Raw genomic sequence first — 72,089 nt, forward strand, 5'->3', positions numbered from 1 at the left:
ACTATATATGAGGTATATTGGAGGGAGTAATCAGAATGATTCTCTGCCTCAAGATACTTTTCTCAGAGCCAGATTGATTGAAATTATATGGCTAGAGATATGTTTGAGGATAAACAAGAACCATCTATATAATGGGGTATGCCGGTAAATGTTTAACAATCTGACCTCCAAAAAATGTAAGCACAGAACACTTTAATTGGCATTATTAACATTTTTATTTTACTTATTAAGATTAGACAATCATCAAAACAATAAATCAAACTCTGATTTGTAGTATTTGCCAATTTCCCAGGTATAAATGTTTACACTGGAAATTTTACAACTAGCTCTAATGAATCAGTATAAGTTAGCTTCAGAATACTCCTATAATTATTTGAAGAAGGGGAAGATACCAAAGGTGTGGGGAAAATCTCAAAGCTTAGTAAAAGACAAAAAAAAAAAAAAGGCAACCCACTCTAAAGCAATAATAACTTATTTAAATACATTTCCATCAAGACAAAACCTTTCTGAGAGTTATATATACACAAATCTAGGACATCCTCAGTGGGATATTAGTAGAGAACAACAAAACTTTCTAAAGCAATATACATAATTTGAACACATCCTTACCATTTCCCAATTAAAGAAAGATGTGGATAATGTAAGATTGCACTTATTTTTGTTGATTAGGAAAAAGCATTCAATTTGATAGAATAAAATGCAATTGCTCAGGGTCTTTTATCTCAAAGTGTCTCCCATCCATCAAAATTATGTAAGAGTCCTTGGAAGATATAGTCAAATAAGGTTAATTTATTAAATGTCTACTGTGTGTCAGACACTGTGCTAAGTGCTGGTGATACAGTGAAAGGCAAAACTGTCACTGCTCTCAAGATTCTCACAATTTAATGAGAAAGACAATATACAAACCATTATATACACACAAGATACATACAACATAAACTTGAGATAATCTCTAAAGGAAGGAAGCAGCATATAGCAGAAATAACCCAGTTCAGTAACTCTCTGATCATAAAATCAGGCAAGGCATAAAACAAGGAGATGTGTGCCAGTCAGATATTCACCACTGTGACGTAGGAGACCCACCAAATATGTAGTCTAAATCAAAAAATTCTCTGTGAATTATAAAGTCATCTAGATGCTCCTATTTGGGCATGATATTGTACTGATTGTATCATACCTCTGTGAGGCTGATTACATCACACAGCCTCCTAATAGAAATGTACACTCACTGAAAGGAGGTTCACCTTGTCCATTCACACAGAAAAACCAAATGAAAGAAAAATGTGTATGACTCAGATTTTAACATGAGTTTTGATGGACACCCTATAGAGCTCAGCCTTCATTATAACTTTCTGGGACAGTCAGTACATGTAGATAACAACTTGGACTCTTAATTGAACATTGAGAAGGGCACGGGTTGAACTTCCCATGAGAGCAATACTGACTTTCTACTGGAATTGTTTTATGATTGTAGGATATGGAATACAGCTACCTGCAGAGAATTAAAAATGACTATCATATAAGTGGCAATAGAGAAGCCCATATATTAGCAGGCCAATGAAGAGCTGCCAAGAGCAGGAGTAAGAAGATATTATCAATGAATTGTGCAATAGGAAGAGAATATGGACTGGTCATATGACAAGAAAGAAGAAGACATGCCACAAAGCCCACTTTCATAATATCAGGAAAAATTAAGGGAAGCCTCCAGTATATTGGGTGCTCCCCCTGTGGTAAATTTCTGGGAGGACCCATGATGTGTAGGGTGGTTTGCAATCTGTAATCACTGAAGGTAACCTTCAAATAAATCAGATCAAAAATGAGTTTGAGTATCGACTGAGGCAGGGATCAACTCTTCCATTATTCTAGGGAACATCTCTAAAGGTTACTCACCTACCCTAACACAGAAAATGGGAGCTTTTTATTTCAGAGAGTTACCTGGGGCACTGAAGTTACTTGCCTACAATATATGTCAGAGACAAAACTTGAACTCAGAGACAGAGTCTTTCTAACCCTGAAACCAGCCTTCTCTCCCTTATACCATGCTGCCTCTCTCATGCTCTATTGCTTACTTAAAAAAATGAATTTATCAACAAACTTTTCATAACATCAAAATGATTTTTCCAGATGACCATCTCTAATAGGGCATCATGCTTTGGCATCAAGTTGTCTATTTGGAATTTGCATTCAGTCTCTTCTATCAGTTTTGCTTTGTAAGAAAGATTCAGGTCACATCAGAGCAACACAAAGTAAAGGAAAAAAATTGCAGTTATCCAATGAATTCTGTGAAGAAAGCTGAAACAGGTTAATTTAGATTTTTGAAAAGGATTATACCTTGAAAAAAATTTCTATTCCATAATCAAAATTCACCAGATAACAGAGAAAGTGATCAAGAGGCCTCCTGTTATGATTTCTGTTAATTCTGGAAATCTTAATGAAAATACTACTCAACATCCTTACCCATCCATGATGTCCAGGTGTACTTCTCAAAGTTACTAGTCTTTCTTTTTAACATTCTCATCATTGCACACAGTATACCCATTATGAGAAGGAATAAATTATGTGATTGGGGATGTCTGCAGTCCATAATTCTCTTTTGCTCTCAGAGTCAGTGAGCTTAAGACATGCTTTCAGTAGCAGAACTAACAGCTATGTAGATTAAGTAAATTCAATAGCAAGGCACCATTATATAACCTAGAATCTCCTGGGTTCAATTTTCAGGGAGAGATTACAAATCAAGTGAATATCACCTCTTCTTTGACTTTTACTTGCATGATTACATCTTTCCCAATCAAGTGCACTGCCCAGGGTAATCTATTCCTTTCTTTATTTCAGGACGAACTCATACTTCTATTTCTCTCTCCATTCTTGCGCTTTACTATTCCCCAGTGTAGTCAGTGGATGGAACTTTAAGAAAGCATACAGCAGATGATTGTCTCTTGGGGTTTTGCCTAAATAAAGACTGAAAGTTAGTGCATATCAGGGTTCTTTCTCCAGAAGCAGAAACTAATGTGAAGGCACAGTATATTCTGGCAGGTTTGCAATGTGTAAAATCAAGCAAACAACTAAAGAAGATTGCATTGGAGAATGTTGTAGGTAAGTTCAACGAGTTCAATTGAACATTTCAGTTACTAAACTTTCAGCCTTATTATCATCTCAATATGGTATAAGCTCCAGATATAAGGATTTTCTCTTAAGTGAGCTTTCCTTCACATCAAGAAAATTAATTTCAAATATGGCATAGACGGAGAAAGTTTTAAGCAAAACAAAATAGAGAGGTTGGTGTCCCTGTGCTTGATTGGAAGGGTTTAGTTTCATTCTGCTTTTAAGGAAGTAAAAAGACATTCTTTCCATTCACAAAACAAGTCATAAATCCAATTTATATAACACTTTTTGGTTTACAAAGCAGTAATATCTTCTGAGACAGATAATGCAATATTATTGTCCCCATTTTATAGAAGAGGAAACAGACTCTGGGAATTTGATTTCAAGATCCCATAGCTAATAAGTGTAGGAGTGTGGGAACACAAACCCATATTTTATGATTCCAAGTCCAATACTCTCTTCACTTTTTCACCTTCTCTCACCATAACATAATAGAGCACTGAATTTGCAGTAAAAAGTGAAATTTTTTTAAAACCTAGGAGATGCCAATAGCACTTTCTATACAAGATTCTCACAAAGGAAAAAATGGAATAATGCATGTAAAGTTCCATACAGAAGTAAACTATTATAGGTGAGGTAGGGGTACAAAATTATAATTTCATCACTGTAGGGAGTTCCTGATAAGGGACTCTCTAAACCAAGAGTTTTCAGAGTTGCCTAGGGGGGAGAGGTTAAATGACTTAGCAAGGGTCATAGAGACAGTGTGTCCAAAGTGGCATTTGACCCCAGGTCTTCCTGCCTGAGATTAACTCTCTATCCACAATACCACGCTGCTTCTCAAATTTATTATTATAATCGTTATTAGTACTATGTCCTCTCCCTTCCTGTCTCCTCTTAGTTCATATGGATATGCATTACCCAGATAATATTTCTATCAATAATTCACAGTGTTTATCAAGGTAATTTTCAAGAACTTAAAGAGCTCCTAAATGTGAAGCCCATTTCTGTCTTCACTGGGAAATATTCACAGCTCATTGAGCAGAGCTTGAGAAATGAAAACTCAATTCTGTTGCCCCTAGAAAATCTTTCTTCAAATTACACAAAAAGTTAGCTCCACCTAAGTAGGCCTCAAAGGGCAAAAGGAAACTGAATCTTAGTGGAGAAAATTATTGCTAGAAAATAGCAGAGAACGTGGGTTTTGCCTCAAAAGCTAGACTGTCAGCAAAGATCACCCTCCTTTGTTCATCTGTTCTAGTGTTTTTAGGCTTTGAATGCTGTTCATCAAAGCTTGGAGACATTTTGCATGACTGAACATCAGCTATCTGGAGGTGAGGGCACTGTAAGGACTGAAAATGACACCAGGAAAAGGTGCATGTTTTTACTAGAAAGAATTATCGGCCCTGTGAGGTGGATATGTACTATACCCCCAAGGTGGGGGAAGAGGTAAGAGAAATTCAAGTGCAGTGTAATAACTAGTAGTACAAGCTAGGGAACCTTTCCCTAAGAAAGGTGAGCCTGTGAGTCTTACAAGCCACCTGAATGGCCCTCTTCTGGGCAATCCAGGGCACAGCTTTGAAGCTAACTGTAGAGTTGAGAATGATTGACTGGATATAGGTCATGAAGCCTGAGTGAATCCCACTCCCCCAAGAAAGTGATGACACTTCCCTGAGGCTGAAACATTGAAGAAGCAGGAGAGAAGCATTGGTAGACAGTAGATCATCTGCACATGGCAGGTAAGGAGACTGATAGTAGAGGTGGCATCAGAGATAGGGCAGTAGCAATGAAAAGGAAATTCCAAGACTACCCCCAAGGATCTGTCGGAAGCAGAGTAATAGCAGTAGTGAGGCACAACCAGTTGCTAAGACAGTAAATTATGAGAACTCAGGCAAAAGAGCTTTTTTTCAGCCATGGTAAAACAAATGACATAGAAGCCAAAACCCTTCCCTACCTCATAGAAAGAGTTTTCCAGATATTGTTCCCAAAAATGTAGGATTCTCTAGGAGACTGTATTTATTTATGCTTGGGAACTGAAAATTAACCTACTGAATGATTTTTTTTTCCTTATGTACTCTGCTTTTCTGTTCCATTTGAATATCAGGTTCCTGCCTGGTCTGTTGTCAGCACAGGCACTAATTGAGGGCTTGAACCATATATCTCCTCCATGTTAAATATAAATATTCCAGAATTAGTTGCTACTTCTTATAACAGAAATACTCAACCTATTTTTTTGCAATATGGACCCCCTTGGAAGCTTGGTAAAGCCTATGTACGCCTTGTCAAAATATTTACTTTTTAATTCATCCTTGAAGGAAATGATATATTTTAATTAGAGATTAGTGAAAATAAGATGTTCTTTTTCTCCCATCCAAATTCATGGATCCCCAGCATTATAGAAAGAAACAAATCCAGGGAAGCCTAATTTCAGATATTGTAGAATGACGGGCACAGAGATGAATAAGACACTGGCATTGCCTTGAAGGATCTTCCAATCTAGTAGAGGAAAAATTTGTTCTTTCTAATTCTGCCACTAATTATCTGTGACCTTTGACCAAGTCATTTATGCTACCTGGTCCTCATTTTCCTCATCCACAAAATAAGAGAAGTGATCTAGATGATTTCTGAAGTCCTTTCTATCTCTGGAATTCTATGAGTCTAAGAATCTCTTAGTTTAATAAAAAAAAAACCTATAGAAATATGGTTCCATTCAGTTTCAGTTTGGAAGAGATTCCACTATGACTTGTCCTATTCATGATTGATTAGTCCATTCATTAAATTTTCCTATAACCTAGCCAGTATATAAGAACTTTTTTGTATAAGGAGTCAGCTCAGAAAAGTTATTTCTGTCTGATATTTGGCACTGATTGATTGGAACAAAACATCCAGCCACATTTAGTGAGTCTTTCAAACTGACCTTGGAAAAGAAATAAATGCCACTTCACATGTCTTAAATAAAACAAGAGTCAGACAAAGCCAAAGACAGAAAACTTCATCTTTAGTCAATATAGGAAAAAAGTGGGTCCTCGAGTAGAAGAGAGAAATTTTGCTCTGTGAACTGAAACACAAAATCAAACTATCCATGTCATTTTGTTATCAAATTTGAAGGACTAATTGGGTTGGGGGGGAGGCATGGTTAGGATAGCCCCAACTTTCTTCCCCATGGCTGATGATAAGAAGTCCTATTAAATATTTCAAATTCTCCACATTCCCCAGTTTTATCTGAAAGCATAGATTTGGGTTTGATTCCAAATTAATAAGTAGCACAGAGAGATTTACAGTAAAATGGAAAGATCTCTGGTCTGGGAGTCAAGTGATGCTTCTAGCATCTCTTTTAGGAAGTTACTTAACCTGGATCTCAATTTCCTCTTACCTATAGAAAAGGATAATAATGCTGGCAACAATGTAGAATGAATGGAAACCATGTCTGCAAATCAGGAAGACCAGGGTTCAAGTCCTGTCTCTGACTCAAAATGACTGTGTGACTCCAGGTAAGTGATTTAAATTTTTAGTATCCTCAGTATTACGTCATAATAGTGTATGAAAGTTCCCTGAAACTTATGAGGATCTAATTGGATAATACATATGCAAGTATTTAACCATAAAATACTAGATCAACATAAAATAAAGCTAAAAAATATTTTCATGGATTACAGCTGCAGATTAGTCAATAAACTAGCATTTATTTATTTTACTATATATCAGGCACTGTAGTAAACACTGAACTGGATCTTAAGCTCACTCATTTGTCTAATAATAAAGTCAACAAACATTTATTAAGCATCTGTTGAGTTCATGGCATTGCTTGTATTAAAAGAGAAAGGAAAAGAAAAGACCCAGTTCTTGACCTCAAACCACAGAGTGATTACAAGGGAAGCACTTTTCAAACCTTGGACACATTCATTTACCTGTATCATCTATTGGGGTGTTATTAATGTGCTATTACTCTCTCACAAGTAGCTCTTCTTGACAAAATTATTATTAATACTATTATTGGAGGAAAGGTACAAACACACAATATATGAACATTGCTTTAGAGAAGAAAAATGAAGTGCTATGTCTGATGTACAGGGGAGACAAAGGACAATTTTGAAGGAGAGTTGATGAAGGTGGCATTTGAGTTGGGCTTCAAAGGTTGTATAGGAATTCAATGGTCAAAGAAGGGCATGAGAGACTGCAGGTGGAGAAAGCAGCATAGTGCAGGGAGATTATTAATGGTAATAATAGCTAACATATACTGCTTTAAGATTTCTTTTAAAAGCACTTTACATATATCACATGATCATATATCATACATAATCATTTGATCCTCACATAATGCAAAGTAGACATTATTATTATCACCATTTTATATATGAGGAAACTGAGACTGAAAGAAGTTGTGATGTGCCTACCATCACAGAGCTAGTAAAGGTCTAGTAGGAATTTGGACTCAGGTTATCCTGACTCTATCTAGCACTCTCTGCATTATGCCTTCTCACCGTAAAATAAAGTGTTATTTGAATGAACATTATAATAACAAAAATAATTCATATATATATGTATATATATATATATATATATATATATATATATCACCTTAAGGTTTCAAAGTTATTTATGCATGTTATCCTTTTAATTCTCACAACCCTGTGAGTAAAGAACATGTTCAGGTGCACAGGCTAGGTTGCATCTCCACAAGAATTATCCCTTGCTGATGGCTCTCGGGGGGAAAGGTTAGTAGTAATTAATTAATTGATATTATGATTAGTGTGCTATTAATCTCTCAAGTAATCTTTCATAACAAAATTAGGAACTAAACAGAGCAGGAATCTGTGGTGGCAAGAACAAAGTCCTTAAAGAACACTTGAGCCAACGCTGGTACCCATTGATTGAGGAGTGGCCAAATAAATATGTGACATTTTAATATATTAAAGTATTATTGTGCTATAAGCAATGACAGGTAAAGAGTTCAAAGAAACATGGAAAGGTTAAGACACAGAAAGCTAGACCCAGAGAACAATAAAAAACTGGCTACAGTAATGTAAATGAAAACAACACTGAAAGCCAGCTAATTACCAGATTAATTTCCGTGGCTTTCCTTGGTTTTGGAGAACAGATAAGAAAGCATCTTCATTTCCTCTCATTTTAAAAGATAGAAGATTAAAGGTGCATTATGTTGCGTATGCTGCCAGACAGTTAATATATTGGTTGCTTTTGCTACTTCATTGCATAGGAGCATTCAATTAGAAGGTGATGTTAAAATAAGGTGATTTTTTAAAAAAAAAAGCATCCACAAAATATTTTTTAAAAAAGAATTAATATATTGACAACCAGACAAAATTGTTGTTGTTGTTTTCAGGAGGGGCAATGGAAAAAACAGTTACTGATCACTGATTACCCCTTTTGGAATAATATTTTACAATAGGGAGTTAGTTAACCCAAACTGAAAAGAACCATTGATTCCTCCCTTGACATACTTGGGAAAGTACTGTGGTATCAAGTAGCTTCAAGCCACTATAGAACTAAATGTCCCATCTCTTTCAGTTATTGTGTGACTTTGAACAAACGGAGACTCTATGAACATAGATTTTCTCATTTGCAAAATCAAGACAATCATATTTGTACTATCTACTATTGTAATTTATAATAGAAATCAAATTGGACAATTATAAAAATTTCTTTGTATCCCTAAAAGATTATAAAAAAATATAACCTATAATTTCTTCAGTTCTGGGGGCATCTAAAATTTTTAAATTGCTTATTTGATAAAATGGAGTGGTACCCCACAAGAGATATATTTAGGACTAGCTAAGAAAACACAGTCACACTCTCTGAGTTTAATAAAATAACAACCTATCTCAGAACACAGGCATTCTACTGTATGGCCTGCTAATGTTGACTACATTTCAGCCAAGCTCTCGAAGGGAACTTCTTGGTTTTGAGGAAAAGAAGAACCCATTTCCTCTTGTCCCTTGACCAAATAACAACCTAGTGTTTTTCAGAGGATTTGGCCTTCTCATCAGCACCCTAGAAACATGTCATCAAGGGAAAACTGAGGGTAAGTCTATACTGAAATAGGTGAGACTCCAATAAATCAATGAATGAATGACAACATTTATTAAAAATTTGTCATATGCAAACTCCAATAAATAAATGAATGAATACATTTATTATAAGTTTGTCATATGCAAAGGATTGGGGATTCAAATTAAAAAGCATGGCAGGGCTTCCTCTCAAGGATATCACCTTCTAATGGGGAGAGGCAACACATAGAGGAGGATTTTCATCATAACACCCTGAAGGTAAAGCAGAGAAGAATGCCAATGTATCGTCTTTAAAGTAATTCCCACTGACAAAACTATATTCATTTCTGGTGTTGAACTATTTAACAATGTCAAGGATTTTTGTGGTGAGCTAGGGTTTTTTGTTTTTATTTTTTCCAAGTCTTCAGCAACTGTGGCTGCTGAGGAAATAAATACATATAGAAGTAGTTGACTGGGTCACATCTCCACAAGGGTTGCTTCTCTAGAAGATGGGTGTGCGGAGACTAGGCTAGAAACAGGGTCCAAGTGCGGAGGGGAGGGGGCTCTTGGATTCAGGATCCCAGGCTGACTCCAATGCATATAAGGGGAGATGATGGCCAAGGTGGTGGTGGTGCTTTGATTTGTCTAACAGGGTTAGGGTATACCAGCACCATGCCAGCAAGCTGAATAGCTTCTGTTTGAATTACCTTGGGAAGATTCTAAAAATCAACTGGCAAGACAAGGTACCAGACCCTGAGGTCCTTTCTAAAGCTGCACTGACTATCATTCATACCCTTCTGCAGAGAATACAGCTTCAATGGGCTGATCACTTTGTTGTAATTTGCCTAAAATTTGCCTAACAGGACCCTCTAGGTCCTCAAGTGCAGCCCTTTGACTGAATCCAAACTTCACAAAACAAATCCCCTTAATAAAAGGATTTGTTCTGTAAAACTTGGACTCAATCAAAAAGACTCACCCTAGGACCTCAAAGGCCACATGTGGCCTTGATGCCACAGGTTCCCCACCCCTGGACATGCTGCTTCCTGTCTGTCCCTTGATCACTTTAGCTAGGCTGGCCTTTCTGCTTGTAGAGAGCAGTTGCTTAGCAATTGAAGCAGTTGACTGTCTTCTTCTCAATATTATTGCTCTTAGTGCACAGTTCAATGACTCTATAAGTCTCTCCTCATCCATGGACACTGATTACTTAATGCTCAATACCTATATAAAGAGCAGAGTTGAAGAAAGCATGAGAAAGGAAGAATGTTAGTCTTTCAGCTTCAAGAGAAAAGACACATGAGGTTGCAGATTTTTCACAGTGAACTCCCTAAAGATTCATATTCTCTCTCTCTCTCTCTCTCTCTCTCTCTCTCTCTCTCTCTCTCTCTCTCTCTCTCTCTCTCTCTCTCTCTCTCTCTCTCTCTCTTTCTCTTTTCCTCCCTGCCCCTCTCCCTCTCTTTTTCCCCTAAGATCTCATTCCCAGTGGAAGAGCTCATTCATTTTGTGTCTTGTCTGCTATATTTTCATCTGTATACCTTCTCTGGTTCCTGTTTGCTATCAATTTGGACAAATGGATTTATTTGCAATTCACTGTGTGTGTTCGTTGTGGAACTAGCATCTGGTAGAAAGGGAGTTAAGTCTGGGTACATAATTTAGGACACTCCTTACCCCTTTGGAGATTGCAAAAAAAGAGTTCAATTTGAACTTAAAAATTATTTTGACATGACTAAGAATACTTAGGAGGGCAGACAGATATAACACTAGTCCAATACCCTATCTCTCTGAGGCGAGCAAAGTAGATGGCCTCTGAAATTAATCCCTTGCTTCTTCTCCTGGCAGAAATCAAAATCTCCCTTAGAGAAGGGTGAGCAAAAACGATGAGAGGTATGTATTCATACCTCCCTATGAGCCACATCTAGATAGACCCACATGGACACACATAACCTACATAGGTAATGCACACAGCACATCTCACCTATATACTTTAACTAGTAGAAGAACGTTTCAAAGTCTCCTTTACAGAAGCAATTACAAGTGACTTGGCATAAAGCCCAGTTTGAAGCTGGGTCAGACTCCTGAGACATTTCTGTTTTCAGATGCTGGTCACTTAGAGAATAAGACAAAATACAATTGGATTCACATCAGTTCAGCCTTTTTGAGTGACTATTAATAAAAAACCAATAATAAGGCCGAGGCAAAATAAAGTACGCACCATGGTTTACCAGCAAATTCAAGTTTAGAAATTTTGAAAAGAGTGGCTAAAGAAAAATGTTCCAGAAAGGTAGAAGTAAGTCCATTTCTTTACATCCTTTCTCTGTTCTCTGATCTATAGTACGAGTGAGCTTGCCTTGATGCCAGGAAGAACTGAATTCTAGTCCTGCCTCAGACATACAGTAGTTGTGTGACCAACGGTAAGGCATTTGACCACTTAGTGACTTAGGCAATTCTCTATGACTATAAATTAAAGAAAAGATGCTGACCTGCCTTGGCAGAGGAAGTTTTCTCACCTGAGAGTTCCTTATACCAATATAATTACAGGTCTAGTCCCTATAGGACCAATCAAAGCATCTCTAGTTTGGATGAATTTTTTCTTTTTTTAAAACTCTGTTATTTAAGGGCCTCTTTTCAGTTCAGATAGGAATGATCCAAATCTTACTTACCAATACATATGTCTATTAATCTCTATTGGTGAACGTAAATATCAATGACTAAATATTTAAGAAAGAGTATATTTCCATAAGAAACTCCTGCAAAGAAAAATTGAAGTTACAGAGATAGATAGCCAGGCAATGAGTGAACGTTTCAGCCTAAATTCAGGGTTTGAAATAGAAAATTTCAGACAGAATTTTTAACTTATTCTGAATGCCTTTGAATACATTATACATCAGTTTACCATGAAACTCATCCTTATGATTGGTAACTGTCACTTTGAGAACATTATTTCAGGGTAGATTCAGTCATGATTCACTGTACCCTTTCCTTTCTGACCATCTCCTCCACAGCATTCTTAATTACAAGTTTCCAGGGGGCTGTTTTCATTCCTCCTCCCTCTTCTCTTTTCCTCTTTCCCCTAGTTCTGGAACCATGAACCATAATTAAATTAACTCTCCCATGTTACTGGATGGGGTGTTGTCTATCTGCTTTCCTGCGGCCCCACTCATCATCCCTGTAAACTTCCAAGCCAAAGTGCTCTTCCCTGGTCACTATGCCCCTCTGTGCAGGGTTTCCCATATTGGAATGTGAGCTCCCTGGTGGCAGGATCTTTGCTTTTGTATTTGTACACCTTCTCCCAGAACTTAGCGCAGTGTACGGCATATAGTATTTAATACATCTTCTTAATATTATTCTTTCACACTTCATTTCTATTTTGAGTCAATGTGTACTATTGATCTAAGAAAAGTTCAGGTTCAGTGTGAAACTGGTGGCATGGATATACATATACACCCACACTATACAACTTGCATTAATTTTGTTCCCATTCAAACTTGAGGCATATTGTTGAGTTTTTGTTTGTTTTCCAAGCACTCCATGTTGAGACTCCTGGAGGCTCATAAATGTATCAACCAAACACCTGCATCTCCTGAAACACCAGTACTCCATATGGGGATCAGCACTGGAACTTAAGGCTTACAGCCTCTGCAGGCAGCCTCACAGTCAAGGGATTCCTGCCTTTGCCTTCATCTAAAATTTCTCTTTCAGTCTAAACAGCACATCAACTGCAAAGGAGAGCTGTGTATGTATGTATGTGTGTCTGTCTGTCTCCGTCTCTCTGTGTCTTTCCATCTATATGATTCTTTCTCTGTCTGTTTCTCTTCTCTCTTCTGTGTCTGTCTCTGTCTCTGTCAGTCTCTATCTCTGTCCGTTTCTCTCTCTCTATCTCTGTCTCTCTGCCTCTCTCTTTCTCTGTCTGTCTCTCTCCACTCTAAGCTGTCACACTCAGTATAATTCAGTTGTAATACTGACTATTCTCAACAAAACACCACCTTAACATTCTTTTATACCCTAGAGGGTAACTGAGATTGCAGGGAGAGGCAAGAAGACCATTGTCTGTCTTCCCCTCAAGGTTCTCGACCATAACAGCTGGAACTGAATACTCAGATCCTATCTGCAACTCACCTTCCCCTATGGCATTTCTAACACATTATATTCTATCATTCTGTGATCCTAAGAAGTATAAAGAGAATGAGGTCTCTTAGTTCCAAGTTCAATGTTCCCATACAAACCAAGTTCCCCACACATGTGGTTCAAGAAAGCAGTGATCAGGATTGGAGTCCGGGAATCAGATTATACCATCGAATAAGTGGCATTGGTCCAATTCCTTCCTTTCTTTGAATCTCATTTATAAAACATGCTGCCATCTATCTCAGAAACTGACTTTGCTGTGTTCATGGCAAGAAGGCTTGCACGTTCAGCTTTTCTTCCAAACAATTGTGATGGATCCTGCAGAAGCCTCTTCAGTATTAAAACAAATGGCTGGTATTTTCTAGATAGGTAACCAGGTTTCTCTTGATGACTGGAGTAGTCGACAAATCTTTAATCAACAAACACAGGTTAAATACTTACTGTGTGTAAGGCATTGTCCTAAGCACTGGGTATACTAGGATGGAAGACGAATAATCCTTACCATCAAGGAGCTCACATTTTAATGAGGGAGACCTGGACACATATGAGTATAGAGAGAATGTATGCAAAATTGCTTCATGGCAATTTGGAGAGGGGGGTGCCCTAGTAGTTGAGAGGATCAGAAAAGGCTTTGTAAAGAATGTGGTACCTGAGCCACATTAGCCTTAATGGAAACTAGGTATGCCAAGAGATAAAGAAGGAGCGCATCCCAGGCATTGAGGAGAGCCAATGTAAAGACACTGAGAAGGGAGATGGGATTTCATGTGTATGGAAAAGCAAGTAGGTCAATATGGCTAGACCAGAGATTATGTAGAAAGGACAGAAATATATGAGCTCCAAAGGTAAATCATTTAGAAGATTGTAAGGTTACATTTTTTTCTGCCCTACCCCTTGTAGTTTTTAGTCCTTCTTAATCCATCCAATGATTGCCTTAGGTCCTTATCACCTCCTCTCCTGTTTCATCTGCTAAATTTTGAAGATGCCAAAGAAATTACAGAGGTATTTGTCATGTCTCCAGTGGTAATAATGAAGATGTTATGAGCAGTAAGGATTTTGAAAAGGCAAAACACACAACAAAGTACTTATGGAACTATCTAGGTCTTGTCAACATTTCAGGTGGCATTACAGAATCTATTTTTCTCTTCTCTAACAGAAGGCAGAAAATGTCTGCTGTGAGAAATCTATAAATGTCTCTTTAGAGCCTTGATCACAACCTGCTTTGCTGAGTGCAGATGCTAATGACAAGGACTTCCAAAAAAATTATCTGTTATATCTGACTTCTGTGTCTTGATGAATTCGAAGTGTAATATGGAGAATTTGAGATGTGGCTGTTGATTATGATGAGGCAGATGGTACACCTGTTTAAGGTTTTTAAAATGCATTCTTCATAAATACACTATGCTATATAGGTCTTTCTAAATACCCTAAGTTCTGCTCTATAACCTCATTGAAGCAATGTGATTAAGCTCCACTGAAGCCTGAAATATTTTGCTTGCATTATGAACATCATAGGAGAGTATTTACAACTAATACGTTGACATTGCACTCTGATTTTTTTAACTTTCCCTATTATACAATTCATTGGGTTTTCTGTCTTTTAGTTTGCAGTGTTCCATTTTTTCCAGTGGTAGTACTCAATACTCCAATGTATCTGCAGGGTCTCCGATGCGAATGTTCCTTCCAACCAATCAGGTTGTAATCTATCCTCACCTTTTGTCCATGCCTTCTCATAAGTTCACCACAGAGAAATCTATACAATATGATGAGGGTCTGCCTGACCCTTGACTCTTTGAGTCGTTGGAAGCAATCCCAGAGGAGTGCAAGTTCTGAATAAATGAATTGAATGGAATGAAAAGGAATTTATTAAGCACTCACCATGTGCAAAGCACTGTATTAAGTGATAAGGATACAAACAAAAAAAGCAGATAGTCCTTATTTTCAAAAAATGGACACTCTATTAAGGGAGATGAATGAATGGTGTAAATATAAATGGATAATGTAAATCGAACAATAGAAGTCCTAAAATTTCAGTGATAATATGGATAACAAAGTCCACAGATCTTTAGTTACATCAATAGATCAGATAGCAATTCTAGAGGTCTAGGGAATAGAGAGAGAAAGTAGATGGTTAAGTCTGGGAGTTCTGTGGCTTTCAAACCTGAAACATCTCTCTGCTGTGCTGGCCCCTTTCTCCCATCAGTGAGTTCCTCCTGGGACCTCTATTTCATGAAGAGACCTAGCCTGGTCAGCCTTCTTTCTTATCTATAATCCTGACCTCCCAGAGTTCAACACACACCCCACTACACCTATTACTTTCCAGTTCCCTTTTGTGTTTCGACTTTCCCCATTAGACTATAAAGTCCTTGAGGACAGGACAGTCTTTTGCTTGTATTTGTATCCTCTGTGCTTAGCACGGTTTCTGGCACATAGTTAATGTTTAATAAATGCTTGTTTCCTTGCCTGTTTCCTTAGGACACAGTGTCCGAATAGAGAGTAATATCTATTGGTCCTCCATCTCACTGGAAAGAACAGAGTTGGTGACTAGGCTAGGGTAGAGGGTAAGGAGAACAGATAAGGGAGGATAGGTGCTGCCCAGTGGTGGTAGAAGATCCATCTGATTTCTGACCATCAGATAGGCTAAGGGTGGTATGAAGCCAAGAGTTTTGCTATGTTAGAAAGCTTTGAGTAGAATCCCAACAACAGATTGTATCTTCTTCATAAAGGCTAGCCTAACTAGATGCAGGTGGTTGATCAGTAGTAAACTGTCAACCCAGTGGACAATTCTTTTACCATGTCAGTTCATTACAAAGGTAGTGTTAGATTGTTGTTTTTTTTAATTGCCTCTTCTTATTAACTTCTCTGCCTGAATGTGAATAAAGAAAAGAAGAGAGATGTGGTGAAAAATCAATCAATCATTTAATTTTATTATCTGTTATAAGTACTACTCAAAAGTTGGATTGTATAGGGGTGGGGGAAAGAGTGGGGCTTGAATGAGATATTATGTGCAGGTGTTTAATCTGTGAATTTAAATCACCCAGGCCATTCCTAAAACCCCATTACAATATGTAACCCAGAGTTGGCTGAGACTCTAACAGGGATATTGGAGTACTTATTCAAAGCAAATACTAGCCAAGTGAATATTTAGGTAGCCTATGCTTGGAGAGGCATAGGTGAGTATCTCAAAAAGCTAAAACATTATCATAAAGCATTCACTCAAGGCATTTTATGGTCTTTTTTTAATTGTGAGAGTATTTCTAGCTACTTTAATCATATCCCAAATAGTCCTTGTGTCAAAGGACTCTTTTGTACTCTTCAATCAACAACAATGATGCAACACAAACTGTACAGACAGAGCAGGCAGAACAAAATGTTCCATGAAAAGCCTTCCTGTAGGTGTGAGTCAGAAAGATCTTGTGTTTGTATGAGAAAACAAACTAGTGTACTTTTTGGATACCACTATGACAAGACAACTTTTTAGAGAAGTTATGTTAAGTGTGGTTGAAAAATGGTGGTAATAACACTGATAAAATTAGCTGACATTTTTATAGTTCTTTAAGGTTTAGAAAGCACTTTTTATACATTATACTTGAGAGGAATTATGGCATAGTAGAAAGAGTAGTGCATTTAGAGTAAGAGGAATCCAGGTTCAGATCCCACCTGGGCTACTTATATCTTTGTAACCTTGGCAAAATCATGTCATCTCTATGACCTCAGTTTCCTCCATGAGGGAGATGGAATGAGTCTCCTCCAAGATTGCTCCCATCTCTAAATCTGTGATCCTCACAACAAATGAAGAAACTGAAGGTCAGAAACAGTTGCCCAAGGTCAGACAGTTAGTGTCAAAGATACAAACTTGGTTCTTCCTGACTCCAAGTCCAGCACTGTACCTGGAAATTGTCATTGTTAAGCTTAAGAGTATTTCATACACAAAAAAATCAATTCCTGATTGTTTTATGTGAGTCTCTTTTGTGATTAATTTGGATAATCATTGGTGCCTAAAGCAAAACCAGTCAAAAGATAGGTCAAGAAGTCAGAGGGGGGAAACCAAGGCTGTGAAAAAGGTTAAGTAAGGTGACTTTCAAAGTAGCAGATAGAATAATGTCTAAGGCTAATACTGGGAAAAGTTATTCCCTCTCTTAAAACAGGCTCATTGTTATTTCGCATTGTCTTTGAAACTGACTTCCTTGGTAAGACCCTGAAGACCACAACTTTATATCAGTCAGCCTTCATTCCTGACCACTTCTGGTAATTTTCTGATGTTTAGCTGGAAGTTGTCCCTCATCAGCTGGGATGAATAAGAACAATGCTTTGGGCTTGCTAAAGGATCATAAAATGTTGAATTTCTATTCTTCAGGCTATGAACCAACTAAATGTTTACTGGGGCATGGGGGTAGGGAGTCACATCTCAGAAATCTAAGTCAAAAACAAAAATAGCTGAACAATATCACTCAGAGTTCAATCAGGAAGGCACTGGTGCTAGTGGAAAATCTTTTCTTTCTTATTCAATTATGTGTGAAAGGCATTGCATCAGGTGCTATTAGGGGACAGAATGATAAACTAAATATGGTTCTTGTCCTCAGGGAATTCACATCTAGTAGGGGAGATAAAACTCATGGACTTATTCTGCCTAACAAATCACTGTCAGGAACAAATATGGGAACACAGGACTGTGTGGGACTACAGAGATCTTTTGTCCAATCCTTTTATTTTATAGTGAGATTAAGTGATTTCTCCAGGCCACATAGGTACCAAAGAGTAGATTTAAAGCTAAACCCTCTGACTCCAAATCTAGACCTCCTGTCTCTCATACAAGGCAGAAAATGGCAAGTGTAACTGGAGAGATGCTTTGGAAGGGCAGAGAGAAATTACTTCAAACTCAAAATAACAGCATCTTGGAGCTGTTTTTTCCACACAACCTTGAATGATTGATAGAATATCAGCAGATGGCTATGGTGGGGAAAGGAGGAGGAAAAAATGAAGCCCCCTAAACAAAGAGAAGAGAATGAACAAAGGCAAAGAGGCAGGAAATTGGGCATCCTATTGAGTGAATAGTGACTAGTCCAGCTTGGTTGGAGTCTGTGATTCATGAAAGGGATCAGGGATACATAAGGTTAGAAACATTGATGGGTATGAGAGAGACTTTGAATACAAGGCTAAGAAGTTTGAAAACTGATTTTGAGTCTGAGCGACAAAATAATGTCATTAACATGGGGAGATCAGAAGGACAAACTTGTTTGAGGCACTTCCACATAGAAATGTTAGGCTGTTGTTGACTCCCTCTATGTGCATGGCACAGACTGTGTCCTAAGACAGAAGGAAATAGTAAGAATTTGATCATGAAAATTCTTTGACAAGGCAGTGTAATATATAGTAGGTACAGAGCTAAACTTAAAGTGAAGAGACTTGGTTTGAATTCTCAGAGATCTCCTAGCTGTATATTCTTCCTAAGTCAGTTAAGCTTTCAATGTCTCCATTTCTTCATTTGCTGATAATAATGCTTCCATCAACTCTCTTGTAGGGTTGTTGTGAAGAAAACACCTTGTAAACCCTGAAGCATCACTGATATGTAAGGTATTTGTAAACTTCAAAACTTTAAAGTAAACTCAACTTTTACTCTAACCAGACTTCATTTGGGATAAACACAATACTCAGTGCCATCAAGACCTAGAAACTGCTGCTCTCATAGTTTAATTCACACTGACTACCTAGGACATTAAAATTTGTGGAACAAGAGGAATCTATTCTTTGATATTATCAGCATAACTCTTCCAGATTTTCACACTGGCAATGGAATGAGGTAGAGTTAATGAGCCTTAATAAAAGTATTCGACCCAGAATTCATACTCCAATGGTTTGTCATGGCATGGAGATGAGCTTGGGTTTCTAAAGGCTATATCAACACAGCATAAACTCTGGAAGGTTTTATCAAGCTGAAAAATCTTTCAGGATATGCCGAGCAATGGGCTCATTATGTCTATTGGCCAAAGTTAATCTAGAGACTAGCTAATAAAAGGGTCAGTGGGTTGTGATCAGCATTAATCAAAGGACTGAATAAATCATTAACATTTTGAAATACTGAAACAAAAAGTAAAATGCATACAGGCTTTGCCGACTGAAGAATAGGGGAGGTAATACAAATTTATTAAGCACCTACTATGTGCCAGGTACTATGTTATATGCTTTACATATATCTCATTTCATCCTCACAACTTTGTGAGGTAGTTACTCTTATTATCCCCATTTTACATTTGAAAAAACTGAGGCAGACTTCAGTTGAGACTAACTTTGTGACCCTAGAAACTTGCCCAGGGTCACATAGCTAGTAAAGGTGTATGGCTTAATTTGAAGCTAAGTCTTACTGACTCCAGGTCCAGTGGTCTATCCATTGTACCATCTAGCTACCTCACAAAAATTAGCAAGTTCCTTTAGAACAGTTTTATAAATAATATGAGCTTTTTTCTTATTTTTAATCTCTACCAATTTGAAAAATCTTTTAATATTTAATCAGATTTAAATTCATACAGAATATTATATATATTCAAATAGATATATATAGTTATAACACATACACATCTGAAAAATTAACAAATTATAATAGGTCAGTAGACTTTTTTGAGGACAGGAATTATTATTCATTTATTCTTTCTTTCTCCAATGTCTAACGCAGAGCTTTAGCATATAATAGGTGCTTAATAAGTATTTTTTAAGAATCAAATTGGTAGAGTGAAGTCAAGAAGATAAACTAGGAGGTATTTAAAATAATTCAGGTTTACAGGTCAGTTAATCAGCAAGAATTTGTTAATTGCCTATTATGTGCCAGGTTCTGTGTGACCACAAAGATATTGTTAGTGAAGCCTAAAACAGGTAAATTCCAAATATATTCATAGGATCTGAGAAGTACTTTGCCCAATGTCGCACAATAAGTCAGTGGCAGAGGAACTAAAACCTCACCCCAGTGTGATCATTTACCTCCAGTGCTGCTTTCCATTGCCTCATTTGAAGCTCACAACAATTCTTTGAGATAAGCAGGACATGTATTATTATCTCTATTGCAATTACAAAAAAGGAAATTGAGTTTCAGAGAAATTCATAGACTTGCCCATGGTCAAATGTCTGGTAAGGGGCAGAATTTGTACTAAATCAGAAGTCTTCTGCCTCCTGATGCAAGTTACTTTAGATACTATCACACTTCCTCTAATATTCACATCTCCATGAGAACCATAGTTCTTAGAGTTGTAAAAGACCTTCAGAGTAGTCTAATGCAAAAATGCCAGAGAAAGAGAGGAAAAATCACAGAATCATAAAATCTCAGAGCTAGAAAGGACCTGAGAAATCACTTAGCCCAACACCTACACCTCAACAAGAGTTTTTGCTACAATATCTTTAACAAGCAACCACTTCAATTCAATTTGGCAAACATTTGTTAAATAACTACTGTGTGCAAGGAAGTTGCTAAGTACAGCGGATACACAGTAAAAAAAAAAAAAAAAAACAGTCCCTGTCCTCAAAGAACATATATTCTACTTGGGGGTGGGGAGTAGAGTTGGAGGGGAGGTTACATGTACAAAATAAGGACAATACAAGTAAAACACCAGTAACTGGAGGACTAACAAAGGCTTCATGGAGAAGGTAACATCTGAACTGAAGGTTTAAGGAATAGAATTTTTCCAAGGGATAGAGATAAAGCATGAGGGCTAGCTTGGGTAAATGCATAGAAATAGAATAGTTTCAGGAGCCATTAGTAGTCCAATTTGGCCAGAATATATAGTTTGTAAAGGGCACTTGTGTACAATAAGATTGAAAAGATAAATGAAAATCAGATTTTGAAGGACTTCAAATGCTAAGCTAAAGATTTCTTATTTTATCTTTCAGACAGTGGAGTGCTAATGAAAAAATTTTAGTAGGAGTAAGATGCTCATATTTCTGTTTGAAAAAAAGTTCTTTGGCAGCTTTGTTGAAGATGGAGGGATTAGAGAGAGTCTGGAATCAGGGATGTAATTTAGAAAGCTACTATATAGTCCAGGATAGAGATGATGGGGATCTAGGATGGTGACCATATATATACTGAGATAAAGTAGTATTTGAGGAGAGAGGTCAAAGACATAGAAAATACCCAAATTAATGGAATAGGAGATGAATTATAGTAAGAGTCAGGCAGGAGGAGAACCATAAATGAATAGTATCTTGGAGGCCAAGGGAGAAGGGAGACTCCAGGAGAGGGGTGATCAACAGCTTAAAAAACTTCAGAGAGGTCAAAATGGGTGAAGACTGGGAAAAGACTTTAGCAGTTAGGAAAAGTTTAGTAACGTCAGAGAAATTAGGGTAAACAGCCAGTAGAAGAGAAAAAATTAAAGATGAAAGAAATGGAATGATGAACAAAGTAAATTACTAGAGGAGATTATAAGTCTAAGGATGTAAGTAGAATGGTTGTCTAGAAGTAAATGAAGAGAAGATTATGAAAACATAGTGAACATTCCATATCTTGAGATATAGAAGGAGAAAAGTTAGTGCACAGAAAACTGGCCTCTACTTTCTCAGTAAAGTAAGAAGTGAAGGTATATGCTGATATGCAGGACCTGAGACAAAATTTGCAACAGCCACTGAGAGGAGTGTGATAAAAATCCAGTCAAAGATAAATAAAAGCATTCCCATGACAGTCAAGTGGAGATTAGATAACATGAATTTGCAGTGGAGCCCGTTGGCACATTGGTATAACTCTCCGGGAATCAGTAGCAATCAGTAGTCCAGATGTATGAGCGGGAAAGGGAAGCAGTGGGAAAAACCCATGACTAAGAACTAGAGATCACCCATGATTGCTGAATCACTATTTCTCAAGACAGACCATTTCACTTTTCAATAATTCTTTACCTGTTCCTCTTTTTCAAAAATCAGAAAAGACGACTTTATTAAACCAGGAAATATTTCAGGCAAAGGGGATTTGAGAGATAAAAATGAAAATCCTTATTCTTAAGGAGTTTTCAGTCTATCAGGATTATAAATTCCTATTTCTATTCCTGTGAAACTTCTCATATTTCCCATAATTTTACAAAATCTCCTTCTGGAATCATGTTCACAAACTACTCTGATAGTCTGAGAAGGAATTCAGGCAAGCCTGCCAATGTAAAACATTGAGAACAACCAGGCCTTATCTTGCCATCATTTGACCTATTCTTTCTATAAACATCCCTGAAAGAATGCCACCCAGCCTTGGCTTTCCAATGATGGGAGCTTACTATTTTGCAAGGTAGCCCATTCCAATGTCCAAGAGCCCGAGAAACTAACAAGTTCTTCTTTATATTGAAACCAAAATTTATATTGCTTCATTGTACCTTTTATCCACTAATCTCTGTTCTAACCTCCTAGTTCTGAAGAAAAACAGAGTATGGACATTCTCTCCCTCTTCCACACTACAGACCTTCAAATATTTGAAGAAGGCTGCAAGACAAAAGGACAAGGTATAGTGGTCAAAAAGATAACACTGAGAAGAAAGAGACCCAGATTTTAGCCCCATCACTGTCACTAATCAACCCTGTACAATCTTAAGTAAAACATTCCATCTATGAGTTTCATTTTCTTCAGCTGTAAAATTAGAAGGCTAGATAGTAAGACTCCTAATGCCCTATCTAGATCTAAGATTCTCTATTTCAATATTACTCATTATGTCTTTTATTTTGCAGGAGAGCTAAACATCCCTATTTCATTCAAATATTCTTCAAGTGAAATGGATTCCAGACCTCTCTATTCTGATGACCTTCCTTTATACACACTCTGAATTGTCATGATGTCATCCAAAACTGTTATCTCCACACCATCTGTGGTATAACTGGTGTAAAGTACAATGGAACTACCACCTCCATTATTCTGAACTCTATATTTTCCAAGCATGGTGTGCTATTCACTACACCAACTAGCTGCCTTCCTGATGTTCTAGTCAGGGAAGCAAGAAGCAATTCTTAGTATGAGCATTCCTACCAGGGTATTTAAGGATGCTAAAGAATCAAAAAGGAGTTAGTGGTTTGGTATTATGTAGAAATTGGTACATACTTGGGCATGAGAGAACACAGTAGAGAGAAAGAAGGCTTGGTAAGAGTTAGTGGAACGTGCCTCAGGGAAGTTGAGACCCGCAAGGATGGTACAATAGGAGGTGTAGATCCTGGGTTTCCATACCTTCTTTCATTGTGCTATATATGTTGAAGAAACAGGCTCTCCATAAGTGTCTGTGTTTGTGGTTCAAGCTCCTCCAACATGCACACACACACACACACACACACACACACACATACACACACACACAATATGTCATGCCTTGAGAATGAAGCAATCATGAGATCTGTGGTAAAATGAAAGACTACTGTTTTTTTATCTGAGTCGTACCAATTGAGCTTACTCCAGATTTCTTATTCTTAGGGAATAGTGTCAAGTGTTGGACATCAAGGGAAGATGTATGGAAGGACATGAGACAGTTTTGCACACTGGAATGTGCTGCTAAATGCTTAAGAATCAGCTCTTTGGGATGGAGGCAAGATGGTGGAGTAACAGCATGGACTTTCTAGAGTGCTGCCACCAAGCCCACTCAAATACCTGTAAAAAAAAGTCTCTAAACAAATTCTGTGGGGGCGGAGCCAAGTAGAAAGACACACGTAAGCAGGCTCTCCCCACACAGCCCATAAAATACCTGTAGAGAAAGACTCTCAACAAAATCTGGAGCAGCAAAAGTAGAGAACAACAGAGTGGAGGAGATTTCCAGCCCAGGGTGACCTGAAAGACCCACAGGAAATGTCTGTTGCACCAGATGCAGAGCAGAGCCCAGCCCAGCCTTGACTGCACAGCATGGCTTGCAAACAGCCCTCAGGGATAGAATCTCTAGTCACGGAATTAGCAGCAGCAGCAGGTCCGCAAGTCCCTCAACCCACAGGCACCAAAGGTCAGTGACAGGATTTTTGCAGCTGGCCAGGAAAGGAGAAGGTCCTTCCCATAGCTCCGGCCACATTGGGCAGGCACAGCAGTTCCCACAGCAGCCCCTGCAGTAGGCTGCATCCATTGTTGGATCGAAAGACCCTTGGGGGCACTAAGGAGCTGATTCTTGCTTTGGCCCTGTGTGGAGGCCCTCGGGGAGCTGGTCATTGTCTCACAGTGAATGGCAGCCCTTCCTACACAGCTTATCTGAAAATCAGTCCCCAGTTGGCTTGGCAGAATTGGAGGTCAGGTGGCTATGGAGAGGAAACTGCTAAGATTCTGGGCACAAAAATCTCTTGTTCCTCCCAGACCACTGCATGCACTTGACTGTGCCACCTTGGAGGAAGTGAGATCTTACAGACCCCCAGAGTATAGCCTCTTCTTGACAAAGGACCCAAAAGTCAAGTAACTGGTTGGGAAAATGCCCAAAAAAGGGAAAAAAATAAGACTATAGAAGGTTATTTTGTTGGTGAACAGATATCTTCTCCCATCCTTTCAGATGAGAAAGAACAATGCTTACCATCTGGGAAAAACATAAAAGTCAAGGCTTCTGTATCCCAAACATCCAAAATAAATATTCAATGGTCTCAGGCCATGGAAGAGCTCAAAAAGGATTTTGAAAATCAAGTTAGAGAGGTGGAGGAAAAACTGGGAAGAGCAATGAGAGACATGCAGGCAAAGCATGAAAAGCAGGTCAACACCTTGCTAAAGGAGACCCAAAAAAATGCTGAAGAAAATAACACCTTGAAAAATAGACTAACTCAATTGGCAAAAGAAGTCCAAAAAGTCAATGAGGAGAAGAATGCTTTAAAAAGTAGAATTAGCCAAATGGAAAAGGAGGTTCAAAAGCTCACTGAAGAAAATCGTTCTTTCAAAATTAGAATGGAACAGATGGAGGCTAATGACTTTATGAGAAACAAAGAAATCACAAAACAAAACCAAAAGAATGAAAAAATGGAAGATCATGTGAAATATCTCATTGGAAAAACAACTGACTTGGAAAATAGATCCAGGAGAGACAATTTAAAAATTATGGGCCTACCTGAAAGCCTTGATCAAAAAAGAGCCTAGACATCATCTTTCATGAAATTATCAAGGAAAACTGCCCTGAGATTCTAGAACTGGGGGACAAAATAAATATTGAAAGTATCCACCAATCACTTCCTGAAAGAGATCCAAAAAGAGAAACTCCTAGCAACACTGTGGCCAAATTCCAGAGTTCCCAGGTCAAGGAGAAAATATTGCAAGCAGCTAGAAAGAAACAGTTCAAGTATTGTGTAAATACAATCAGGATAACACAAGATCTAGCAGCTTCTACATTAAGGGATTGAAGGGCATGGAATAGGATATTCCAGAAGTCAAAGGAACTAGGACTAAAACCAAGAATCACCTACCCAGCAAAACTGAGTATAATACTTCAGGAGAGAAAATGGTCTTTCAATGAAATAGAGGACTTTCAAGCATTCTTGATGAAAAGACCAGAGCTGAAAAGAAAATTTGACCTTCAAACACAAGAATCAAGAGAATCATGAAAAGGTAAACAGCAAAGAGAAACCATAAGGAACATACTAAAGTTGAACTATTTACATTCCTACATGGAAAGACAATATTTGTAACTCTTGAAACTTTTTTCAGTGTCTGGGTAGTTGGTGGGCTCACACACACACATGTGCGCACACGCACACAGAGAGAGAGAGAGAGACAGAGACAGAGACAGAGACAGAAAGAACAGGGTGAATTGAATAGGATGGGATCATACCTTAAAAAAATGAAATTAAGCAGTGAGAGAGAAATATATTGGGAGGAGAAAGGGAGAAATGGAATGGGGCAAATTATCTCTCATAAAAGAGACAAGTAAAAGACTTTTCAGTGGAAGGAAAAATGGGGGAGGTGAGAGAAAAAACATAAAGCTTACTCTCATCACATTCGACTAAAGGAAGGAATAAAATGCACACTCATTTTGGTATGAAAACCTGTCTTACAATACAGGAAAGTGGGAGAGAAGGGGATAAGCAGGGTGGGAGGGATGATGGAAAGGAGGGCAGAGGGAGAAGGGAGCAATTAGAAGTCAACACTCTAGGGAAAGGATCAAAAGAGAGAATAGAAGAAATGGGGAGCAGGTTAGGATGGAGGGAAATATAATTAGTCTTACACAACACAAATATCATGGAAGTCATCTGCAAAACTATACTGATATGGTCATATTGAATTGCTTGCCTTCCCAAAGGGAATGGGTGGGGAGGGAGGGAGGAAGAGAAGTTGGAACTCAAAGTTTTAGGAACAAATGTTGAGTATTGTTCTTGCAACGAGGAAATAAGAAATACAGGTAATGGGGTATAGAAAGTTATCTTGCCCTACAGGACAAAAGAGAAGATGAGGATAAGGGAAAGGAGGGATGTTAGAAGGGAGGGCAGATTGGTGATAGGGATAAGTAGAATGTTCAGCATTTTGGGGTGGGGGGAGGGGAGAAATGGGCAGAAAATTTGGAACTCAAAATTTTGTGAAAATGAATGCTGAAAACTTAAATAAATTTAAATACAAAAAAAAAAATAAATTCTGGAGCTGCAGTACCCACAGAATGATGAAGTGAAGCACACCTCTAGCTCAATACAACCTGGAAGGTCCCCAGGAAGTGTCTATTACACCATGCTGGGAGCAGAGTACGATCCAGTGTGGGCCACAAGTGCACAAAGGGTACCTAAGAAGGCCTTGGGGAGACTAAATCTCTCACAACTATGGTGGTTTCCAGACTTCATGACCCCAAAACACTGAGGATAAATTGGAAGGTCAGTGGGAAAAGCCTGTGGGACCAATGCAGGAGAGTGGAATGGTCTGGCCCCAGCCCCAGGGTGGCTGAGGAGGGAGGGGGCAGAAGAACCTGAGGCAGCCACAGCAGCAACAGGGGCAGCTGCAGCCACTGTTTCTGGAGCTCTAGGCCCACAGATTGTGGGGGGATCAAGGGGCTGATTGTACACTCCCACCCCCATTGGAAGTAGAGAACTACCTTGACAAAGAGCTCAAAAGTCAAGTAAATGGCTGGGGCAATGAACAAAAACCAGAAAAAGAATCAGACTATAGAATCTCACTTTGGAGACAAGGAAGACCAAAGCATGTAAATAGAAGAAAACAAAGTCAAAGCTCCTCCATCCAAAGCCTCCAAGAAAAATATGAGTTGGTCTTAGAGTAAGGAAGAGACCAAAAAGGATTCTGAAAATCAAGTAAGAGAAGTAGAGCAAAAATTGGGAAGAGAAATGAGAGTGATGCAAGAAAATCACAAAAAAGGGCTAATTGCTTGCTAAAGGAGACCCAAAAAAAAGCTGAAGAAAATAACACTTTAAAAAACAGACTAACTGAAACGGCAAAACAGATACAAAAAAAAAAAAAAAAACAATGAGAAGAATGCCCTAAAAAGCAGAATTGGCCAGATGGAAAAGGAGATCCAAAAGTTGACTGAAAAAATAATTCCTTAAAGATTAGAAAGGAGCAGATGGGACCTAATGACTTTATGAAAAATCAAGAAATTATAAAACAAAACCAGAGGAATGAAAAAATAGCAGACAGTGTGAAATATCTCACTGGAAAAACAACTGACCTGGAAAATAGATCCAGCAGAGACAATTTAAAAATTATGGGACTACCTGAAAACCATGATCAAAAAAATAGCCTAGATATCATCTTTCACGAATTTATCAAGGAAAACCACCCTGATATTCTAGAATCAGGGGGTAAAATAAATATTGAAAAAATCCACCAATCACCTCCTAAAAGAGATTCAAAAAGAAAAACTCCTAGGAATATTGTAGCCAAAGTCCAGAGTTCCCAGGTCAAGGAGAAAATATTGCAAGCAGTCAGAAAGAAATAATTCGACTACTGTAGAAATACAATCAGGATAACCCATGATCTAGTAGCTTCTACAGTAAGGGATCGAGGGGCTTAAAATATAAAATTTCGAAAGTCAAAGGAGCTAGGATTAAAACCAAGAATCACCTACCCAGCAAAACTGAATATAATACTTCAGGGGGGAAAAATGGTCATTTAATGAAATAGAAGACTTTCAAGTATTCTTGATGAAAAGACTGGAGGTGAATAGAGAATCTGACTTTCAAACACTATAATGAAGAGAAGCATGAAAAGGTAAACAGAAAAGAAAAATCATAAGCTACTTGCTAAAGTTGAAATGTTTGCATTCATACGTGGAAAGATATTTGTAACTCTTGAGACTTTTCTCAGTATTTGGATATTTGGAGGGATTATATACATATAGACAGAGGGCACAAGGTGAGTTGAATAGGAAGGGATGATATCTAAAAAGCTAAAATTAAGGGGTGAGAGAGGAGTATATTGGGAGGAGAAAGGGGAAAATGGAATGGGGCAAATTATCTCTCATAAAAGAGGTAAGAAAAAGCTTTTTCAATGGAGGGGGCAAAAGGTTAGGTGAGAGAAAAAATGAAGCTTACTGTCATCACATTTGGCTTAAGGAGGGAATAACATGCCACTCAATATGGTGTGAAAATCTATCTTACACTACAAGAAAATAGGGGAGAAGTGGGGTGTGTGGGAGGGATGATAGACGGGAGGGAGGAGGGGATAATTAGAAGTAAACACTTTTGGGGAGGGATAAGGTCAAAAGAGAGAATAGAATAAATGGGGGGCAGGATAGGATGGAGGGAAATATAATTAGTCTTTCACAACATGACTTTTATGGAAGTTATACAAGCTACACATGTATAACCTATATTGAATTGCTTGCCTTCTCAAAGGGGATGGGTGGGGAGGGAGGAAGGGAGAGAAGCTGGAACTCAAAGTTTTAAAAATAAATGTTAAAAATTGTTTTTTACAAGCAACTGGGAAATAATAAATACAGGTAATGGGGTATAGAAATATATCTTGCCCTACAAGAAAAGGGAGAAGATGGGGATAAAGGAAGGGAGGAGTGTGATAGAAGGGAGGGCAGATTAGGGGAAGGGCTTATCAGAATGCATGCTGTCTTGGGTTAGTGGGGAAGGGAGAGATGGGGAGAAAATTTGGAACTCAAAATCTTGTGGAAATGAATATTAAAAACTAAAAACAAATAAATAAATTCTTAAAAAAATAAAAACATCAGCAATTAGAATATTAACGTTAAAAAAAGAATCAGCTCTTTGGTGGAGAGGATATATGCAAAATACATATAAATTTTAATTTGTATCATTATTTTCTCCATCACTTTCTTAAGTCTAGACAATCAACAAAACAATGAAATAAGCCCTGGTTTATATCATTTGCCAGTTTCAAGTGTTAAATGTTCACAATTGGCTCTCATGAACTGGTATAAACTGGTTCCAGAATTCCCCTGGAAAGAATGAGAAGCTATGATTTAACATCATTAGAGGGCTATCCACACTGATATTAAAAACCACCACAACAAAAACAAAACAGTTTATACATAACACGCACAGAAATAATCTCTCCTAAGAACTAGTCATTTTGAAATATTATAGCAACTGTTGTCTAAAGGCTCTTTGTAGTTATGAAGTGTTAAAGATCCTTAGCTATCATAGACTCAGTTCCCTAATGAGGAAATTCGTTTAAAGCAGTATAGTGTAACTGAACAAGCACTAGACAGAGAGAATGGACATTTGAGTTTTCTTCCCATCTCTCCCATTAACTATGTGGACTTGGGGAAGCCTCTTAAATGCTCTTGGTCTCAGTTTCTTGATCTGTAATTGACTAGATGACCTTTAATGTCTCTATTAACTATACTTTTGTGATTCTGTGACACAGATGAATATCACAGTCTTTGCAGCATCAAGTGACATTCTGTTTCAGACTCCTTTCCAGGTGTCAAATATCCTTGACATGATCCTGGTGCCATCAAGCTGAGAGTAATCTAGCAAGATGACTGTCATACTGAGTGCTAATGTCATTGAAAATAGAATAGAGACCATAAGGTTAGAACAAGGTACAGATATAATTTTCTGGAAAAACACTAGAACAGAACAAGGCCAGTACATGATGTTCACACTTCTTAAACTTCTTTCATACCCTAAGCTGTCTGTGTTCTTTCCCAATATATCAAAAAGAAGAGTGACAAGTCAGTATCTTTCTGTTTTTCAGGTTTTACAAAACTTCAGGATAACAATTATGATTCATACTTTTCCATTCTTGGGAAGTTTTTGTGTTGTTTGAATTGAATTCTCATTAGAAAAATGTTAAAAGTCTAACCCCAATGAGATTATTGTTTGAAATAAGCTAGAACAATCACTAACCTCAGAAAAAGCAAATAGGAACAGGACTAGCTATGCTCAATGCTTAAACTCAAATTTATAAAGCAAGTTAATATTCAAATTTCCAAGTACACAGATTTGTGTCTTTGATCATAGAGAGGACATCATTCTCACTAGCATCATCATTATCAACATCACCACATTTATTCAATGCTTTTAAGATTTGTAAAGCTTTTTACGTCTATCACCTCATTAGATGAAAAATATTATGAGTCAATACAATAAATTGTCCTGAAAACAATTATACAATGCATCAAAATCCCTATGGGGAAAAAAAGAAAGCACATGGCCTTCTATGCCCTATTATGGTGATAAATAGCATTATCATATTAAGCAAAGGACAGAATGTGTCAAAAAAAAAAACTCTAAAGGACTCAGCATCCTCCATTTGAAAGGAATATTCATGAATGAATATAAAAACTCAATTTATCTTAGGGACAATGCCTCCCAGATGAAGGACTGTTTAGGGAGGGGTTGCCTGATCCATGCAGAGCATATAACTGAATTGCACAAGTGAGGAGTTCTGTAGTTTTTCAAGAATGAGGAAGAAGAGATTATTGAATCTTTATTCAATCTCTTTAGTACCTAGTGAAATTTACTTAAAAAAAAAGAATTGTATTGATAATTTTAGCTCCAGGTCATAGAATCATAGATTTAGAATGAAGAAAACCTCACAAGTTGTCTAGATTAGACTAATATCACCTTTCATTCTACAGATAAAGAAACCATGACCTAGTATGGTGCAATGATTGTTCCCGGAGGTGGAATTTAAACTGAAGGACCAGTTTAAACCTTTTGCACCTTACTACCTCCTGGCTTTATATAGAAAATGTATAACAGAAAAACAAAAAAAATGGAAAAGGTAAAATATACAAAAGCAGGAGCAGCTAGTTGGCACAGTGGATAGAGGGCCCTGGAGTCAGGAGAATCTGAATTCAACTGTAGACTCAGACACTTACTGTGACCCTCAGCAAGTCACTTGACCCTGTTTGCTTGAGTTTTCTCATCTACAAAAAGATCTGGAGAAGGAAATGGTAAACCACTCCAGTATCTTTTCCAAGAAAACCCCAAATGAAATCACAAAGAGTGAGATACAACTGAAACGACTCAACAACAACAGCAAAAATGTAAAATAGCAATCAACCAGGGATCAGAAAACTCTTTTTTTTGTTTCATTTCTACCTTCTAATGTGTATTACTCTGTGTGACTCTGACCATCTTTCTAGTCCTTCTATACCTTTTGGTATAAAATGATTATAAAATGATGTAAAATGAACTGAAAGAGTGTACTAAGGTCCTTTCCCTCTAAAATTCTGTGAATAGATATAGAGAAAAAAATAGTCAAAAGGTCTGGGTTTAACTCATAATTTCATAGATCTAGAACTAAAGGTCATCCAATCTAAGCTCCTCATTTTACAGTTGAAGAAAAAGAGGTCAGGAGTCTGAATGATTTGCCCAGGATCACATAGGTAGTAAAGCTCAAAGATGAGATGTGAACTTGATCTTCTGAGCCCAGAGCCAGTGCTCATTTCTCTCTGCCATTTGTTTAACAGGTGTGTGGTGCTGGGCAAGTCATTTCAACTCTCTGAGAATCAGTTTGCTCTCCTGTAAAATGAGAACAATAATGCTTCTATTACCTAATTAACAAGGTTGCTTTACAAAATTTAAAGCAACACAAATATAAGCTATTATGATCACCCAATACATATGAACAGTTCAATTCTCATTTTAAATACCATTTTAGCTCACTCAAAGGCTCTCTTTTTAAAAGTATCCTCACATAAGTCCTATTTTAAAGGAAAGATTCTTTTTTGTAATGCAAATAATTACTTCCTAATTTATATGTTAGGGAGATTCCAATTTTGTATACTGGTTTTTCTTGAGGCAAGATACAACCATATTCACTTTAAAATGTATAATTTGAAAGGTGTTCTTAAGTACAATTCTGACACTAAAAAGCATAACATGGCTAGTACATTCTGCTCCCAAGGCAAGGTGATATTCCAGGGAAGTATGAAAGGCTTATCTAAATGTGTAGAATGAAATCTTCCCAGGGATCAATGTTAGTCAGGCTCAAAGGCTTCAAGGTTTCCCCTAATTTTAAAAAAGAATTATGAAAGTGGTCCTGACTGAGTTGAATTATACTGTAAGATCTTTGAAGAGAACTCAAGTCTCTCTCACCTTACATAACTCTCAGTAAGTCTGTAAAACCTGAAGGAAAGAAAAGGTTACATAAGTCTCAATTAGGGATTTTTGTTTTCAGAGATTCACATATTCATACAATCAGTGCTAGCTCTCTCAGAAGTGTTTTCTTGTTAAGCAAAATAAACAATCACCAAGATATTTTTAAATATATTTTTTCACAAGAAATAAATTCTTCTGCTCCATCTCAAGCCCCATCACTGAGAAATGATACCACCCAACAAGTCCCAAAAACCTATGGCATTGTCATATCAAATTAGGTCCTGGTAGTTACCAAAACATCTGGCTCCTAGTCTAAGGTATAATGCAAGCTAAAATTCCTAAAATAAAAAATCACTGCTACATACTTTAGATGAAGAAACATAGAGAAATATTATATGGGGCCATTCATTTGTTTAGTCAGAATCCCTAATATAACACAAGAAGACCTACATGAGTCTGGCCTTCCTTTATCAGAAGCAGAGATCAAGTCTATGATGAGACCTCGGATGCTTATGAAGGGGAAAATCAAAGATCCATAGCCCAGTAGGATATGTTTGTTGAAAGCAGGAACTGGGGTTTTTTTTTAGTTTATCTTTGTATTTCCAACATCCTACACAGTGGGTTGCATATAGTGGGCACTTAATAGTACTTAATAAATAGTATATTTGATTGGATGGCTGTATTTTAGAAGTGAATAGAATATTGTAGCAAAAGGTCTAGAGTGGTCCCAAGTCAACAATGACAGGAATGACAAATGCACAGAGTGCTTGAAGGTTTAGAAAGTATCTCCTTTATAATAATTTTGTAGATAGAAGTATATAGTGCAGGTATTATTATACACACTGCACAAATGAGGAAACTGAAAGTCAGAGAAGTTAAATAAATTCTCTATAAGGCTGTAAGTACCAGAGTCAGGATCTGAACCTAGATCATCTGCCTCTGCGACAAGTGATCCTTTGAAAAAGCAAAAAGACACTGAAATAATGTCATATTTAGCAGCCATATCAATTAAACATTATCAACCATATCCCAAACTATGTAAAAACACATGCATTAGGGTCTCTGCAAGTATGAATCAGCCTATCTTTAAGTAAGTGGGAGTTAAAGAAGGACACTAAAGATAGAGGTTTGTGAAATAGATGACCTCTTTGCGTCACTACAATCTTGGAAGTGCTATCTCCTTCCTGAGCATGGCAGATCTACTCCCAGTGATTCTTCCTAAACTAGTCTTCTTCCATCATGAATAGAAGTAGTCCACATGAAACTTTTTCCTCTTGTATTAGTAATAATAATGACAAAGCTAACACATATTAATTTATATCAACAGGCAGTTAGGTTGTATAGTGGATAGAGTACTGGGCTTGAAATCAAGAAGATTCAACTTTATTAATTCAAATTCAGCCTCAGTGTGACCCTAGGCAAGTCACTTGACCCTGTTTGCCTCAGTTCCTTATATGTAAAATGATCTGGAGAAGGAAATGGCAAATCACTCCAGCACCTTTGCCAAGAGAACCTCAAATGCAGTCACAAAAAATCAGACATAACTGAAACAACTGAACAGCAACAAATATTTATAAAATGTTTATGATGTGCCCAGTACTGTTCGAAACACTTTATAATTATTATTTCATTAGGGTAAATGACTTGCACAGACTTACATAGCTACTAAGTATCTCAGGCTGGATTTGAATTCAAGTATTCCTCATGCTATGTTCAATAGTTTATCTAGCTGACCCCAAAATTGCCCAGATTGATTTACATCTTGGTGGATAAAGATTTTGATGGAAAATGGCTAAACAAATTATGGTACATGAATGCAATGGAACATTACTGCTCCATAAGAGACATGAATATGAGGAACTCAGAGAGACATGAGAATATTGACATGAATTCATACAAAGTGAAGTAAACAGAACCAAGAAAGCAATAGATACGACTACACCAATGGAAATAGAAATAACAACAATACAGACCCAAATATTGTACAATTATAATGTCCATGCTTGTCCTAAATAAGAGATGAGAATATGTACCACTCTCCCTTCTTTGCAGCAGTGGGAGACTAAGGCATTAGAACATTACACACACTGTCTTTGTTGATGTGTTGGTTTTAATGGACAATATTTTTCCCTTCTTTTTCTATTCTTTGTTACTCAGGGTGGCTCTCCTGTTGGGAAAATGTTTGGAAATGAAGATGAAAAATTTCAAAAAATCCTATAAGAAAGTCTAGCAGCTTGTGAGACCTACAGATAATTTCATATGAAAGTTCTACATCCAGCCTAATAGTAACCACCTTATATTGATATGATGTCACCACAAATCAGAATTATTCCATTAAGGTGTCAAGGCTCAGATTTATATCAGACATAAAAATCAGAGCTAAATACGGAAGCACAAAACATTAGTAGAAGTTATATACATGCATTAAACAGAAAATGCCCCTCTGAGTGTTGTTTATGGAAAAGGTCATTCCTCAGTTTGAGCACGCATCTCCTCAGACATTACTTAAGGAGGTTTATATTGTGGACGCTGACGTTCTTGGGACACTCTTCCCATTTTCAATTATTCAAGGGGACATGTTCATTCCAATCAGTACACTGGGGACAAAGGCTTGTCATCTTTAAGTAAGACAAAAATAATAGGCTTCCCACTAAAATCAGTATGAGATTTGCCATGTGGAATAGATTCCATCAAGAATAAGCTTAAAATTCAAACTGTAATATTTACTTCAACATTTATTTAAAAACCCTACTATGTAAAAGGCATTGCTTTGTGTTAGAGATAAAAGATCGGTAGGACATAGTCCCTACTCTCAAAGAGCTCAGCAGCTAACAGAGCTGCTTAAAAACAAATAAATAAGTAATTATTATAAGAAACAGAAGACAATGAGGAAGGAGCTATGGCTGCTGGCTTCAGAGTAATGACGGCTTTGGAGTTAACCCTTGAAGGACGAGTAGAATTTCAACAGGTAAGATGCAAGAAGCATATTCTAACAGTGGTGAAGTGTGTACACACACTCACAGCACTGGAAATGGTGGAAAGAGTTTGAGAATGGTGAGTGGTCTAGTTTGATACCTTCTCCATAAAGTCTTTCCTCATTCCCTCCTCTTCCTCCTTACGTCTCTTGTGCCATTCTGTTTGACCTTTCCCACATACTGAATATTTTAGTTTGTATTATTCCCTCCCTCTGACTGTCACCACCCAATAATTTGTAAATTACTTAGGAGCAAGGACTACGTTACTTTTTAAATCTTAAGTCCAGGAACTTTAAATCATTCCTCGCTTTTGATATTGAGTCATTTCAGTCATGTCCAACTCTTCATGGTCGTTTTCTTGGTAAAGATGCTGAAGTGGTTTGCCATTTCCTTGTCCACCTCATAGCTGAGGAACTGAGATAAACAAGGTTAAGTGTCTTGCCCAAAGTCACACAACTAGTAAGTGTGTAAGGTCAGATTTGAACTCAGGGCCTCCCAATTCCAGGATCAGCACTCAATCTACTGGGATACCTAGCTGCTCTTTGCAAATGTTAATATTTATGGACTTAAATTGGATTGAAGTGAATTTTCCAGATTATTGGCAGTATTTTAGAGTGATGGTGAATTCTGTAAAATAAGGCTGGAAAAAAATAGAAGTAAATAATTAAAAAACCTGTAAATGAAAAAATAGTCATGATCTGTTTCTACCACTCTTCTCTCTTCACTAGGTGCTCTTCCCCCTCCTCTGATGTAAGGGATATTGATATTAATTTTAATATATCTGGCCTTTAGAAGCAGAAAAAAATAAGGAAATGACAAAATTTTATATAATGTATAGTAAGTATATTCAGTATTATGCATATATGTAGATACTTATATAGGTATATACATAAAGTATATATTTGTATGCATACCTATATAATGTATTCATATACAATGTATATATAGACAAACATTTAGTCATATATATAGATATACATGTGTGCATCTGTATATACACAAAATTGAATATGAGAGTTTGTTACATTGCATAAAAGATTGGCTTTGGAAGTAGTTCCTGAGTTCAGTTTTGACTCTGTCACCTGCTTACTATTTTTCTGACCCTTGGTAAGCCACTTCTCACTACTCCTCAAGCAACCATATGGCTATTAATTACAGGCAAGTTACTAATCTGCATTGGAAGAGGGAGTTTCCACACTAGGAATGTGCTATGTGGATGAAATCAAGAGTCGGCCCTCCCTAAGATAAAATGGGGCTAAACATATTGCATGAATATCTAAAAATGGGCCTAGCCATCCTGCTTATCTCATTTCATTGGGTGTGCATAAAGTATGAGCCAAGAGGGCTAGCAGATTTTACCTGTGCTTTTTGCATGCCTATGGCCTCAGGTAAAATCATGACATAAATTATTAAACCAGACACTTCTGAATATTGCATGCAATGACAATGAACTATAGCCACCTCCCCAGTAAGAGGAAAAATAAGCTCATTGTTTATAATGAGGCAAAAAGTAGAGTTCAATATGCCACCTAACTCCAAAACTCTGTGAGATTCTCCCCCAAATGGTAATTTTCCACTAATCACAGTCAAAATTGGAAAGCACTCAGAGGCCACCAATGCCTAAATTAGATCAAATGAAGCTGTAATTTTACAAACAAATTCCACAAGTTCTGTGCTACAATCAACTACCATTTTCACACTAAAAAATGACACCCTAGAAAGCAAGTTATATCCACTCCAATGCACATTCTTAATAGAGTCTATTCTTTTCTTTTGAGAGGTTATTTGCTTCCATTTGAAATTTAGAAGAGAAAAGGAAAAGGTGAAATAGTTATCAAAGGAGCCAAAGGAACAAATGGATGAGCTATTTGAAACTGCTACCTCTAGACCCTGTGATGCACTAAAAATACATTTCCTTTTTAAATACAGAAAAAAGAATGGCACGTCTCAACTATTAAGGTTTAATTGTTCCAGAATCCACCTCAAAGAGGGTGAAAGCACCGTCAATTTGCATGATTGATTATCATTCTACATTGCAGTTACTAAGGAATATGCAATCCCAAAGGGATTTCTTCCATTTCCTGACAGCCCCTGAGCACAAAATTAATATACAGGGTAAAAGAAAATTTGCTGTAGAACTTCAGAACTGATTAATGTAAGTCATGTCAGTCTGTCATTCTCTTGTAAGCCAATTAGACAAAGAACTCATGTCTAGCACTCCAAATACTGTATATTAGAATTGGCAAAAAGTTTTAACTTCTGGTCATAAAAAATAACTATCACAAGTAAAACAGCTTCAAAAATGGAATTCTTATTAATAAAGTATGCTGATGCCCCAATTGCTAAGGAAAAGAAAGAAAAATTCCTATGGTTTTTATCATCATATTGCTCAATAGATCCCATCCATGCTTTCTGGTATTCCATTAAGGGGCAAGAAGTTCGTAAGCTCCAAGGTATATATTAAAACCAATCAAACCAATGAAAATAGTCCAGTTCTCTGGTTAGTGATAAGCTTCCAAACAATTTCTTAATCTTCCTCCAAAGGATTAGGCTCTCAGGCTGTGCAAAGAATCTACACAAACAATAGCCCAGTCCACTAAATACAAGGAAAATCTCCCCCATCCAATCATGTCCTACCATCAACAATACATGCTCACTATACAGTGTACACCTATCTTTTTACATATTGTCTCTCCTGTTAAGTTGTGAACTCCTTGAGGACAAGAGCTTTCTGCCTTTATTTGTGACCCCAGGACAGTGTCAGCACATAGTAAGTACTTAATAAATGCTTATTGACTGAGTGAAAGACTGACTGACATTCTTCAAATTGAGGAAATGGGTTAGAAACTGTGCAAAGCCAGAAGGAAGACTTAAGGAAGAGAAAGGTCACCTTCTGCACCAAAGCTATTATGACTTCATTGAGAACAGAAAGGAATGAGAATCCTCCAAACTATACATGTAAATATCAATGCAAATATCATCATCATCATCATCATCATCATCATCATCATCATGTAACTAACATTTTATAACATTTTAAAATTTATAAAGCACTTAGCACATGTCATTTCAGTTTGATTTTCCATTTACTACCTGTGTGACCCTGGGCAAGTCACTTAACATCTTTGATCCTCATTTCCTAATCTGTAAAATGAATAGATTTGACCTCTAAGCTTCCTTCTAGCTATAAATTTATGATCCTATTATATGAGCAGATACAAATTTAGAATTCATCCACCAGCACAGATTGTAAACTATAAGTTACTGAGTAAGCCTGAGGAAGTTACCTGAAACACTGAAACGTTAAGTGACTTACCCAAGGTCAATGATGGGCATGATTTGAACCAAGGTCTACTTGATTCTAAGTCTAGGGCTCCATCCACTATAACTCATTGTTACTCTATGAGTACCTACTTATGATATTGATGCTGTTTTATACTGGCGTAGTATTTTTCAGTTTATAAATCATTTTTCCATGCATTATCTATTTTGACTTTCAAAACAATCCTATGAGATAGATTTTGCAGATTTTATCCCTTTTATTTTATAAATTACTACACTAAGACCCAAAGGCTTTAAGCAACTTCCTCAATAAGTTTACAAACAGTTTACAAACTTTCTGGAACTAATAACAGCAGCCTGCACTTACATAGTGCCTTAAAGTTTACAAAACATTGTCTTCACAATTATGGAACATTGGAGAAATGCTCTTATAGAATCAAAGAACTTTTTTTCCACTACCTTGTTTGTGATATATTATAAATATCTTCATTTTACAGAAAAGACTAGAAAGGTTAAAATATCATCTCATGGTGACATGACTAGTAAATTTAAAAGCCAAGATCTGAATCTGAATCTCTTTATTTCACATCCAGAGTGCTTTCCATCATATCATACAGCCTCTCCAACTAGGTATAAGTTCTTCTGATTACCAGTTCGGTGTTCTTTCTGCTCTGCTATAATTCCCTCTTGCAAGTCATATATGCCTTTAAAAAGGCATTTAGTATTTGGTATAACAATCTTGTAAAGATAAAGTAAGAGAGGGAAGGAAAGAGGGAGAGAAGGAAGGAGGGACATGGAAAGGGAATGAATTTATTGTCTTTATTATCTTATTATGTGTGAGGTACCATGTCAAGTGTGGGGGTATACCATACAAGCAAACAAGACAACATCTATCCCCATGGAGCTTACCTTCTAATGGGGAAGAAAATACTTAATGGGAGATTTATTAGAGCAAAATATTAACCTTGTGCCTTATGCAAGTGAGGCTAATTTTCTCTTAAAAATATTAAAATTGTCTTCTTGGTTGGCTCAGAGAACTAAAGACTTAAGCTCTAGAAATTGTTTTATATTTAATATTATATATATTTATTATATATCTTGAGGTTATTTCCTGGTTCTCTGAGTATAAAAAGCTATGAGAATCTGAGGGCTAGGGTAGAGACAGAAATAACTCCAGAAAAAGAACTTTATTCGACTAGATCTACTCTACTCAATCTACTCAATACATATTTTTACTGAATATCCTTTTCCTGCTATGGCTAAATAAATCTCCTTTTGTAACTGTTGAAATGATCTACAAGTATCTCATTTTTATCCATTACCATTGGTATATTGGTGTTGTTCCAATACTAAATATAAACTACCAGGAGACTAGCCTGAGACAGGCTCAAGAAGGAACAGGAACGTGGAAATAAGAGTGAGGAGGAAAAGATACCCTCTCCCTTCAGACATAAGGTCAAGAGGTGGAAAAGAAGTCTGAAGGGGGAGTAGAACTAGAAATGGAGTGAGCTTAGCTGGGACCCATGTTGAAACGGCCCGAGTATTAGGGAGTCACCAACTAGAAGAGTTGGGGCAAAACTGGTGGTTTCCATTAACTAGGAATATTGCTAGCTTGGAGATGGAGAAGAAGCCATCACCTTGCATTCATATGCTTTTTAAAGTATTTTCACATCTGAGTTTTCATTCAAATCCCACAACATCTTTGAAATATCACTGTAACAGGTCAGTGACAGAATGAGCACTAGAATCCAAGTCCTGACATGCCTAGGCCAGTGTTCTTTCTACTACATCACCATCTTTTGTCTTTAGAAGCAGAGTCATGTTCTAAATGCCTTTAAAGACTCAAAGAATTTTAGAACAAAATGAGGCCTTAGTGAGACTCTAATATACATGCTAAGGAGGACCACCAGGTCTTGCCTTTCATCCTACATTCAAACTTTCCAACATGTTATGACTTCCTCTATTAGAATATGAGCTCCTTAAGGCAGAGACTTTCTCAGTTTTACTTTAATTTCTCACATTTATCACGTTTGCTTTACAGTAAGCACTTAAATGGTTTTTAATTCATTCATCTAATCCAATGCCTTCATTTTACAGAAGAGAAAGCTGAGGCCCAGATGGGTTAAATGATTTATCCTATTTTCTATTCACACAGGAGCAAAGCTGTAACTAGAACCCAGGTCTCGAACTCTAGCTCTATGTTCTTTCCAGGAGACCCAGTGCAAAGCTCCATAATGAAAATAGCCTGTTTCCTCTAATGATAAGAACATAGATTTAAAGTTGAAAGGGACACCAGAAACCATCTCATCATCTAACCCATCCATTCTACAGATGAGATCCAGTGAAGCTAACTGGCATATCCAAGATTATACAAGTAGTAAGTGATAGAAGCAGGATTTGAATCCAGACCCTCTGACTCCAAATACATCACCCTTTCCACTGTCCCATGCTGGCTTACCATCATCCCTAAAAACTGTTTTTATTTCTGCTTGCAATCATCAGACAAGCAGCCTAGTAAAGCCCATTGAGAATGTGCTGCTTCTGGGTGAAGCCAGGAACAAGAACCACTAAGAATTCAGACCAAAAATATCCTATGGCACTAGACGAAACCTCCCTAAGGAATGAGGAAAAAGTCATAACAGGGAATCCTTTTCAGAGAGGAGCATGGAGTATTGTATGACTGAGGCAATAAGTATTAGTAACCAGATACATAGGACAGATACTGAGTTGAAAAGACAGAATAGAATGTAGTGATCATATTGGAATCAGAATCTCTGTTGCTATGAAAAAACAGAGTCCAACTGGGTTTTCAGAGTGGGTAATTAGGTGAGATTTTAATATTATTATGATAACTAGGGCCTATTTCACAAAGTTTCTTCAGTTTGCTCTACTCAGCTTTCGGTAGCCAGCCTCAACCTTCAGCTCCTGAATTAATTGAAGATGGACAGCTCCCTCTGATGCCACCATCCCCAGCCCTCAGCCCTCTTACTCTTCATGGAAACAGCAGTTTCTAATTGGTGGCAAACTTTGGTGGAGAAATGAACAGGAGTAGCTACTAAGCACACCTATTCTCCTACACTGGCTGTAAGTAACTAGTGTATTTATGGGAATCAAGAACAATGAACTTCAGTATTGTTTTCCTCAGATGAGCTCCATAATTTTGCCAATGCAATGTGAATTGTATGTGAAAAGGGGAGAAGGGGGGAAGTGTAAGAAGGATCTTCCTCGCAGCAAGTCAGTAGAACCATGGCATGGTCTAGGTTCCACATGTCCCTTCCCTTCTGTGTCTGTTTTTGTTCTCTGCTGGTGTACCTCCAAAAGAAGAATTCAGCAACTAGTGGAGGCATGGGACACTGCTGCATTTGTGAGAGATCATATTGTGTTCAATCTTCTACCATATGTGTATTTCAAGTAATTACCAATAATTGGGAATTGTGTTTTCCATGCTAAGGAATTGGTTTTGCATTTTATAAATAATGCAAATATAATAAAATAAATGTGAGATTTCTCCTTTAAATTACTTCCATTCCAGCAAATGAATGTGCGCGCACACACACACACGCACGCATGCACGCACGCACCTAATTCTTCCAAATACCTGATACTTCTTTTTCAGTTGCTAACATCAACTAGAAACCGAGGAAGCATTACCTCAAGGCAATAATGCTTTTTAAGAACTTCTTTTCTGAAAAGAAAACTCTATTCCCTCCACTCATTCAGAAGGATCAAATTAGGGAAAATATGAGAACAAAGTCAAACTCAACATGCACAAATGGCATTCATTATATTTTCCCTGAAAGCTATTCCTCTTTCAAACTTTCCTTTTTCTTTTGAATGCATAATTATCCTTTCCAGTTCTCAAATGCTGAGTCACCATTATTCTACTTCCTCCCTTACTCCATATATTCAAACATTTGTTAAGTCTTGTCATTCTACCAGCACAGAAATACCTTGTGTCCACTCACACAACCTGTACTACTCTAGTTTGTCCCTCTTCATCTCTTTCCTGGACTATCACATTAACCTCCCAATTGATCTCTCTATGCCCAGTCTCCATACCCCACTCAAACTCATTCTCCAAGCATCTATCAAATTGACATTCATGAAACAAAACCCTGATAATCTCCATCCCCCAAAAATCTTTAATGACATCCATTATCTCCAGGCAGTTGGTATATAGCACCGTGGCTTTGGAGTCAAGAAGTTCTGAGTTCATATCTTGTCTCTAACACTGTGTTACCCTGAGCAAATCACTTAACTTACCTCAATCTCATTTTCTTCATCTGTAAAATCAGATTAATTATAGCACCTCCCTTTCACAGTTAGTGAAATTCACTTACTCCTGATCTCTTCCTCCTAAAATATCGATCTTTCTTTAAATCTGCCTCCTATATAAAGCTTTTTCTTACTCTCCCCCATGTGTTAGTGACTCTTCCTCCTGAAAGTACTTTGTAGAATTTTTATATATCTTGTATTTATTTATTGGTATTCATGTAATATCATCTCATTCCATCCCACTCCAAGTAGAATGTAAGCTCCTTGACTTCCATACTGCTTCATTTTTGTCTGTAATCCCAGCACACAGTAGAGTGTGTTGTACTTACTGGGTTTTTGATAAATGTTAATCAATTGAATCCAACTGAACAGCCACAGAACAGAGGAGAATTTTCATCTTGTAATCATTAATATTCAAATTGCTATTTTTTATTTTATTTTATTTTTTCAATATATAATTTATTTATTTTCTGTTCCTAATATTCACTTCCACAAGAATTTGAATTCAAATTTTTCTTCCCATCTCTCCCCACCTTCCACCCCCAAGACAGCATGCACCCTATCCACCCCTTCCTCCAGTCTGTCCTCCCTTTTATTACCCATGCTTCTTCCATCCCTTTTCCCCTCCATTTTCCTGTAGGGCAAAATAGATTTCTATACTCCATTGCCTGTATAACTTAATTTCCAATTGCATGCTAAAACAATTTTTAACATTGATACTTAAAGCTTTGAGTTCCATATTCTCTCTCTCCCTCCCCACACACCCTCATGGAGAAAACAAACAATTCAATATAGGTCATACATATGCAACAATGCAAAGCACTTCCATAATAGTTATGTGGTAAAAGACTAACCACATTTTCCTCTGTCCTATCCTGCCCTTCATTTATTCCATTCTCTCCCTTGACCTATCCTTCCACAATAGTGTTTGCTTCTGATTATCCCTTTCCCCAATTTGCTGTGCCTTCTATTATCTTCCCTCTCCTGTCCCCTTCCCCCTTGCCTTCCTGCAGGGTAAAATAGATGTCCATATCCAAATGAGTATGTGTTATTCCCTCCTTAAGCCAAATCCCATAACAGTAAGGCTCAATTATTTCCTTTCATCTTTCCCTTCTTCCCCTCCATTGTAGAAGGTCTTTCTCCCCTCTTTTATGTGGGATAATTTGGCTATACTCTACCTCTCCCTTTCTCTTACTCCTAGTACATTCAATTCAACAATAAATTTTATTTTTTTAGGTATTCTCCCTTTATATTCAGCTCACCCTGTGCCTTCTATGTATATATATATATATATATATGTATATATATATATATACATATATATATATATGTATATATATATATATACACACACATATATATGTATATATGTGTGTATGTGTGTATATATATGTGTGTGTCTCTGTGTGTGTGTGTATATATACACACATATACCCATGTACATATACATACCTACACATATGCAATATACACACACATATATACCCATACCCAACTTTATATATATATTCATTCCCTCTAACTACCCTAATACTGAAAAGGGTCTCATGAGTTACAAATAACATCTTTCCATGTAGGAATGTAAACAGTTCAACTTTAATGAGTTCCTTAAGACTTCTCTTTCCTCTTTACCTTTTCATTTCTCTCTTGATTCTTGTATCTGAAAGTCAAATTTTCTATTCAGCTCTGACCTTTTCAACAAGAATGCTTGGAAGTAGTCTATTTCATTGAAATTCCATGTTTTCCCTGAACTACTATACTCAGTTTTGCTGAGTAGATGATTCTTGGTTTTAATCCTATCTCCTTTGACCTCTGGAATATCATATTCGAAGCCCTTTGAGACCTTAGTGTAGAAGCTGCTAAATCTTGTCTTAACCTAATAGTATTTTCACAATACTTGAATTGTTTCTTTTTGGTTGCTTGTAATATTTTCTCTTTCACCTAGGAACTCTGGAATTTGGCTACAATATTCCTAAGAGTTTTCCTTTTGGAGTCTCTTTCAGGAGGTGATAAGTGAATTCTTTTCATTTCTATTTTACCTTCTGGTTTTAGAATATCAGGGTAATTTCCCTTGATAATTTCTTGGAAGATGATGTCTAGGCTCTCTTTTGATCATGGTTTTCAGGCAGATGAATAATTTTTAAGTTATCTCTCCTGGATCTGTTTTCCAGGTCAGTTATTTTTCCAGTGAGGTATTTCACGTTTTCTTCTTTTTTTTCATTCATTTGGTTTTGTTTTACAATTTCTTGGTTTTTCATGAAGTCATTAGCTTCCATCTGCTCTATTCTAATTTTTAAAGAAGTATTTTTCTTCAGAGGGCTTTTGAAACTCCTTTTCCATTTGGCTAGTTCTTCTTTTTAAAGCATTCTTCTCCTCATTGGTTTTTGGACCTCTTTTGCCATTTAGATTAGTCTATTTTTAAAAGTGTTATCTTCTCCAGCACTTTTTGGGTCTCCTTTAGCAAGCTATTGACTCGCTTTTCACGATTTTCTTGCATCACTCTCATTTCTCTTCCCAATTTTTCCTCCACCTGTCTTACCTGATTTTCAAAATTCTTTTTGAGCTCTTCCATGGTCTGAGACCATTGCATATTTATTTTGGAGGTTTTGGATGTAGAAACCTCGACTTTTATGTCTTCCTCTGATGGTATGCTTTGTTCTTCCTCATCCAAAAGAATGGAAGAAAATATCTGTTCACCAAGAAAGTAACCTTCTATAGTCTTATTTTTCCCTTTTTGGGGCATTTTCCTAGCCAGATATTTGACTTTTGAGTCGTTTGTTAAGTGGAGGGTATACTTTAAGGACCTGTAAGTTCTCAGTTCCTCCAACATGGCACAATTAAGGGAGAAGAGCTTGCTCCTCTCCTGGCCTGTGCTCTGGTCTGTGAGCAGGACTCCCTCTCCAGAGCCTCCACCAGCTCCACCATACCAGTGCTTCTTCTTCTCACCCCAGGACTGCCACTCAGGACTGAGACCCAGATCAGCTGCTCGATTCCTCTAGGGTCTTTAGGCTGAGGGCTTCAAAAGTGGATGCTGCTACAGCAGTGGCTGCCACAGCCCTGGGGCCACAGCTAGGGCCAGAAGCCACTACCCTTTCAACCAGATGAAAAAGTTTTCTCACTGACCTTTAAAGCTACCTTTGGCATTTGTGGGTTGAGAAATCTGGGAACTGCAGCTGCTGTCCATGATTCCACACCCTGAAGCCTGCTCCAGTCCTGTCCAGGCCATGCGACCAAGGCTGGGCAATGTTCTGTTCCTTGCCCAGTGTAATAGGCTTTTCCTGTCAGACTTCCAGGCTGTCTTGGGCTGGAAATCTCTTTCACTCTGTCATTTTGTGGCTCCTCCTGCTCTAAAATTTGTTTAGAGTCATTTTTACAAGTATTTTTTGAGCTATAGGGGTAGAGCTAGAGCTAGATCAGGTCTGTGCTTCTACTCTGCCATCTTGGCTTCCCAACTTGCACTTTATGGATATGATTGGAAAAGCAAAGTTTTTCTTTACACATGAAAAGTTACAGGGGGAAACCACAGTTCATAGATCTTAGAACTGGATGAACTCATTCATGCTCCCAACTCCAAGCAGAGAAGTCATTATCTTTCCATTTTACAGATGAGACAACTGAAGTATAGAGATATTAAATGACTTGCGAAGGAATTAAGTGCTGCCCTTATCATCAGGGGTCTGATAATTTGCCTTCCCCTATACCTTATTTCATGTTTTTAACCCCTATTACTTCAATATTGTAATTACTATGGAAAAGTTTATACAAGAAAATTAGAATTGTCTTTATTCATTTGTTTCCAATTTTTAAAAAATACTGAAATATTAGCCTTAGTAAAGTTACTATGGAGGTGGAATGGGAAAAGGAAATTCAGTACAGGATTTTTCTCAAAGTGTGATTTAAGGTTGTCCTGTGGTTGTAGGACTTTACTTGAGCCTAAATCTTTCAGGTGGCATGATTGTCAAATTCATAACTTGAAAAAAATCTCAAGGGAACTTTTTATTTCTAGATGGCATATTAATCCATTTAGTTAATACTCTGACTTGCATGAATGGCCAGAAATTATGTTAGCTTTATCAACCAAAGTAATTTGACCCATCTGAATAAAATATTTAACCTTCATGACAGAAAAAATACTAAGCATCAAAATTTAAATATTATATCATATATATTTTTTTTTCCCACATATTTATACACAGATATATGTGTGTAGACAGATAGCCATATTAGGATATGGAGGAAGGTGAGGACCTGTATTATCTCAATGTAGGGAACTTCCCATAAGGAAATTCCCTCTACCAATGAAGAGTGGTTCTGTAATTACTACACCATACTGCCTTTGTCCACCTACATAGATCTCTGCCTTATACACATATATTGGTATGTGTTTGTATGTGTATGTATATGTATATATTATTCATTTTAAGGGTTTAAGCTCCTCCTGAGAGTCCAATTGCAACATTAGGTGTAAAGGTGACTCTGTGTCCTTGAAGGTATTTAAGAAAGCAAAGACTCTAGATTAAAATTAGAACACAAGTCAATAAAAGACCTTATTCATAAATTTGTTACAAGCCTAGGCAGAGAAAAACATCAGCTGACATATAGAGAAATGTGTCTCTATATGGCATGTTGTCTCTCTAACAAGCTAGGTACAGTGAGTAGGTAAGGCACTAGAACTGAAGTCAGGAAGGCCTAAGTTCAATCCTGCTTCATATTCTCCCTGACTGTGTCACTCTGGGTACGTCAGTTAACCTTTTTTAGCCCCAGGTTCCTCATCTGTTAGAGGAAGATCATAAAAGCACCCACTATGAAGTATAAATGGTTATTTTAAGAATCAAATAACTTAACCCATATAAAGTGCTTTGCAAATCTTAAAGTACTACATAAATTCTAGCTATTTTCACTATTATGTAGTGGGCTTCTGTACATGAGCAATTTCCTACAGGTTCAAGCACACAGTTGTGCCAGTTCAGAACTGCTCAGTCATTGACCTTGGAACAAATTGGTTGGCTGCAGGAGAAGAAGACTAAGACTTTCTAATCTTCTGGCCTATCATTGGCCTAAGGGGACTCAAGCAAAGTTATTTTTTGTTTGTCCTTGCACAAGAACTGGGGTAAAGGAAGGCAAAACATACAGAGTGGTGGCATATGAGTGTAACGAAATGTCATTGTGCTGTAAGAAATGAAGGAACATACAACTTCAGAGGAAACCAGGAAGATCTTTATGAACTGACACAGAACAAAGTGAGCAAAGCCAAAAGAGTTTACACAAAGATGACATTCTCTAGAGGGAAACAATTTTGAAAGGCTTTAGCACTCTGATCAGAGCAATGGTAAACTACAAGACCAAGAGAATGAACAGGAAATATGTCACTCACCTTTTAACAGAGAAGAGATGAACTTGTCATGCAGAAAGTGACAGACATTTTCAGACAAATCCAACGTGGGAATTTGGATTATGCAGCTATATGTTGAGGCGTTTGTTTGGGGGAGGCTTATTTTTTTAATTTGTTCAAGGAAGAGAGGGCATACTAATAAACAATATTGTTACTTGAAAACAATATATATTTTAAAATACATGACTGCTCATTTTAACTCGAAATAAAAGCTGATTCCAGAATGTCATTACTCATGTCAAAAAAGAAAAAATGGAGTGTCTTCCTTCTTTGAAATCACAAAGGCTCACTAGTAAAGCAAAGGTCCTGGCAGGTCTTCTCAAGCTGAGGTGGCTCTGGGATATCATAGTGATAGAGGATGTGGTTATTATCTGAAGACTGACCCAGTTAAGTTAAGAAAGGCTCATCGCAAGGTTGGCTTACGGGTGATTGATTTTCTGGCCCCAGAAACTTTCAAAGACCTTGTGCTGCCTAGAAACCCTGAAAACAGGGCCTGAAGGAATGAAATTACAGATTCTTAAAGCACCAAAAAAGTAATTCAAAGTTCTTAGTGCTGTCATTTGTTACACAGAAAATGACAAAACTTTCAGTATCTTAGGAGATGCGCATCATTTCATTAGAAAAAAAAAGTACCCAGAACTCCGTGCTTACCTAGAAAGGAAGAATATTGGTTATTCCTGTCAGGTAGGAAGAAAAAAAGGCATTGAAGAAAAAAATGAATTATGGCAGCTCAGGGATACAAAATAAAAATGAATTGGAATCGTGTCTTAATTACAATTACAAAGACTGAGAGAGAGTACTGAAACATGACTGACCCATTTATGTTTTCATTTAAGCCTGTTTCTAAAGAGATGTTGAAATATAATTCCCACTAAATCTTAATAAATCACTTATGGCAGATGGTAACTATATCAGTGTAACAGATTCATGCAAAAAAAGTAAATTCTAGCCTTACTAACAGCATAAAGCCAAACCAAGTGTCCATGATTAACAGTGACATATTGAGAGTACAGATCTAAGTAACTTAAAGACTAGGAACCAAAAGAATCAAAAGAAAGATGTTACTTTCATTGTATGAATAGAAGCAACTTTCAAAATTGGGATCATTATAAATTCTGCTTAAAATGAGATACAGCCAAGGAAAGAAAGAGGGCCCTATTTTATTCTAAAAATTATTCTTGTTTTTTAAACAAAACAGGCTATTATGTGAAGACCACTGGAGAACCAATTATTCTTAGGAAGTCCTCAAATGAATGCCTCAGTGCCAGTCTCATTGCAGAAAAATTACATACAAGCATTTAGCATGTATTAGTTTGACCCTATGAGCTGCCCCCATTCATGAGATTTCAACAAAGCTCTTGAAAAATACCTGACCCAAGAGTGCACCATAATTGAACATGACACATAGATTATTGCAAAAGCTGTAATACGGGAAATTACATGAAAATAAGAGTGAAAAAGAAAATTAATTCAATGTATTTTGATATCCTAGCCTTATCTTAAGATTTAACAAGGTACAGAACTCAGTTGCCAGTTATGTTCTGAGGTGAACTGGTCCAAATCCTTTCTAAGCTCTCCAAACAAAACTGCCACTCATCTCGCTTCATTTTTAGTAGGTACTAAAGCATCAGGTAGTTCTGATTCTCATGAATTTCAAATTGTTACAAAATAAATTAAAACTGTGCCCTAACACTGAAACAGATGGACCCCTTACCTTTATGTACCTCACCCCATTCATTTTATCATACTGAATATAACCTCAAAGCCCCAAAGTCATTTGTCAACTTGATCAGCTCTTCAGCATGTTTGTTACTACTCTAGATGGAGTTTCAATGGAAATGTTGGTTATTGAGACAGTTATTCATTGTACTGGGGAAGGTGACTCACTAAATCCTAATCAGTGATTACCTAAATGAACATTGTTTTCTGTTCACTTTTATGGGAACGTGATTTCTCCTAATTTGCTATTTTTGGTAACTCCTTTATATTTTGGTGGATTAAATAATTTGTGTTGATAAAAATGTGTATTATACCACTATAGTCAATGACATAGCTTTCATTCTTTCCTGCCTAAACCAGGTAAGCAAACACTTACCTGGCTACTAATGTTTGCATTTAAAAGCAGGTACATTGCCTATAATTAGATATATTGCCTATAAACTTGAGTTCCTCAAATTCAAAGAGAAGGAAAAGTGGAAGAGGAGGGAAATTAATAAATACCAGGACAAGTTTCCTGACTTAGGCAAGTCAATTAACAGTTTTGGGTTTTGGCTTCATCTTCCAAAACTTCAACATAATATTTGAGAATTTTTTTAACAAGTTTTGAGTCCTAACAATGGGACTAATATATTACTCTTGTCTATCATTGATGTTCCTATATATCTTTACTAAAGAAGCATTCTTAGGCATTATTAGAACATGAAAGAGACCTTAGACTCACAATGATGAAGACAGTAGAGTATAAAACCTGGAAATCTTCAGCTGAAAAAAAGTACTTTTAGTTCATGAAAAAGGGAAATAATTAGATTTTTTTTCCTTTGACCTAGTCTTCTTCATTGCATTTGCCATTAGAGAAAAAAAAATTCAGTCTCGAGTATAATATTCCTCCAATATTTCAAGGATCAATAATTTCATTGCTGGGGCTTTTTGATTTAGTGATACAGAGGATATGACCCAAGTCTGGTGATTCCTTTATTTAATTGATGACAAAAACTAGCACAACTACCATTTAAATGTCTTTTTAGCATACATTTTCCATTTGTGATTTGAATAACCCTGGGCAAGTTGCTTAATCTCCTCATCATTCCGTAACTGTTGGATGAATGGTCCTTTCCAGCTTTACATCTATGTTACTATAATCCTACTAGTGTCTACTATGTTCCTATAATTCAGTTCTACTGTAAACACCCTGAAGTAACCCTGAAGTCACAGACGTCAGAGGATTCTTTGTTCTTGCTCCCACAAAAACCCTAGGTCAGTGCTGGGTAGCACTCAAAAACTATTTGTTAAATTGAGGATACCGCACAAGTATTAGATTGAACCAATTTCCTTGCTCTAACAAAAAGAAAAAAAAAGAAACTATAGTAAACACACAAGTCTTCATTATGATAAACACAATTCCATCACTCATCATTGTATATAATCATTTCAGAAGCTCTTCTGTAATCCTGTAGAGTTAATTGAGTGGTTTTCATTTAAATAAGCCCTGGTCTGAATGCAAAAATAAGCGCTTGTAGAACTCTCAGCTCTGTTTAAGATATGAAGAGTACCCCTGGTATTGTAAAACAACAACATATGTTGGGCTCTCATCTAATCTAAGTTCATACAGAAAGAAGGTGGATTTGTTTTAAATTGCTATTTAAATCACTACTCAGGAAGACTCAATTAAATTCACTTTTCTCCCTGCAGAAAGAATGTGCCTGTTGTCTGGTACAAATTTGACTTTGCCTCCCTTATCATCTTCTCATCAGGTAATTTCACCAGCTACCTTACTGAAAACCACATCCAATGCCCAAGAGGCATTAACGCTTGAAAGTCCCACCTTGAGGTCCACTGTCCTCAGTTGCCTCAGTCACCCATTATATATAATTATATATAATTCAGGCTCCATCATGTTTCACTTCATTCCTACACCATCTTTTTGATAGTCACCTTACTGCCACATTACCTTCAATGTTTAGTTATAACCTCATCTGGAGTTTTCTTGGCAAAGATACTGGAGTGGTTTGCCATTTTCTTCTCTAGTTCATTTTTAGAGAGGAAATTAAAGCAAACAGGGTTAAGTAATTTGCCCAAGGTTACATGGCTAGTGAGTGTCTGAGGTCAGATTTGAACTCAGGGAGATGAGTCTTCCTAACTTCAGGCCCAGTGCTCTACAACCTGTGCCGCCTAACTGCCTCTTACCCTTAAAGCTCCACTCATTTTTCCAGTTCTGGGACCAGAATATTTCAATCTACGTACTCACTCTACACCATTCTCATTCACCATCCCTTTAACTTTCCCAACCAAAATACTCCTCAGTGGCTACCACTCGTCTATATCTGCTTCCCCTTCCCCATTAGAATGTAAGCTACTTAAAGATAAGGACTGTATTTGTATCCACAGTGCTTAGCACATAGTAAGTGCTTAATAAATACTTTTCATTTATTCATTCATATATCAGAAGAAATTTCTATTAAAATGCATCAAATAAAATACAAAAAATTATAAAGGAAACCAAGTACATTAAAGATATATTTTCCTCTCTTTCAAGTTTAAAGATCCTCTGAAATTTGTCCACCATGGACACCGGATTAAGAACTCTTACTTTAAGTGCATAGATTATAATCATGGTTAGCCTGTTGTAGAACCACTATGGCACTTCAGTTGTAGGAAATATATTTTTTAAGGAAAACAAATAAACTACTATTTTAAGGGTCAGCCTGAGAAACAAACTACTAGGATATATGGCTTCTTCAGTCTTTACCTTCCTATCCCAATACAGTTATTTATTAAAGATAAACTCTTTGTTTTTGCTTTTCCAATTTCCAAATTGTTTTGTAAAAGAACCTATTACATTTCTCTCAGCCCTCTTTTCTGCCAAGTTCTCTATGCTCTGGATCACTTCTGGATACCCTTTCACCATCAAAACTTATCCCTCCTATATGTCATCCATAGATTATGCTTTGGCCTGGTGCACAGCACCCAATCCTTGAGGCTAATAATATGGTATGCAAGTTGTAGGTATACAGTGGGGAGAGAGTGGAATTTTGTCTGCACAGCTGCTGTGTTGATTGCAATTAAATTATAACCATCCTGAGGGAACCACATTGGTAAAAAAAAAAAAAAAATAGACAGTGGTTAGGAGCTATGGCAGCCCTAGGAGAAAAGCAGTAAGAGGAAGAACAAGGGAGTGTTTAACCAATAATGGGTGAAGGGAGTGGTGTAGCTGTATTGAGAGAAAAGCCCGATGATTGGCTATGGATAGGATGAAATTAGACCTATCTTCCCATCCTCTAATTGATTGATCACATCACACTCCTTGATTATATCCTCTCTCCCACTAGCCAAGGCACTTCTTTTATAAATTACTATTCAAAGCATTGTTAGTACAGCAAGGAAGGCGGCACACTTAAGTAACAGGGACAGAATTAAACAATTGATGCCATTAAGTATCTTTAGGGAGTGTATCAACTCCCTCCTAAGATAGAATTACCATTAGTCACATTTAAACAGGGAGAACAGTGACATTTTTAGTGAACTAACTACCTTGTTGCCATTTAAAAAGAAAACACTGTGTGCAAAATGACAGGGAGGGGACATATAGGTCTCAGATTGCATAAGGGCATTTCAAATGTAGTGGCTTCAGGTTCCCTGAGATTTGCTCTTTTTTGTATCAATATATTATTTGTATTAATTAATTTGCTGGTAAGCTCCCCCTTGTGGAGGTGCAGCCAGGGGAGCAGGTAGTATATGATATCTTGTTGGCTTAACAGAGAGATTGAAATGCTTCTCTGGAATCCAGGAACATCTAGACATATTTTTTGACAATTAGCACTTGCATTCATGTGAAATAGAAAATTTGTTAGTTCCTTTCTAAGATTACTGTCATCATAACACTTTGTCTAGAAGTGACATACACTATGACACTGAAAAAAGTTAGAATTTGAAAAGGTAGCAGCTGTGAGCCCAACTTAAGGAGGGATTTTGGCTTTCTGCATTGATTGGTTTTCCTCTGGGCTATATTTTAGTGTATCAAGATGTTTTCATGATGCTGGTTATGTGTTAAGTAGGCATGCTAGGAAACTGAGCCTTGGATATTTTTGACAGAGCATGGAGCAGTTGGTGAGTGCATGCAGAAGAAAGGAGATTAGTGAAGAAAGTGTATAGTAGTACAGTTTTAACAAGAGAACTTGATTAGGTAGCTGGGTAGAAGCTGAGAAAGTACAAATAAAAGGGATCTGAGAGCCTAAATATTAGGAGTAGAGTCAGGGAGGGGGAAAATCAAAGGCTAATCTTTCAGTCCTGTGAGGATTTTATGAACATCTGAGACTGAAGAAAAGGAGCATCCTGGAGGCTATAGACAAATCAAGTACTCAAGATATATGTTTAAAAACTGTAAGATTTTAAGTAGGTTCATGTCACAAAGTTCCTCCTGACTAAATATAGAGAGAACATATGCTCTTTGAGGGCAGGGACCATTTCATGATTTTCATGTTTTATTTTGTTAAATATATTTTACTGGTGCCTTTGGTTTATATAGGATTTTGACACTAGTGATTGTGTGTTTAACATCACATTAATTTCTACATATGCCCACAACCTCCAAAACCCCAGAACTGAAGCTTCTTTTATAACAAAGAACAAAAGTTAAGCAAAATATAATGAATGCCTTGTCTAAAAACATTCCAAATAATAATAATAGCTAAGTTTGCACGTTAACTCATTTCAGTTTTCACAACAACCATGGGAGGTAGGTTCTATTTTTATTTCTATTTTACAGATGAGGAAACTGAGACTGAGAGGGGTTAAGCAACTTGCCCAGGATCACACAGCTAGTTAGCGTCAGAGAGAACTGGAACACAGATCTACCTGACTCCAAATCTAGCACTTTATGCACAACGTTACCTAGTTACAGAGATTTATGGTGTCCGTCAAATCATATAGTGTACCTAATACATCTTATACTTGGGACCAATTCCAGTTCCTAATAAATCCAGCTCATCCTTGAGTGACTTCTGCTTTTGTGTTGATACAGTTTTTTTCTTTAAAACCTTATCAGTAAACATATCTTTTGAATGGTTTGCTCTTAGCCCTGAAATTTATTGTGGTTAATATGATGGAGAGATAATTGCTAAATCCAGAGACAGCCAGTTCTTGAGTAGTTTAAAATTGACCTTGGTGGAAAGGATTACACTTCCAAGAAAATGAGCTGCAGATAGTACAGGGTTTATTGTGACCAGTTTATGAAACTTTTCTCAACAATTGCCATGAATGTATGATCTCAAATTCTATATACTTGGATATTGTAGTCCTTCTATTACAATGATATCTTGGAACTTAACATTTAAATTAAAATCATTTTATGAGATTTTTTTTTGCTTTTATGAAAATAATTTTAGTATCCCCACAAAAATCTGATCTAAATAGAAAAACCTGTTTTTATGATAATTGTGTAAATAAATCTTATTAACCATTATACAGGTTCTTCTAAAATAAAAATATGTAATCTTGATTTTACTTTTTTGTTTCCTTTTTTCCCATAGTTTAATAATAACTATGATTTTTTAAAAGATAGTAACAAATCCTCTTATCCAATAATTTAGTTTGAAACCAATCCTGGAAGCATTTCTCATATGCCTAGTGCTAGGTATTGGGAATACAAAGAAAGGCAAAAACTGAAAAAACATCCCTATCATCAAGGAGTTTACATTACACTAAAGGGATACAGCATGGAAACATGAATATACTCATGATAATTTAAAGAGAGACCTTACTAAGGGAATCAGGAAAGGCCTCCAAAAGAAGCTAGCACACAAGATGAGGTTTAATAGATGTTAGGGATTCTCAGATTCTAATTAGTAAAGAATTTTTCTCTGTTTTTTCCATTTTTATCTACCCATTTAGATTGGACAGTCCTTGAGGACAGAGTCTGATTTTGCTTTTCTTTGTAGACCCAGCATAGTACTCGGCCCATAGTGCTTAAGAAATTCTTGTTGACTTTATTGACTGGTTGACTTTGGATCAGACCTATGATTTTATGGGTGTCAGGGACTCAAAGTGCGGAGAATCCCTCTGTTGATGCAGATCAGCAGTTACTCTGAAAACTAAATGGTCTTAGATAATTTCCTGTGGATGGAGAAATTAAGTGACTTGCCTGGATTCAAACAACTAGTATACGTCAGATTCAAGAACTGAACCCATCTTCCTCTTCCTTTCAAAGAAAACATTCCACTACTTCTATCCACTCTATCATACTCTTGATACTTTTTCCATTAGTCCAGAAAAAAAATAATGGAAAACTTGGTCTTGTTCCTATAGCAAAAAAAAAAAAAACAATTGGATCAGAAAAAAAATTACCTAAAGTAATGTCAATCAAGCCAAAATTCCTTCTTAAAAATGCAGCTGCAGATTTTGCTTTTAATAACCAAGCAAGAACCAATTATTCAAATCAACTTATATATGCAAATTAGTTCCTTTAAGAAACTTCCCTAATCCATGCAGTTATTAAGTGTAATGGGATTTACCTCAGCTAATTTCTGCACTAGGAAGAAAAAGTACACAAGGGAAATCCTATTATAGCTGAAAAGAACCTTGCTCTCCCTTGTTTACTTTGAAATCTTCCTCAGGCAAGAACAATGGACAGAGTAATTATTTTCTTGTCAGTGGTTTTTACAATTCTAATTTGATATCACATCTATAAGGAGAAGAAGACAGGCATAAGTTTACTGAGCTCCTCTCCATTTGTGTACCAATCTGACTTGCTTTAGTTATAAAGGAAAGGGTGAAAAAGTGTGCCATTTGTTTCAAATGGAACATACTTCAGTCAATTTGTGCTCCATAGTTTGGAGGCTAATTTTTCCAATTGGGGTGACTGTCTACTAATCAGACTCATTTTCATTAAAGAACAGACTCCTAGTGCTAATGCTTTCCGTTCTATTACCAGCAAGATATTAAAAATTGATGCACTAAAGAAAATTTACAACCTTGAGACATGAATCAAGCATGGGTTATTGCTATGTCAAATTAAAGAAGTTTAACCAGCACAAGAAGGTGGGTTTTGATGTCTCTTTTAAAAAAAAAAAGTGTCTTAAATGCTGTGTGTCAGAGTGAAAGAAGCAGCCTGAAGAAAAAACTTGAAGATTTTGACTTAAAGTCACGGTCATTAGTGGTAAGCCTACATTCTTTGTGTTATGTTGAGACACTGCATTAGCCAATTTAAAGCTGACAAACAAAAACCTTGTCACCTGCAAGGCTGGGAAAATGAGTTCTTCTCACAATGCCCATTCGAGGTAGTAGCTTGGATACTAAACTCAATAGAAAGTGACACTTAATTTGGCAGATTCTGGTTTTAGGAGCCCAAGAGAATAAAACTGTCTTGGTAACATCAACCACACAATTGAACTTGAGTCAAGGTGGAATTCACTTCAGTGAAACGTTACAAGTCACTGAAACCTTGATGACAGATGAAATTTACATTTTTATGGGGTTGTAATAATTACCTACATAGCATTTCTATTTGCTGGAATGTTTTCTTTTAATTAATATGAGGCATTTGGAATTTCCATTATTTTTTTAAAATATGACCATGTGTAAATAGTAATACTTAATAATGATAACCTCTGCCATTTATATAATACTTCAAGATTTTCAAAGTCTCTGTTATATAGATCTTATAAATATTATTACCTTCATTTTACCAAGGAGGAATCTGAGACCCAAAAAGACTAGTTCAGAGCTAAAGAGTATCAGAGGTAACTTTTTAAGGCAGGTTACTTAGACGCCAACCGCAGTGGCATAGTTCATATACAACTGCACATTGACATGCATTCGTATGTTATGGGGCAGGGTGTTCTAGTGAAGAGAGAGCCAACCTTGATGCCAAGAGGATATGGACCCAAGGCTCATCTCTAACACATACTGGCAGTGTGGCCCCAGACAAGTCACTCACCTAGTTTCTTGATAACATTCTAAAATTATAAGGTACAAAGTAGAGAAGGTGCTGATCTGCATTGGTGGAGGAAATTTTCTGTCCAAGGAGCTCCCTATGATGAGAGAGACAGATAGACAGGGAGAGACACAGAGAAAGAGAGAGAGATGAAAGAAGAGGAGAAGAGAGAACACTTTATTGTTTTTTTGACTTGCAGATCTTCTTGCACTATATAGAGTACACATACAAGTATATGCAACACAATAGTTTAAAACTACACTAAAACTTTTGGGACACCCTGTATATGTATATGTGTGTACACATTTATATATACATATATGTGTGTATATACAAACAAGAAAATTTGTGAACCAAATAACAAAATATACTAAAGATATTAAACTATTAATATGTACTTCCACAGCATTTTTAGATAAATGTCTAGCCAAAACAATCATTAAGTAATTACTATTCAAGGGGTGGGGAGAGGTTGCTTTGAACTCCAAATATTGTGGACTCTCAGAATCCAAGGAAATAGATGCTAATAAGAATCAACACACAATGAATAAAATTAGTCTCATCATCATTTTTCCAAAACATTTTTAGGGTTTATTACTTCTTCAGATGATTGAGGTTTTTCCAAATATCCTCAAGGAGCCATAGATCTAAATGTAAGCAAAGATAAGAGGAGCTATAACTGTGACATGTGACTGCCGATGTAAATGGAAGGGCAGTGGCCACTACAGAGTCAGAGAATCAGCAAATATCTGAGTTCACCTAGAACTGTCTGTCAGACACTCTATGTGGCAGATGAATATTACAGTTGCTAGGAAAGGAGAGAGGAGGAGAGGGGAGGGGAGGAAAGGGGAGGGGAAGGGAAGGGAAGGAAGAGAAGGGGAGGCGAGGGGAGGGAAGGGAAATCCTCATAACAAATATGTCTAAAAATGTATTCTTAATGAGTCCCACACCACTCTATCAAGAGGTAGAGAGCATGCTTCATTCTTAGTCTTCTGCAATAGTGATCCATCACTTTCAGTGACTAGAGTTCTAAAATCTTTCAGTTGTTTTTAATCATAATATTTTCACTGCATAAATTGTCCTCCTAGTTATGTTTACTTCACTCTGCATCAGTTCATAAAAGTCTCCCTATTTTCCTCTGAAACTGTCCACTTCATCTTTTCTTGTGGTTTAATATTTCATTACATTCATGTAACAATTTGTTTAGCCCTTCTCCAGTAGGTGGCCAGTTCTGCAGTTTCTTTCTTTTCTTTCTTTTTTTCCTACTTAAACAAATGCTGCTATAAATATTTTTGTACATATGGATCCTTTTCATCTTCCTTTAATTTCTTTGGGGTATATGCCTTATACTGGTATTGCTGGGTCAAAAGATATACATAGTTTAGTTATCTGTGGAATATCATTCCAAATTGCTTTGCAGGATGGCTGGACCAATATATATCTTTCCTGATGGTGTGCTAGTATTTCTGCCTTACTAAAGCCCCTCCAATGTATGTTATTTTTCTTGCCTTTCATCTTTGCCAATCTGATGGATATGAGACAGAACTTAAAAGTTGGTTTAATTTAACTTGTATTTCTCTAGTTTCTAGTGGTTTGGATAATACTTTCAGGTAGTTGTTGATAGCTTGGATTTCTTCCTTCAAGAACTACCTATTCATGTCCTTTGATGAATTTGATCTGTATTGATGTTCAGTTCATTTCCAAAGGTGTTTTATTTCTCTGATCTTATGTTGTTCATGATTTAGGGATAGAGCAAAGAACATTAAAACCAGGCTAGAAAGAACAGCACGCAAGACTTCTGGGAGGTTAGGCTAATATTGTCTACAGCATATAAACCCTAGGATATTCCCACAAATTTTTTGCAGGACATAACTGAAGCTTCAAGTAAATGAGATCTCAGGGTGATCTTCAGTTCTATATCTTTTCTTTCTCTTTTAACATCACTTTCTTTTGGAGGGTATGGGGATAAAGGGCTTGAAAATCTAAAAAAGAAAAATGATATATTTTTATGCTCTACAAAGAACCTTTCACCCTTAGCAACTGATACATGTTTTTGGCATTCATTACTTGTGTCTGTGGTCAAGTACAAGGGCATGGTTTCCCAATAGCTACTCCTGCTTACAGTGGAAGAAAATTCTACTCATTCAGAATAAGTATGGGGAAATGATGCCTTTGCTAAAGTGCTCTTTAAAATGTGAAGGATCTATTACAGAGATAGCTCTCTGAATAGGAGATGGGAGGGATATATTTGGAAATGAAGGCAATGTATATACAAAAGATAAAAATAAAAATGTAAACCAAAGAAAAGGAAGGGGAAAATGTGAAGGAAAGTATTGATTTTCTTAAAAAAGGTAACTACTTGACACAGTTTTGCTTAGAAACTCCCTACTTTCTTTTAAAATTGTAATTAAAAGGAAATATTCAGAGTACTGTGAATCTGATTCAAATAAAAAGTCCAAATGGGAGACTAGAGGAGGTCTAACTTAATTAAGTTTTATTTCTCTTCACCTTAGGAATACATTATTGTGATAGGATAGAGACCTTCTTTATTCTTTATGGCAGTTTAAATAAGTAGAGTCCTGCCCGATCCATCAGAAGGATTAAACTACATTAGACTGGCCTTTTAAATAATTACATTGAGGTAAACTAGTGGTGTTCAAAAAATATGGTAGGAGGATTTTGTGGAAGTGAAAGTATGGTCCCAATCTGGCTAGACTGAGCAGCAGAAAACCTGTTGTCCGAAGCTGTGGTAGATTTTCCAAGGACAACAAGGAAAAATGGTCTGTGATCTCAACCTAGCTAGCAAATTTTTTAATTGATTTCAATGGTCTATGCCAATGCATTGATTTAGCACCTTAGTTCAGTACCTGACACATAGTAGATGCTTTAAAAAGACTTGCTGGTTGATTGATTAATAATCAGTTATTGACTATATTTACAAAGGCCATGCTGCAAATCTTTAAAGTTTCATAAATGTTCCCGGGGCACAAATAGAAAAGGACAATACTCTAGCAACAATGAAGCCTTCTGATTTAAGCTACTTTTGTCCTCTGATACAGGAGAAAAGATGGTGAAGGGGAAAAAAGGAGGTTGTACAGGGTGTTTCAAAAGTTATAGTGTAGTTGTAAAGCTGTTAAAGCAGGAAATATAAGTTATTTACTCTTACAACCCTAAATGTTTAAATGTAACAATTTTTATAGAACTAAATATATTATACTGGGACTATTTAATGACACAGAGTATCCCAAAAGTCTATGGTTGTTGTCCTTCATTCTCAGAGGACCAAAACACATCACTATGTTGGAGTCAAGGTACACTGTGTCCAACTGTGGCTGATCAGACCAATATGAGCTCAGGAGGAGTTAGGTACAAAGAGTCCACATGAACAACTGGAGTGGAGATGTCTAAATTTGTATATATCACATTTCTTTTGAGCTGCTGCAATTCTACTTTACTCATGGGGGCATGAAATGCTGGGCAGTCCTTTGCTAGTGTCTCCTGTATCACACAATCAATTCTAAAGTTCTTCAGAGAGACTCTGAAAATGTCCTTATATAGCTTCTTTTGAACTTTGTGTAAATGCTTGTCTTATATTAGTTTTCATAAAATGGTCTTTTAGGAAAAGGTGTGTTTGGCATACAAACAACATGGCCATTCCATTGGAGTTGTGCTCTCTGCAGTAGAGTGAATGCTTGGCAGTTTGGCTCATGAAAGAACCTCAGTGTCTGTCATCTTATGTTGGGACTGGAAGCTCAATTCCGTGTGGACAGTCTCGGGCAGGTAAAAGTGGGACTTCTAAATCTTAGAGTCTTACGAGGCCCTCCATGAACAGCGGGGGTTCGAGAAGGTCAGACCGAGCTAGCTCGGCTAGCTCGGGTATTTCCGCCTCTCCCCCGGAGATACCCGATGGGTGGAGTCTCCCTGCCCTCGAGGTCGTCCCGGATTGGAGCACACCTAGTTACCTAACAGCATGGTATTGAGATGCAAACTGTGTGGCTGAAGATTAAGTAGGATTGAGGAAGCCAGAAAGCTCTTAGCACGTGTGGAGCCAAAGAGAAAAGTAGGGCTCCGCTTCTTTTCTTTCCTCTCTCCCCTCCCCCTCTCTCCCCGCTTGTACTTCTACTTCCAATCCCTTAAATCTCCCCCTCTTCGTCCTAAGAAAGAAGACCCCCTGCACTTGTAACCGAAACCCTGTAATAAAGCTCAACCCCTGTTTGACTCTGGAACGTCCTTTCTCTCATATGTGCATCCGGCGTGGCCAGCCGAAGACCTGGACAGGTAAGAAAGACTCGGGTAGCCCAATACAGGCCTCTAGGCTTGGCAGTTGGCGTCCCAACAGGGATTGGGAGCGTAGATAATCCTGGGTGCTTTTGGGGTACACCCGGAAGGGGCTGTGAAAGAAGCAAGTCCCGAATCCTAGATTCGGAAGGAGAGAAAGGGGAGAGAAGCTTCCCAAACCCCTGGGAAAAGGGCAGGGATGAGGAATCAATTGCCAGTAATAAAGCCAGAGGAACAGGAGGTCTGGGCTGAGACACTTCACAGGGAATGCAGGGAGGCGGGGGTCACAATAGAGTTAAACGACCTCCGAGAATTTTGTAAGGAAGGGCTGGAGAGGCCAGGGCGGGATTGGAATAAGAGTGGAAGCGGAGAGAGGGGAGGGGAGGACCCAGGCAAGCGGAAAGTTAAGGAGCGTAAAGAAAAAATAGACCCGGAGCTCCATCTAGCGGATGGAAAAGGCGAGGCAGGGGAGAATACGCCGTGCCTTCCCTCCGCGCCTCCTTATAACCTGCTCCATTGGTCAGACAGTTCAGGGCCACAGTCCAGTTTGGAAAAAGGAATAAGAAAGGCTATAGAGAATGGAGAAGATGTAGGGACATTTCCTGTGTTAGAAATAGCGGACCCCAGTGTCCCCGGTGGGGTTCGGAGGAGTCTCCCTGCCCTCGAGGTCGTCCCGGATTGGAGCACACCTAGTTACCTAACAGCACGGTATTGAGATGCAAACTGTGTGGCTGAAGATTAAGTAGGATTGAGGAAGCCTAAAAGCGCTCTTAGCACGTGTGGAGCCAAAGAGAAAAGTAGGGCTCCGCTTCTTTTCTTTCCTCTCTCCCCTCCCCCTCTCTCCCCGCTTGTACTTCTACTTCCATTCCCTTAAGCTTAGCCTTCTTAGGAAATCTCCCCCTCTTCGTCCTAAGAAAGAAGACTCCCTGCACTTGTAACTGAAACCCTGTAATAAAGCTCAACCCCTGTTTGACTCTGGAACGTCCTTTCTCTCATATGTGCATCCGGCGTGGCCAGCCGAAGACCTGGACAGGTAAGAAAGACTCGGGTAGCCCAATACAGGCCTCTAGGCTTGGCAATCTTATACGGCCAGGTGATCTTCAGAATCTTCCTAATACAATTTAAGTGAAAATGATTCAGTTTCCTGGCATGGTACTTGTATACTGTCTAGATTTGATAGGTATACAAACATCATAATGTAATTCTATAGCTTTAATAGTTTCAAACATTTAGAGATCTAAGAATGAATAACTTACATTTCTAACACTACCTATTATAATGTTATTTTTTATAAAACTAAGTTCTGAGTGAAATTACAATAGAATTACCTAGTTGGAGAAGCATCAGGATATAGTGTGGGTATCAAAGAAATAAGACTGGATTTGGAGTCAGAGACCTGAGTTCAGATCATAGATATTCTATCTTTAAGCTATATGACTTCATATGTAAAATTAGGAGGTTGCAGATGATATCTTAGGTTCTTTTGAGCTCTACATCTCATGATATCTGTGTGGGTACTGCTTCTACTAATTCAATCATTTAACAAGCATTTATTATCTACTATGTCCCAAGCCAGGGTGGGGAAACTGTGGTCTTCTAGGTCCTTGGGTATAACCTTTTGACTAAGTCCAATTTTTATAAAAACAAATCCTTTTATTAAGGGGATTTATTCTATGAACTTTGGATTCAGTCAGAGGGTCATACTTGAGAACCTAGAGGGCCACATGTGACCTTGAAGCCAAAGGTTCCCCACTATTGTTCTAGGCACTAAACTAAGTGAAAGTAAACTTCTGTGTCCAGGAGTTCAGAGATTCACTTCAGGATAAATTTCTTGAATTAAAGGTAATATTCAATGTCAGTATTTTTACTTTTACCACTTGTCATTTTTGCAGAATCTAAAGCTTGGTCATATAGATTGAGTTGGAGCTTCTACAATGGATGAGCAGCATTCTCTGCCCATCTTTATTCTTTCTTTTAATTTGGTCTTTATTTTGAACTTTGACCTAGCCAGCCAATGATCTGACTAAAGAGAGGTAGCTAATTTTTAAATAACTCCTATATCTGTAACCAGTCATGTCTCATCAGTTAAGGTATATTTCTTCCTATGTACTTATTTACTCACTACACCTACCACCTTTCAAACTTCATCCTGAAGAAAGCATTGATATAGCACCTTAGTTCAGTACCTGACACATAGTAGATGCTTTAAAAAGGCTTGCTGGTTGATTGATTAATAATCAGTTATTGACTATATTTACAAAGGCCATGCTGCAAATCTTTAAAGTTTCATAAATGTTCCCGGGGCACAAATAGAAAAGGACAATACTCTAGCAACAATGAAGCCTTCTGATTTAAGCTACTTTTGTCCTCTGATACAGGGGAAAAGATGGTGAAGAATTTAATGGTATCCCAGGAATCTACAAACTTTTGACTTCTCTCACTAATTGACACTGCATTCCTAATATTGCCCTTCCTATTTTTCATTACTTCCCCCCTGAACATATCTTTGCACTGAAATTACCAAAAATAATTTACCAAAGTAAACTTTACTAATTTTCATAGATTGTCAGATTCTTCATAAGATTTCTGTTTCTTCATCCCTAGTAGTAGATAAAATTAAATAGATAAAATTATTGCTACAGTGGTCTTTGTTTTCATTTATCTTGAGCACTGCTGAGCAAGCTATCCATGATGTTTCTCGTGGGCTTTGAGTATGTGGTGAAAGCAGCTCTGGCAACATTTGTTCTCACCTTTACAAAGGAGAACCTATGAGTCATCTTTACATTTAGCTTCAATTTCTTTATGTCTTCTGATTTCATTTATAGTAAGAATATCAATTTGGATGGTGTTCAGTTCCTCCAGTAGAGTCCCAATTCATTGGTCATTGGACCAAGATCTCAATTTGAGTGCCAACAGTTAAATTAGAGTTTATATATGGGATAAGAACTGTTATTCTTAGCACTCTTTGCCCCTTTTTCCACCACTCTGCCACTGTCACTGAGGAAAGAGAGAAGGACCATGCAGTTTAGAGGGTCATTTTGTATTTTTGTTCAGTGGCCAGAAAAATGTAAAATAAAATAAATCACCCACTAGCTGATACCCTAACTACAAAATTACCTGCTAGATTTTCAATGTTATGTTATAAGAGGTAGTATTGTAAGAGCTAGTATGGTAAGTTTGAAATCGATGGGACTGGGTTTGAACCTTAGTTTTATTTTTTACTTATTTGCTTAGATCTGCTACTTATTCATCCTGGACTGAACAAAAATTGGCTAATTTTCAAATGAAACCCAAGGTAAGTAAAGAACTAATAAAAGAGGAGCAACATCTACATCTTATGAATTTCAGACATCAGGCCAGATGAACTATATCCCTAGATGCAGTGAAGATTGACACATTGAATTTCTGAGGCACAGTCAGTGATCTTTAAAAATCAAAAAGAAAGGAAGAAGTTCCCCAGGACCAGAGAAAGTCTAATCACAATATTTTTTAAGGAAGGTAGAGTCTCCATACTATAAGCAAGTAAGCTTCATTTCATTTCCTAACAAAATTCTAAAACATAAAATGAGATTGTAAATATCTAGAAAAGAAAATGATGATCACAAAAAACTGGCATGACATTATCCAGAACAGGCTATGCCAAGACTTCCAGATCCTATAAGCAACAAGATGGCATACTAGACATTTTCTCTGATCCCCACAGTATCTCAAACCTCTCCAAAAAGAATCAACCACCAAATACAAAGCAACTTTGACTGTTTTCATGGTCTAGGATACCCAAAATCCAAAAGAAGCTTAGAAAAAACTGAAGTGATGCCTACCCTGAGCTCAGTGAGCACCCCACCCCCCATCTCTCATACTACCACCAGTAAAGCTCCACTAGCAGACCCAATGCTTGAAATAAAACCCAACCCCACACACCATCCCCCCTCCCATCTTTCCATTTTGATGTAGACCCTAGCTCAATGATGTGAAAGTTTGTTTGGGACATGGCAGATAATTAGTGCATTGGAAGTCCTTCAGGAGCAAAAACCTGATAAGGGCTCCAACAGACAACCAGTGCCAGTATGGCAGCTCTCTGAACTGGCAATGCAGAGCCAGAGAATTAAGGAAGAGGGGGAACAGAACAGGGTTTAGTGTGGCCATAGACAGATGGGGGGGGGGGTAGGATAGTGCAATTATACAGTATGCCACTAAGTCTGAGGGAAAGAGCTCATCATTCAGCTGGGGTCAATTCTATCCACTGAAAAGACAGTAAAGGTAAAGACCTAGTCCTAAGCTAAGTGAACTATGAATTGCCCACCATGACTAGAGGCTAAAAGGCTTTGAGATCCAGCCCCTGAAGAAATCATTATAAGAGAAGACAGTCAGAAAGTGAGCAGCAAGCAAAATGAAGGGGAAAAATAGGACTGAAATTTCCAAAGATCTCAAAGAGAAAAAAATCCAAACACCTTGAATATAAGCAGATAAATCAACAGGGAAAATAGCAATAACAGAAGGAAATATAGCCTTCACATAGGAAATAAAATAGAATAAATAATAGAAGAAAACTATCCAGAACTTCCAAATGTAGAAAATAAAATTTCAATTGAAAGTATTCACATATTGCCTCCCCTCACTAAAAAACAAAACAAAACAACTCAAGGCTACAAACTTGAAGAAACATTGTGGTTAAATATAATAATTCAGAAATAACAAGTTCTGTAAAAGATCAGAAGAAATTCCTTCAAATAGAAATGAAAGGGTATACAAAGAATGCAAGACTATTCCTTATCCACTAAAAAAAGAGAAGGGAGAATGGAATAATGTGTCCCAAAGAGGAATGGAGCTCAGGATTGCACAGGGTGACTGATTTTACAAAGTTGAGCTTAATCCTATAAGACAAAAGATGGATTTTGGTGGGGCAGAGCCAAGATGGTGGAGAAAGGACAGGAACTTCCCTGAGCTCTCCCCCAAAATCCTCCAAATATCTTTAAATAATGACTCAAAATAAATTCTAGAACAGCAGAATCCACAAAGAAATGGAATGAAACAATTTTCCAGCCTAAGACAACTTAGAAGGTTGGAAAGAAATGTCTAATTCACCATAGAAAGGGTAGATTGCAGTCCAGTGCAGGCCATGCCAACATAGACCAAGTCCCAGCAAGCCAAGAACAGGCCCTAGCACCCTCAATCAGCAGTGACAGTGAGAGTTTCCAGATGTCTCAGCTCACAGATAGTAATGAGGGTGAAAAACTGGTCAGGAGATTACAAGAGTCCTTTTGTTGGCATCAGGGACAGTACTCTGTTGCATTACCCATATTTGGATTTGGGTTGCAGTCCTAGGTCTCAATCCCAGGACAAGGAGGAGTACTAGTACACCAGACTCACAGGGAAGCTGGGACCCTAGTCACAGTTTCAGGATGGAAAAGAGAGCTTGTGGTCACTAACAGACCAGTGCAGAGTACAAGAGAATAGTAAACACACCTCTTCCTAGATCCCTAGAAACAAAAACTTGCAGATTCTTGGGGTTACCTCTGAGAAAAGCTGCACAAAAAACCTGAAGCTTGGAATGGTACCCCCTCCACTCTGGAAGCAGAACCCCATTTTAGCATACAGTTAAAAGTCAAGAAATAAGCTGGAAAATGAGTAAACAGCAGAAAAAGTTCCTGACTATAGGAAGTTAATATGGTAACAGGGAAAATCAAAACAAAAACTCTGAAGAAAACAATAAAGCCAAAATTCTTATATCAAAAGCCTCAAAAAAATATGAATTGGCCACAGGCCAAAGAAGAGCTCAAAAAGGATGTTAAAAATAAAATAAGAGAAGTGGAGGAAAATTGGGAAGAGAAATGAGAGTGATGCAAGAAAATCATGGGAAAAAGAGTCAATAGCTTGGTAAAGAATGTATTAAAAAAGTACTGAAGAAACCACCTTAAAAAAAATAAAATAGCCCAAATCATAAAAGAGGCACAAAAATCCAATGAACAGAAAAACGTCTTGAAAAGCAGAATTGGTCAAGTGGGAAAAGATATACAAAAATTCACTGAAGAAAAGAACTCCTTAAAAAACAGAATTGACCCAATGGTAAAGGAGGTACAAAAGCTCACTGGAGAAAATAATTCCTTAAAAATTAGAACTGGGTAGGTGAATATTAATGACTTTTTGAGACATCAAGAAACAATGAAACAAAATCAAAAGAATGAAAAAAGAGAAGATAATGTGAAATACCTCATTGGAAAAGCAACTGACTTGGAAAATGGATCCAGGAGAGATACTTTAAGGATTCTTGGACTACCTAAAAGTTATGATCAAAAAATAAAAGAGGCTAGATATCATCTTTCAAGAAATTATTAAGGAAAACTTCCCCAATAGTCTAAAACCAGAGGGTAAAATAGAAATAGAAAGATTATACTGATCACCTCCTGAAATAGATCCCAAAATGAAAACTCCCAGGAATATTATACCAAATTCCAGAGCTCCCAGGTCAAGAAGAAACTATTGCAAGCAGCCAAAAAGAAACAGCTTAAATATTGTGGAACCACAGTCATGATAATACAAGATTTAGCAGTTTCTACATTCCAGAGGGCAAAACACCTAGGATTACAACCAAGAATCACCTACCCAGCAAAAATGAGCATAATCCTTCCAGGAGGAAAATGGACATTCATTGAAATACGGGACTTGAAAAGTCCCCGGATGAAAGTTCCTGATGAAAAGACCAGAGCTCAACAGAAAATCTGACTTTTAAATATGAGGCTCAAAAGAAGAATAAAATTATAAACAGGAAAGAGAAATAATATGGGATTCAATAAAGTTAAATTGTTTATATTTCTAAATAGGAAAATGATACTCGTGACTCCTAAAAACTTGTTCAACATTAAGTCAGCTAAAAGGAATATATGCAGAAAGCACAATTGTGAGTTGAATGTGATGTGATGATTATCTAAAAAAATAAAATTAATGGATAAGAGAAAGGAATGCCCTGGGAGAAGGGGAAAGGGAATGATAGAATGAGATAAGTTATCTGATACAAAAGAGGCCCCAAAGAGATTTTACAACAGATGGAGAAGATGGGGGAATGGAAGAGGGAAATATTGGAACTTTACTTTTATTGGAATTGGCTCAAAGAAGGAATAACATACACACTCATTTGGTTATAGAAATCTATTTTACCATACAGGAAAGGAGGAAGGGAAGGAGATAAGAGAAGGGGGTCTAATAGAAAGAAGGGCAGACTGGAGATGTAAAAGTAAGAATCAAAACACATTTGAGAATGTACATGGTGAAAGGAGAGAAAGAATAGCATAAACAGGAGAAAAATAAGATGAACGGAAATAGTTGGTGATCATTACTATGAAAAAAATTTACAGAAAGTTTTTCTGATAAAGACTTCATTTCTCAAATACATAGAAATTGATTCAAATTTAAAGAAACAAGAGCCATTCCTCAATTGATAAATAGTCAAAAGTTGTGAACACTCCATTTTCAGACAAAGAAATCAAATCTATCTGTAGTCATATGAAAAACATGCTCTAAATTACTACTGATTAGAGAAATGCAAATTAAAACAACTTTGAGCAATCACTCCCATAGTTATCAGACTGGATAATATGACAGAAAGGAAAATGATAAATGTTGGAGAGGATGTGAGAAAATTGAGACATTAATGCACTGTTGGTGAAGTTGTACAATGATTAGACCATTCTGGACAACAATCTGAACTACATCCTGTTGGGGGTGTAAGCTCAGTTCCATGTGGACAGTCTTGGGCAGGTAAAGGTGAGAGCTTCTAAACCTTAGAGTTCTCATGAGGCCCCCCAGGAAACAGCAGGGAATTGAGGAGTGAGATCTTGTGCATTTCCGCCTCTTCCCGTGAGAAACGTGATGGGAGAGAGCTTCCCCACCCTCAAGATTGGCCCAGGTCTGAGCATACCTATTGTTATCTAACAGGCACGGTATTCAGGTGCAAACTATGCGGCAGGAGAGCTTAAGTAGGGTCAGGAAAGCCTGAAGGCGCTCTTAGTGCTGAGGGGCCCTTACAGGACAGAAGGCCCCTCTTCCTTCTCTCCTCTCTTCGCTCTTCCCTCTCCCCTCTCTCCCCACTTCCACTTCTGCTTTCATTCTCTTACTGTAAGATCTTTGCCTCCTTGGGGGATTTCTCTCTCTCTCCTAAGGAAGAGTTCCCCCTGCACATGTAACCAAGACCCTGAATAAAGCCTAACCCTTGTTCGACTCCGGAAAGTCTCTTCTCTCATACGTTTATCCGGTTTGGCCAGCCGAAGACCTGCGATAAAGGTAAGGTAAGACTCGGGTAGCCCTCAGGCCTCTAGGCCTGGCAACATCCAAAGGACTATAAAAACCATGCATACCCTTTGACCCAGCAATATCACTACTAGATCTGTATTCCAAAGAGATTTTTTAAAAAGGAAAAGGACCTATATGTACAAAAATATACATGCTTTTATACATGTATTTATAGCATGAGTGTGTGTGTGTATATATATAGTATATATATATACATACATACATATGTATGTATATATATATACTATATATATATATGTATATATATTATATATAGGTAATTACAGCAGCTCTTTCTGTGGTGACCAAGAACTGGAAATCAAGGGAAGGCCCATCAACTGGAGAATGGTTGAGCAAGTTGTGGCATATGATTGCAATGAAATATCTTTATGCTATAAGAAATGACAAGCAAGATGATTTCATGAAAAGACTTTTATGAACTGATACAAAATAAAATGAGCAGAACCAGGAGAAAATTGTACACAGTAACAATAACATTGTACTACGAATGATTGTGAATGACTTAGCTTTCCTTAGCAATACAGTGATATCATACAATCCCACAGGATTCACTATGAAAAATGCTCTCTGAATCCAGAGAAAGAACTGATAGGGTCTGAATACAGACCAAAGTATACTATTTTTCACTTTCTTTTTTTTTTGGTTCAAGTTTTCTTCCACAAAATGACTAATATGGAATGTATTTTACATGGTTGCACATGCATAACCCATATCATATTGCTTACCATCTCAGGAAGAAATGTAGGGAGGGAAGAAAAGAATTTGAAACTCCAAATACTTTTAAAGTGTTAAAATTGTTTTTACACATAGAAGGAAATAAAATATTAAAAAAATTAAGAGAATGATAAGAATAAAAAGGTTGAAATGGTCTTGCAACACATCGATACCCTTATATTCCTTAAAATTCTTGTTCATGTCTTTCTCTACATTTTTCATGGAAGATTTGCTTAAAATACTACATAAATGCAAACTTTTGTTATCCTCATCTATATCTTTTGCTTAATACATCTGTCCATAGGACAATACACTAGGCAGTAGGCCCAGGAAAATAACACAACATGGTCCCTGATTACCAAGGAGTTTATAATGTGAAGCATCAAAGACTAGTAGGAAGGACTCGACTCTACTATATTCATACCATGATTCTATTTTTCAGAGCCTAGAATAATGCCTTTTATCCAATAGCTACTCAATAATTTTTTATTGAATTAAATTAAATTAGTAGAATTTCATTGTTAAGTATACATTGTTAAAAGACATATGAAACAAGAAAAGAATAACAAAAATCAATACTGTTAGAAAAGTTAA

Source organism: Notamacropus eugenii, chromosome 3 (genome assembly GCF_028372415.1).
Source record: "Notamacropus eugenii isolate mMacEug1 chromosome 3, mMacEug1.pri_v2, whole genome shotgun sequence".
NCBI lineage: Eukaryota > Metazoa > Chordata > Mammalia > Diprotodontia > Macropodidae > Notamacropus > Notamacropus eugenii.